Below are 72089 nucleotides of genomic sequence, written 5' to 3'. Positions count from 1 at the left end.
CATGCTGGAGATGCAACCAATCAAAAGGAGGCCTTCTCCACATAATGTGGACATGTCCATACATACTTGGCTTTTGGATATCAATATTCCATATAATATCAGACATCACACGACACAATATCCTACCGTCACCAGCATTGGGTCTACTAAATTTAACAATAGAGAATATACCCCTACCCCTTAGAAAAGTGACTACCCACATTCTACTAGCGGCTAGGCTAAGCATAACCAGACTCTGGAAAAACACCCTAGCTCCGACTATGGAAGACACACTAAGCCTGGTTAACCTTCATTACAGCTACAAACTTATGTTAGCCTCCAGCAAAGGCATGCTCACTAGAGCCAGATCTGAATGACTCCCTTGGTCTCAATGGTCCAGAGCAGCAGATTACTTATGAAACACTGCACGCGTAGACGTCACTGTACACAAATAGTTATAGATACTCTTGATATCTGCGCTTGGAAAAGCACTAAGCATTAATATGTTGAACTGTACCACCTGTGATTAATCTGCAATCGATATGTCGAACTGAACACTTGTGCTTATTTTGAAGTTAAATAACTTGAAACCCGCTACTTACTATTTATATGTAATCTATATTAAAATCCAATAAAAAAAAAATTGATAAAAAAAAAAAAATAAAAAAAATAAAAAAAAGAAGAAGGAGATTGCACTTGTTGGACTATGCACCTTTATTGAATTAGCGGTTTTCTTGCACTGTATGCAATTTTTTCCCATATGCGACTTTTGCCACTTCCTGCGATTTCATAATATATTATTTTCTTCATTTTTTATGTGCCTCATGAGTTTCATTGGATTCACCGACTGTATTTCTACATTGTTGGACTTATTTATGCAATTTTATTCATGCGATTTTTTTTCACTCTATGCGATTTTTTTCATTTATGTACTTTGAGGTTTATTGAATGTTATTTCTACACGTTATTATCCTGTTAGCCACTTGATGTCACATTGAAGAATTGTCATTAGCTTCACAATTTAGCCACATTATTTTTGTGATATTTGATTTACTTTTACATTCTAGTTAGCGCCACATATTTCTTTTATTTTTAAAGTTACGAATAAACTTCCGATAATAGTTGGTAAAGCCCAGGAAACGCTGCAGAGGACGTAACCCCACGGGTCGGGGCCACTGTAGGACTACCGAAAGTTTCTCTGGGTCCATCGAAAAACCATCAGTGGAAATGACATAGCCCAGGAATTTAACCTGTTCATGATGGAACTCGCACTTCTCCAGTTTACAATAGAGATTGTTTTCTCTTAGTTTCTGAAGCACATGACAGACTTCTGTGTGGTGGCTCTCCAGGGACTTGGAAAATATGAGGATATCATCGAGATAAACCACCACACATAACTGAAACAAATCTCAGAGGACATTGTTAATTCCTGGAAAACTGCCGGGGCGTTACAAAGGCCAAAAAGGTACTATGAGGTACTCATAATGGCCTTTTTTGGTATTAAAACGCAGTTTTCCACTCGTCGCCCTCCTTAATCCGCACGAGATTGTATGCCCCTCTCAAATCAAGCTTCGTGAAAACCGTTGCTCCCTTGAGGCGGTCAAGTAACTCTAATCAACGGAATCGGGTAGGCATTCTTAATAGTGAAACGATTGAGACCCCTATAAATCAATACAAGGTCTCAGTTCACCGCTCTTCACAAAGAACAAACCAGCACCAGCAGGAGACGAGGATTTGCGGATGAAACCTCGAGAAAGTGCGTATGCAACATACTCCATGGCCTTATCCTCCAAGACCAACAAAGGGTAAACCCGGCCACAAGGGGGTATGGCACCAGGTTGAAGATCAATTGCACAATCATAAGGCTGGTGTGGAGGCAAACTACCGGCTTGACCTTTGCCAAAGACATCGCTAAAATCGCGGTACTCCTCCGGCAGGGAGGAGAGTGAAGAGGTGCACAGAACCTTGGCTACCTTCTGGAAGCATGTATCACTGCATTGTGGTGACCAGGAGAAAACCTCAGCACGGAGCCAATCAAAAGAGGGGTTGTGCCTCTGTAACCAAGGATAACCAATAAGCAGCAGAAACCTAGGTGGGGAAATAACTTGGAAATGGATTATCTCATGGTGAAGAGCCCCTACGGCCATGGACAACGGAAGTCTCATGAGTCACATGGGCAGGCTGTAGAGGTCTCCCGTCAAGAGCCTCAATGGCAAGTGGAGTGTCACGCAGCTGCAGTGGAATGGAGTGCTGCAATACAAAGGCAGCATCAATGAACAGGCCTGCAGCCCCAGAGTCGATTAGAGCCTGTATCTCGACGGACGACTCAGCCCAAGAAAGGGTGACCGAAACTAGGGGTTTATCCTTCTGGATAACTGGGGACGAAACAACGCCACCTGAGGTCTGTCCATGACAGGACCTCAAGGTTTGGGCTTTCCCTGGACGGGTAGGACAAGACTTTAAAAAGTGACCTGCCTGGCCACAATAAAGGCACAATCTCTCCCTCCTCCTAAAGGCTCTCTCATCCGCAGAGAGACGCGTGAAGCCCAAGTGCATGGGTTCATCTTCACTGACCGACTCGGTACTAGGAGGCATGGGAGGTGAGGGAGGCACGGGTGGGACTACAAAGCTAGGAGGCAAAAGAGTCTCTGAGTCTGGAGTCAATGAGGATGGCAAATGTGATCAACCTCTCCAGCTCAGTGGGTATATCTCGGGCTGCTATCTCATCCTTGATGGAATCCAAGACCATGAGAAAAAGCAGCCACGAGGGCCTCATTGTTCCAAGCAACCTCTGCTGCCAGAGTATGGAATTCAATGGCGTAGTTGGCAACAGTTCTCGTACTCTGATGGACATGAGGCACTTGGCAGCAGAAGCGGAGCGTGCAGGAACATCAAATACCCTTTTAAAAAGGAGGCCACAAAGTCAGGGTAACTCAAGACAACAGGTTTTTGCATCTCCCATAGAGGGTTAGCCCAGGCCAAGGCTCTCTCAGAAAGCAGTGTCCGTGGGAAACGCCTGGGGCAGCATCGCAAAGTAAATCTCAACTTGGTTGAGAAACCCTCTGCATTGAACTGGATCGACCCCAAATCGCTGGGGAAGCGGATCGGAACCAGACATACCTCTTTTAGGGGTAATACTCAAGGCGGGTGCCTGCACAGAGACTGGTGCAGCATCAGGGACGGCCTGCAGCCACAGTGGGAGTTTCCAGGTGAGCCGTGCGACTCAGGAGCGTTTGTAACACTATGGCAAACTGATCCATGCGGTGATCTTGCTCATCCAATCTGGAAAAAATATTACCAACAAGTGGATTGACTAACTTCTGAATTCATGGCCTTCGCCTATCAGGAACCATGAATCAGACCGAGACAGAAGTATAGTTAAATCACACTTGTTTAATAATAAGGTAAACAGAGTAAGTGTAGTCATAACAAGCCAGAGTTCAGTAACCGGACTGGGTAGTCAGCCAAGCAAATGTCAGAGAGCCAGGGATAAAACATAGTAGTACAGCAAGGAGGATCAGGAGCCAGAAGGAACGTCAGCCGAGCAAGTCTTCAACAGGAACACAGCAGAAAAGTCTCTGTGATGTTGCCAAAGGTGAAGGCAGAGATCAAATGAGCTGGGCAACTAAGTAGGCAGGACTGATGAGCAGAATCAACAGCTTCCTTGTAAAAAGTTATTGGCAGGTTTCCCCTTTCATGGGGAACGTTTGGTGAGGATTTGGACAAATATATCCAAAAGATTTCCGGAGGGAAGAGCTCTCTACTTCCGGTCAAGAGAAGCACAAGGCGTCCCCCGTTTAAAACCTCAGGGACTGCTTCCCCAGAAAAAGCCCTGGGTCCAAAGCTGTTCTAAACCCAGCACTAAGCCCTCCTTTTCGGGTGGGGCGGAAGGCTGCTGCACTTTGCAGACACCTATATATATCCCGCGGTTGCAAGCTGGATACAGGGGGTTCCCCCTCAGGAGGTTTCTAAGAGACTGTGTTCCCTCAGATCCTCCAAAAAGAAGCTGTTTCAGACACTACAGCATTTATGGCATCAAGCAGTGCATGTACAGGTTCCTGTATCCGAAAGGGGCGCTGGGTTTTATTCAAACCTGTTTACGGTTCAAAGACCAAAAACGGGGACACAAGTCTCATTTTGGATCCAAGATCCCTAAACCAGTATCTACTAACCCAGTCCTTTCGGATGGAGTCTGTCCGCTCAGTTAATTGATATACAGGATGCGAATTTACACGTATCTATCTTTCAGCCTCAGAGGTTCCTGCAATTTCCAGTAGAGGAATGTCATTTTCAGTTTGTGGCTCTACCCTTCGGGCTTGCCACAGCTCCGCAGGTGTTCACAAAGGTCCTAGCACCAGTACTGGGTCTTTTAACCCATTTACCGACTACACTATAGTCAAATGACGGCTACAGTGCGGCTTGATAACTCTGGGAGGGCGTACATTGACGTCCTCCCAGAATCACGTTCCCGCACACCCCCTGGGGCGCACACAAGGGACTATCCGTGCTGCCCGATGCAAAACGATCGGGGTAAAGGGCCAATGACAGCAGCCCTTTACCACGCAATCACAATTAAACACAGCGGGGTCATCCAAGGGTTCAACGCTCTCCTCACACCGATACTGTGCGAGTGGAGAGAGCGATCGAGTGTACAATTGTGAGTTTATTCCTTTATTACTGTGCCCAGCAGTACTACATCAGTGCTCCACTGTGTCACATCAGTGATAAACAGTGCCTCTACAGAGCCACATAAGTGCCACTACAGTGCTCATCTGTGCCCAGCACCCAGCAGTGCATCCACACCTGTCTAGTTTAACCACTTAAGGACTAGCCTCGTTTTCGATTTCAGGTGTTTACATGTTTAAAACGTTTTTTTTGCTAGAAAATTACTTAGAACCCCCAAACATTATATATTTTTTTTTCTAACACCCTAGAGAATAAAATGGCGGTCATTGCAATACTTTTTTTTGCACCGTATTTGCGCAGCGGTCTTATAAGCGCTTTTTTTTGGAAAAAATTCATTTTTGAATAAAAAAATTAAGACAACAGTAAAGTTAGCCCAATTTTTTTATATTGTGAAATATAATGTTACGCCAAGTAAATTGATACCCAACATGTCACGCTTCAAAGTTGCGCCCGCTCGTGGAATAGCGTCAAACTTTTACCCTTAAAAATCTCCATAGGCAACGTTTAAAAAAATTCTACAGGTTGCATGTTTTGCTTTACAGAGGAGGTCTAGGGCTAGAATTATTGCTCTCGCTCTACCGGTCGCGGCGATACCTCACATGTGTGGTTTGACCACAGTTTTCATATTTTTTTTATTTATTTTACTTTATTTATTTTTTCACTGTTTAAAAAAAAAAAGAAAAAAAAAAAAAAAATTTGGATCACTTTTATTCCTATTACAAGGAATGTAAACATCCCTTGTAATAGAAAAAAGCATGACAGGTCCTCTTAAATATGAAACCTGGGGTCAAAAAGTCCTCAGATCTCATATTTAGACAAAAAAAAAAAAGTTGTTTAAAAACATGACACAAAAAAAGTGTGCCTTTAAGAGAAGTGGGCGGAGCCGACGTAATGACGTCGCTCCAGCCGTCCTATGGTATAGAGACAGGTGGGCGCCATCTTAGCCTCACTCTTCTCTATACTGAGGAAGAGAAAGGAACCGATCGCCTCCGCCGCTACCGACGGCTCCGGTAAGCGGCGGACGCAGGAGAGCGGCAGGAGGGGGGTGGCACCTCTCCCGCCGCCGATAACGGTGATCTCGCGGCGAACCATCCGCAGAGACCACCATTATCGTGTACAGAATCGCCGGCCCTAAAGATGGATACCTCGGTTGTGGCAGCAGCTGCTGCCGTCACCGAGATACCCATCTTTAAAGTAATGACGTATATATACAGTGGCCGGTCGTATCGCAAAACAGTTGTAACACCAGTATGGCAAAAAATATTTTAACAGCGAGGCAGCCTACCAGCGTCTTAGCCTGAGCGATGAGAGCAGCGGGGAGCTCTCTGAGTCTCAGTCCGATTCGGCATATGAACACCTTACAAGCAGTGGGTCTGTTACAGAATCGGAGGAAGAGGAACGTGCGCCCATTAAAAGGTGTTCTGGCGTGGAGCAGCAGACTACTACCAGCAGCGCAGTGCCGTCCACCTCGAGCGCAGTGCCACTGCAACAAAGACCAGTATGGCATCATCTCAGCCTTCCCTATGCCCTTCAAAACCCTCTGTGGCTTTCCTAATTCCAGTGCAGCAAACATACCCCTTTCACCGCCCAGCCAGGTGTCCACTGATGATTTTGCAATGCTTGATTTTTTTCATTTGAAGACTTACTATTGTCCATTGTGGCACAGTGCAACCTCTATGCACAGCAGTACATAGTAAGCAACCCTGGTTCTAGTTATGCCCATTCTTTTGAGTGGAGAGAACTTACCGTAGAGGAAATCTAATTTTTTTTTTTTTTTAGACCTAAATTACTATGGGACTCACAAAAAAAACAAAAAAAACAAAAAAAAAAAAAAAGAATTGTACTATTGGTCTACAAACCCCATCCACCACATGCCAATCTCATCCATTATGCCAAGATCAAGATACCTTATGATTATGCGGTTCCTCCACTATAATGATAACACCCAGTGCCCTCCCCGAAATGACCAAGCTTTTGACAAATTTAAAATTCAGCCACTCCTAAATTATTTCTCAGAAAAATTCCCCCAGTTATATACCCCTGACCAGAATATCTCCATGGATGAGCCCCTTGTAAAATTCACAGGCAGGTTGGGCATCAAACAAACAGTTTATCCCCAGCAAAAGGGCCCAATATGGGGTTAAAATGTACAATCTTTGTGACCGAGCCACGTGGTACATCTTATGCCTTCCTGGTGTATGAAGGGAAGGACTCCCAACTGCATCCCCCTGAATGCCCAGAGTATATTGGAGCCAGAGGAAAAGTTGTCTGGGAGCTCGTCTATCCACTCCTTGGAAAGGGATACCATCTTTATGTGGATAATTTTTATACGAGCTTGCCCCTCTTCCGCAATCTTCACCAGAGGGACACCCCAGCAAGTGGTACAGTAAGAGCCAATAGAAAGGACTTCCCGCAAAATCTTGTCAATGAAAGGCTACGAGGGGAGACAGCATCTTTGCGGAACCAGGAGCTATTGGCTGTCAAGTGGAGGGAGACTAAACATGCTCACATCAATCCATAACGACACATACGTGGAAGTCCCCAGAAGAAATGGCCCAATCCGGAAACCAGCTTTACCAATAATCTACCGAGACAACCGTATCCTATCTGCATTACCAAGAACAAATTATCTCCGCCCTTTTGTACCCTGAAGGCCCACCAGAAAATATTTGCTCCGATTCCGTGAGCAGACACCACGAATGCGACTTTGCTGAGAAAATCCGCCCCCCGGTGAAACAGGCCACAGACGTCAGAAGAAATGCCAGGTGGTGGAGTTAGAAGAGACACCACGTATTATTGTCCCTAATGTCCTTCCCAACCAGCCCTCTATAGGTGACCGTTTCCTCCCTTACCATACTTGTCTACATTATTAGGGAAGTATGGTAAATGTAATTCTGATTTCCTGTCATTTTCCTCCACACCCCTTATGCCACTGCACTGAACTGTACATACCTCTGCCTTCTCCGGAACCGACCCTGGCCTGTTATACGCCCAAGCTTTTGCCTAACGCTAAACATACCTGTCTTCTCCAAACTGACCCTGGCCTGTGAACTTTTCCTTTTTTTTTTTTTTTTTTTAAATAAATTCACATTTTGCAGGTAAAAAAAAAAAAAAAAAAAAAAAAAAAAAGCTGAATTACTTACCGGTAACTCCTTTTCTGAGAGTTTTCCCAGGACAACCCATGAGACCCAGGGCTCCCCCTACTAGCACAGGAAAGTTACCCCCACCAGATAAAAGGGCAGTCCTCCAGGCCCCATGTCAGTCTTCTCAAGAACCGTAGGACGTCCCTGCAAAACATATGCATAATACACATAACTTCAGAGACAAAACCGGGTGGGAATCCGGCTGTCCTGGAAGCCTCTCAGAAAAAGTAGTTACCGGTAAGTCTAACTCAACTTTTCTCAAAGCGCCTTCCAGGACAGCCCATGAGACGATGAGCCAGAACTTACCAGTCTAGGGAGGGACAACTGCCTGAAGGACCTTACGACCAAACGCCTGCTCCTGAGCTAATAGGAGATGCAGGCGATAACGTTTAATGAAGGTCGAGTAACTGGACCACGTGGCAGCCCTGCAAATTTGTTCCGGTGAAGCACCAGCCCTCTCAGCCCAAGATGTAGACAAGGCTCTAGTCGAGTGCGCAGTAACAAAAGGTGGAGGAACTTCCCTAATTTTGTAAGTTTCAGAGATAGCTTGCTTTACCCATCTAGCCAGTGTGGCTTTAGATGCACTATTTCCCTTGTGAACGCCAGAAAAAGGAAGACAAAACAAGGCATCAGTTTTTCTAAAGGTCTTGGTGACCTCAAGATAGGATTCTCCTAGTCTCACATCTAAAAAAAAAAAAAACCCAAAACTTTCTTTCTAGGTCACCTTGTGGCGAACTACAAAAGGTTGGCAGTACAATGTCTTGAGATCGGTGGAACGTACTGGCCACCTTGGGCAAAAAACCTGGATCGGTTCTTAAAACAACTCGATCCTCAAAAATCACGAGGAAAGGCTCCCTCACTGATTGAGCCTGCAACTCACTTACCCTATGAGCTGAGGTAACAGCTACAAGAAAAAGTTTTTAATGTGAGTAACTTAACTGAGATATCTTCAAGAGGCTCAAAAGGGAATTCAACCAGAGTTTGAAGTACTAGGGACAGGTCCCAAGTTGGACAACTTCTCACCACTACTGGTCTGGCCCTAGAGATAGATTTGAAAAATCTGGCTATAGTGGGATTTTCCAGGAGAGAAAACTGGAACACACTGATAGCTGCCGCCTGTACCTTTAAGGTACTAACCGAAAGACCTTTGTCAACACCCTCTTGAAAAAAAAATCCAAAATTGAAGGAATATCATGCGTTAAGATCTTTGATTTTCAGATAACCACGAGTTAAATCTTTTCCAAGCTTTGGAATATATGGCTCTAGTGACTGGTTTTCTGCAATTTACTAGAGTCTTGACTACCTTGTCAGAGAACCCCTGGGCACTCAGTATCTTTTCTTCAGATACCAAGCTGTCAAGTTTAAGGAAACCACCTGTGGGTGCGACACTGGACCCTGCAATAAGTCTTCTCTCTTCGGAAGACTCAGTCTGTAACTAGAGTCTGTAGTAGGGAAAACCATGGCCTCTTGGGCCAAAAACGGGGCGATTGGAATGAGATCCATTTCTTCTAGAAGAAATTTCCTGAGGACTTCCAGAATAAGTCTGATTGGCAGGAAGGTATAACATAGGGCAAATGGCCACAGGTTTGCCAGAGCATCGATCCGAGGATTGGTCTGCTGGGTTCATGGAAAAGAACAAAATTAGTCTTGCGGTTGTTCGGGTTTGCGAACAGATCCACTTCGAGATATCCCCATCTGCTGGCGAGATCTGAAAAGACTTCGGGATGAAGGGACCAGTTGTCTCGATCTACCCGGTAGCGGCTGAGATAATCTGCTAGACAATTGTGTGTCCCCTTCAGGTGCACAGCTGAAGTTGAAGCTAGATTCCCTTCTGCCCATGAAAGGATCTCCTGGGCAATTGATTGAAGTATCCGGCTTATCGTGCCCCCCTGCTTGTTGGGGTATGCAACTGTCGCGATATTGTCTGACAGAACTTGGAGATTGTGACCCCTGATCTCCATCTGAAAAGACTGCAGGGCTCTCTGAACTGCTAGCAGCTCTCTTTGATTGGATGAAGCCTTTGCATCCCTCAAGGACCACTCTCCCTGTGCCACTGCATTGCTGAGGTGGGCCCCCCATCCCCAGGAACTTGCATCCGTAGTAATACTTCAGGATATGGGAATGGACCATGGGAGACCTCCTGCTAGGTGCTGGCCTGTTCACCACCACAGGATTCTTTATAACCTGGTGGGAAGCCAGACCCTTGAGTCCAGGGACTTTGCGTCCCCATCCCAGTTTATTAGAAACAGTTGTAATGGACATTGATGAAGTCTCGCCCTTGGTACTGCGGGAAAGCATGAGGTCATCGGACCCACTGCCCTCGAAACCTGTCTCAGAGAGACCGACTGGATCATTTTTGTAATCTCCTGAGGAAGAAAAACTCTAGTCTACTTAGCAAAAGTCATAACCCCGGTATGTTACTTTCTGGACCAGGATTAAGGACGACTTTTCTATAATCAACCAGCCTAGGGATTGTAAGAAGGTTTTGTACAACCTGGAGGTCCTCCAATAGCTTCTGGTATGACTTTGCCACCACCAGGAGGTCATCCAAGGAATAACAGTTATCACTTAACCTCAGCGGAGCCAGTGCTTCCTCAAAAACACCTTCGTAAAAATGCGTGGGGCTGAGGAAAGACCGAAGGGGAGGGCTTGAAATTGAAAGTGTCAGTCCCTGTATCCATCTTCACTGCTAATCTAAAAAATTTTTGGAAGGCTGGATGGATAGGGATGTGAAGACAGGCATCCCTTAAGTCCAGCATGGCCATGAAGCAGTTTGGGTAGAGCAGGTTTTTGATAGTGAAAACAGTCTCCATAAGGAAAGGTTTGTATCTGATTGAATTGTTTAACCACTTCCTGCCTGGCCTACAGCGGATTGACAGCCGGGCGGTGGTTCCGTTATCCTGACTGGGCATCATATGACGTCCAGCAGGATAACATGGGGGCAGGCATCGCGGCGATCGGTGGAGCGGTGTGTCAGTCTGACACACTGCTCCACCGATCTTGGTAAAGAGCCTCCGGCGGAGGCTCTTTACCATGTGATCAGCCGTGTCCAATCACGGCGGATCACGATGTCAATAGGAAGAGCCATTGATCGGCTTTTCCTCACTCGCGTCTGACAGACGCGAGTAGGAGAGCCGATTGGCGGCTCTCCTGGCAGGGGGGGTCTGCGCTGTTTATAAGCGCAGCCCCCCCTCAGATGACCACACTGGACCATCAGGGATCGCCATGAGGACCACCAGGGAAGGGGGCAACATGTGGATGGCCAGGTATGTACCCCATGGCCATCCATTTGCCCAATCTGTGCCCACAAATGGGCACTGATTGGCACCATTATATTGCAGTGATGCTCAGCAATGCCACCCTTAGGGGCATCAGTGCCACCCATAAGTGCCCATCACTGCTACCATATCAGTGCCCGAAGAAAAACCTTAGTTAGACTTACCGGTGACGGTATTTCTACGAGCCTTTCAGGACAGCACCTTGGAGAGAGCGCAGCTCCACCTCTTAGACAGGAAACACTGCGTGACAACACCCCTTTAAAAAGCAGCTGCTTCCACCATGCCGTCAGTTGTTACCGAGAAATCCTCCGACATGCTGGAAAATATAAATCAGACAATTACCAGGTCCTATAATTATACTTTACATATAACCAAGGGAGGGAAGTAGGCTGCTGTCCTGAAAGGCTCGTAGAAATACAGTCACCAGTAAGTCTAACTAAGGTTTTCTCCCTTCGCCTTTCAGGACAGCACCTTGGAGAGGATAACCGAGAAACTTACTTCAGGGTGGGACTACTGCCTGCAAAACCTTCCTACCAAATGATTGGTCCGAGGCCAATAGTAGATCCAAGCGGTAGTGCCTTATGAAGGTTGAAAAACTGGACCATGTGGCAGCCTTGCAGATTTGCTCAGGAGATGCCCTGGCCCTTTCTGCCCATGATGCCGCCACTGCTCGAGTAGAATGAGGTAATACCCCTTCCGGAGGTTCCAGACCCAAAGATTTGTATGCCTCTTTAATGGCCTGCTTTAAACCATCTTCCGAGGGTGCTCTTGGAAGCTTTACCTCCTTTGTGAGTACCTTCCATTAAAACAAAGAGTGAAGATGACTTTCTGATTTCCTTTGTTCTTTCCAGATATTTAAGCAGACACCTCCTGACATCAAGAGTATGGAAAGCTTCTTCTGCTCCTGAAGGTAAAGGAGAAAAAGTTGGGAGAATGATTTCCTGTGTACGGTGAAAAACTGAAGCCACCTTTGGTAGAAATGCTGGATCTGTCCTTAAGACTACCCTATCCTGTAGACATCTCATAAAGGGCTCTTTAATGGAAAGGGCTTGTAACTCACTAATTCTACGTGCGGAAGTTACTGCTACCAGTAAAATAGGTTTTAACGTCAAGAAACTTAATGATGCTTCTTCTATGGGTTCAAACGGAGACTTAGTTAGTCCCTGAAGAACTAAAGATAAATCCCATTTGGGAAAACTAACAGGTCTAGGCTTTACTTTTGCCATTGCCCTAAGAAATCTGATTAAAAAAGGTTCCCCTGACAGGGTTCTTTCCAAAAAAAAAAAAAAATGATAAAGCAGCTACCTGCGTCTTGAGCGTACTTGCTGCTAACCCCTTCTCCAATCCCTCTTGAAGAAATTCCAAAACTGAAAATGTGGTATGAAAATCAAAGTTTTTACTGGAACACCAAGTTTTATAGATCTTCCAGACTTTAAAGTAAATGTCTCTTGTCACTTTTTTTCTACTTGCAAGAAGGGTAGAAATAAGCTTCTCTGATAAACCCTTCTGTCTTAAGATCTGTTCTTCGGAAACCAAGCTGTTAGTTTGAGATAAGCTGGATCTGGATGGAGAATTTGGCCCTGACTCAACAGGTCTGCCCTGATTGGTAATCTCCAAGCAGGTTTCACTGAGGAGGTTCATCAAGGTTGAAAACCAGGATCTTTTTGGCCAATAAGGAGCTATTAATATTAGCTCTGTGGACTCCAATCTGAATTTGGCTAACACCTTTGGTATCAGTTGAAACGGGGGAAAAGCGTAGGACAGATGGACGTCCCACTTGTGAGCTAACGCATCTACTCCGAGAGCTTGATCCGGTCTCTGAACAGAGAAGACTGGTATTTTTGCATTTTCCCGTTTTGCAAAGAGGTCCACTTGGGGATAACCCCAACTCCTGGAAATTGTTTCGAATAATTCCTGATTGAGAGACCACTCTGCTTCCCTTATTTCTTTCCTGCTGAGGAGATCTGCTAAGGTGTTTTCCGTCCCCTTCAGATGGACTGCTGATAGAGAGGCCACATTGTTCTCTGCCCATCTTAGGCTCTGATGAACTAGACCCATTAGGGTTTTGCTTTTTGTGCCCCCTTGCTTTGTTGAATATAATACGGTCATATTGTCTGACAATATTTGGACATGTTGATTCACTAGAAATTCCCAGAGGGAGAGGAGGCTTAGGTGAACAGCCTTTAACTCTCTCCAATTTGAAGATCTTCTTGCTTCTGGTTTGGTCCAAACTCCCTGAATCGTTTTTTCTTCCAGATGAGCTCCCCATCCCCATGCACTGGCATCTGTAGTCAGCCTTCTGGTTACCGGAAAGACCCAAGGAAGCCCTTTTGAAATGTTTCCTTGGTTCCTCCACCACCAGAGCGATCTTTTTGCTCTTGCCCCCATGTTGAATTTCTTCTCCAGAGGTTCCTGGTATGACCAATTCATCAGAATATCGGATTGCAGAGGACGGGCATGCAACCTGGTCCACTGTACCGAAGGAATTGCCGCTGTCAACAGTCCCAGAGCGGACATGGCTTGTCTTACAGAGATCTCTGTGTTGGATTGAAGTGTTTTCAGGGTCAACTGCATCTTCTCCATTTTCTCCTGGGGTAGAAAAATTCTCTGTTCTATTGAGTCTATTTCGTACCCCAGAAACCTTACCCTTTGAGATGGAATTAAGTTTGACTTCTGAAGACTGAGAAGCCATCCCAAACCTCTTAGATGTGTTTGAACTGTCTGTAGGTTGACCTCTACTTGACCCTTTGAGTCTGCAAACAGAAGCAGGTCGTCCAAATAGGGTACTATTGAAATCCCCTTCAGCCTCAGGGGCTCCAAAGATTCCGCCATCACTTTTGTGAATACCTTGGGAGAAGAGGAAAGACCGAAAGGCAGAGCCCGAAACTGTAGGTGCCAAATCTCCCCCCTCCCAGATTGACTGCGAGACGCAGGAACCTTTGTGATGGGGGCACTATTGGTATATGGAGATATGGCGATATGGCTTCCATCGATTTGAGAGATGCCTATGACATTTGGGGTTTACCAAGTTCCTCACTGAGAAAATCGTATCCATCCTGAATTTTTTGTATTTTATGGATCGATTTAGAACCTTCAAATTGAGAATCAGGCGGAACTTTCCTGATGGCTTTTTGATCAGAAAAATGTGGGAGTAAAACCCCTTCCCCTCTTGATCTTTCGGAACCTGGGAAATGACCTTCTGTTACATCAGTTCCTGTAACAGAGACTTCATGGCCAGAGCCTTTTCCCGATCCTTTGGCAGGTTTGTGATGTAAAACCGATTTGGGGGGCTTTGTGAGAATTCCAACCGATAACCCTTTTTGATTAACTCCAGAACAAAAGGACTCTGTTTTTTCCCAAATTGGTAAGAAGTCCTGTAGTCTCCCCCCTACTAGATGGTCATTGTTTTTTAGGGGTTTGTTTTGGGGTTCTAAAGAGTACCCCACCTCTACCTCTTCCTCTGAGAAGACCAGGGTCTCTTCTGTGTGTAGTCCTTTTCCTTATCGGCTTGTCGAAAAGGACGAAAATTTTTCCTCTGCTGTACCATTTTCTTCTTCTGTGGGAAAGCTTTCTTCTTATCTGCTGTCCTGTCAAGGACAGTCTCCAGTTCTGGCCCAAACATCAGGTCTCCTGAAAAAGGGAATTCCGCACAGTTTTACTTTAGAAGCTGAATCCCCTGACCAGGTCTTTAGCCAGAGTGCTCTTCTTGCCGAGTTAACAAGCGCAGAGGACCTGGCTGACATCCTGAGATTCTGCAGAGGCATCTGCCATATATTTTACTGCCTTAAGCAGGGTAGGGAAGGACTCCAATAAGTCTTTTCTGGAGGCACCTGCCACTACATAATTTTTAAGTTGATCTAACCAACACTCCAGATTCCTAGCCACAACTGTAGCCACCATTGCTGGCTTAAGATTAGCTAGAGATGAGTCCCAGGCTTTCCTCAGTAGCCCATCTGCCCTCTTATCCATAGCATCTTTGAGAATACCCATGTCCTCAAAAGCTAAATCAGTTTTCCTAGATACTTGAGAAAAAGCAGCATCTATCTTTGGTTTTTTATTCCACAACAGTTCCTCAATCTCCTCAAAAGGAAACCTCCTTTTGAGGGCTTTAGAAAAAAAAAAAAAAAACTGTCCTCTGGATCCTTCCATACCTTTTTAATAGTGTCTGTTAACACTTTATGCACAGGGAACACCCTGTGTTTAATTTCCTCCAGCCCCAGGTACATCTTGTCATGCACGGACAGCTGAGCTTTTTCTTCCTGGATCTCCAGGGTAGTATAAATTGCCGTGAGTAATTCATCCACCTCCTAAAGTGAAAGCTTACATCTAGATGATCTTGACTCTTCTTCCACCTCCTCAGAATCAATGGTTGAGGGTGGAATGCTTTCCCTTTCCACCTGTCTGGAAGTGGACTGAGGGAAACTGGAGTGAGAACTCTGTTCTTGGCTGGAACTCTGGCCGCGTTTCACAAGGGAACGCACTGTCCCTAGGGCCTCTGCTAATTCCTTCCTCAAAGATAAGAGTTCTTTGCACTCTTGTGAGGATTCTTCTTTTACTAAATCCACAATGCAGGATTTGCACAGTGGTTTGGGCCAAGAGTCCCTTAAAGGATTTTTGCATGAGGGGCACTTTCTCCCTGTTCTCTGATTTGGCAGTAGCTTTCTGAAACAGAAACAAGAAAAAGCCAGGTCCTTAGAACTAAGGCTTCAGAGAAAAGTAGTACCTCCAGCCAACACCCCAAGTACCCAGAGTCTCACTCCTTTGCTGAACTGTTAATGGAAACTGTTACCCCATAGCAGACAGCAGCAGGTTTTCTTTGAATAACCACATAAAAGATAAAACACCCTGTGATATAAAAGGAAAGAGGTGCCACCGCACCTCTCCTACCTGGGCCTGGCCGGGAACCTGGGCACCTGCATCCACCATTGCTGCTGACGATTCCGCTGTCTCCATAGTGAAATCCGCAGCTGCTGCACTGTGTACTAGGTTCCATGTGCCAAACAAAAGGAAGTCCCGGCCAGAGGACCTGCCCCTTCCTCCTGCGTTCCAGCAGCAGGAACCAATCGCTGCTACACCCCGCCGGAAGTCTCCACCCACTGGAACTGGCATCATCTGCTGTCCGGGATTCGGCGCCGCCATGCAGAGGCCTGGCATGGATGCTCTTACCGCGCCCCCCCCGAACACCCCGGGTGGAAAAACTTCCAGCAGACCATTACTCCTGTGAGCCGGAGAAGGGACACTGGAGCACCCCCCCCCACGTGCGGGAAGGAGCTGGGCTGGTCTGAGTACCCAAACGTGGAGGTCCTGCCAAAACCCTCTCCTTGGAGAGAGCGCGGCCCCTCTGGTTCCCCAAGCAGTGCTTCCACCATGGCGGAGCAAAACCCTAAAACTGACGGCATGGTGGAAGCAGCTGCTTTTTAAAGGGGCGTTGTCACGCAGTGTTTCCTGTCTAAGGTGGAGCTGCGCTCCCTCCAAGGTGCTGTCCTGAAAGGCGAAGGGAGAAAAAAAAAACCTAATTTATAAAAAAAAAATTAACAGAAACAAAGAAAAACTTGTTTTCAAAATTCAGTATTTGTTGCGCAAAAATTAAAAACCTCAGAGGTGATCAAATACCACCAAAAGAAAGTTCCATTTGTGTGAACAAAATGATAAAAAAAATTGTTTGAGTACAGTGTAGCATGACCATGCAATTGTTATTCAAATTGCGACAGCGCTGAAATCTGAAAATTGGCCTGGGAAGGTGTCCAAGTGCCTGGTATTGAAGTGGTTAAAGTCCAGAGATTCAGGATAAGTTGAAACTTTCCTGACGGTTTGACAAATACATGGGCATAGAACACCTTGCCCTGATATGACAGGGGAACAGGAATCAGGACTTTCTGATCCAATAAATCTCTGATCTGGAGACCCAGAGCCTTCGCTTTCTCTCAATCTTGGGGAGGAAAGGTGACCAATAACCGTTGTGGTGGTTCCAGCCTGTACCTGTTGGTCACTAGGTCCAGGATGAAGGGGCTCCAAATGACTGCTGCCCACTGTGGGATGAAGGCCCTCAATCTTCCTCCCCCCCGGGGAACACAAGTCACTGTGGCTTGGCAGGCTGTTGAGGGTTAAACAGGACACCCCCTTTGCCTCTGCCTTTGTGCCCTGTCCAATTTTTTTTCGGCCTGCTGTCCTTTTCCCTAGGACCCTGTTGCCTGCCTTGGCCACGAAAAAAAAAACTTTCTGGCTGTCGGGATTCTCTGGAAACTCCCCCCCCCCCCCCATCGGCTGTGCGTTCCAGTGCCTCCTGCAGTCCTGGGCCAAATAGATGATCGCCTGTTAAGGGAAGCCCACAAAGGCGTAACTTGGAGGCTGAGTCCCCTGACCAGGTTTTAAGCCAAAGGCTTCTCCTGGCCGAGTTCACTAAAGCCGAAGTCCTGGACGACATTCTTAAAGACTGCAGAAGTATCCGCCAAAAATCCTACTGCCTGAAAGAGGAAAATACTTCAAAATCTGCTCTCTGGAGGTACCTGCTGACAGATGTATCTGAGTCAACCAAACCTCCAGATTTCTGGCCACACAAGTGGAGGCCAGAGCTGGTTTGAGGTTCCCAACCGCTGAGTCCCAGGCTCTGTGCGGAAGGATATCCCCTCTTGTCCATCGGACCCTTAAGCCTGCCCATATCATCGAATGCTAGGGCCGAGTTTTTTGAAACCTTTAAAAAGGTGTGTCCAACTTGGAATCCTTGGTCCACGGCTGTGCAGTGTCCTCGTCAAAAAGGAAACCTTTTTAGGTCACTAGAGAAGAATGGTTCTCAGGTTTATTCCCATTCCAGTTTGATAGTATCAATGAACCATGAACTGGAAAAACTCTAGATTTTTTTTTCTTATACAATCCTTTATACACAAGATCATGTTTGGATAACTGAAACTTTTAATTCAAGAGGTAGTATAGATAGCCTTCAACAAGTCATCCACATCCTCTACAGATAACTTAAATCTCGAGCCCCGAGTGGATTCTCTATCCCTGGGCTCTATATCTGACCCTTCTGGAGAAGAACGGGTAGATCTGACCTCAGAGTCTTCACTCTGAGTGCTGACCGAAGTCTTCTGTGAAGACGGACTCAGCTGGAGTCTGGAGCTTGTCAATAAGTGTTCTAAAGGTGGATGCAAGCTCGTCTCTAACAGAGGTTAGCATCTTCTGGCAAGAGACAACCGGGTCATCTTTTACAAGGCCTTCTATACAGCTGCGACAAACCGCTTTGCTCCAAGAGCTCAATTTGTTTGCGCACAATTCCTTTTAGGTGGCTGCGCCTGAGCCTTGTCCTGGGTCTTTGTCTGCAAGACAAAAATAAATGACCCATAATGAGACCCTCAGCCACCCTGGGACTCCGAAACAGCACGTGCAGGAGGGAGGAAATGTGTCCCCATAACCCACTAATACAGAGAGGGGAGGGAAAACTCACAGGGATAGCAAGAGTGACACTTCAGGCTTACCTGTAAGGTGCTAGTGTTGGGCACCACATCTACTGCCTGTGCAGGAACTGCAGACTGATCCATCCTGCCCATTTTTGGCTTTCCACAGCCTGGCTGCTCCACACCAAAAAACACCAGCGGCCAGCATCTCCTGTTTGCACCATTTGAGACTGGAACCGGCGTCTCCGACACACGATGACGTCATATGCCCCAGAAGTGACCTACCCTCAGCACTTCCTGTGGGGCCAGCTTGGATTTCAGAAGTCCCCCCCCCGAGCACCGCAGCTGCCAGCTTTTCCTCACAAATCAGCCATGCTGATGAGGATACTGCTGCTCTTAGAGTGTAAAGCACATGGGAGCTGACACATCCCGGTCCTCTCCAGGCACTGAGAAACAGGACAGCAGCACAGCCAACCTCCCCAGCGGAGTGCTGCTTCTGGCAGAGAAGGTAGTGACATGCCCCAAATAGCCATACAGAGCCCCTACTCACGAGACCTAGGGGACCAGGTTCCAAGAACATGTTACACCCCCCCCCCCGTCCGGAGGAAACACCAATAACTGACATGGGGCCTGGAGGACAGCTTTTATCTGGTAGGGGTAATGCATTTCCTGTCCTGGTAGGAGGAGCCCTAGGTCTCATGGGCTATCCTGGAAGACTGAGAAAACTTTTTTTTAAGGTGGCTAGAGAGCATTGCACATGTGATTAATACATCATAGGATCACTGTCCATCCAGCTTCTACAGACTCAGTATAGCTGCCTGCTTATACAGGCAGTTACCTGAGCAGAGGAAGATCAATGGATTAAGAGGGCGCTAACCAGCACCCCTGCAGCTCACCAAAAGCAAGCTGTCAGCCACAATGGTAGGCATTCATTCACAATAAACCAATTGAATTATGTGGTTGTCTGGACAAATACACAGCCATGTTTTATAGTGACAGCAGGTACAGGGGAGAAAAACCCTAGCCCACCATAACAGGGAGGGGGGGCGGCAAAGGCTGCAGATGCTGAAACATTACATGTTCCACCTGTTTATGGTGGAACATGTAATTGTAAACATGTTCCAAAGTGAACCTATCCTTTGAGCAAAGGCCCCAAATTTATTAAAACCAAAACATATTTCAGAGCATACATTGCTCCCTCTTTGTGTCCCCAAAGCATGAAAAAAAAAAAAAACAAAAAAACAAAAAACACGATCTCAAACTGGTAAAACGTGCTAGTCAAAATAACCAAACCATTAAAGCAGTCTAAGCAGTTAGAGTTTGATAGGTAATGCTTTTTAGGCTTCATAGTTAGAAATATTTCTAATATTTTTGTGCAACTATAAATCATACTTGACACTTGTTAACTCAAAATGGTTTTATTAAAGGTTTGATATGAAGGATTAAATCGTTTAATCTTCCTCCTCATCATCTCCTCCTCCAGCCCCTCCCTGTCCTTTCTTGGCATTCTTTCTCTTCACACGGCCAGGACGTCCACCACCGTAAGGTGAACGTAGGGAGAAATCTATATGCTTCTGAGAATCCAGCCGCACGATGAACGATGGGATGTTCACTACCTGCTTGCGAACACTAAAAATAAAAATAAAACAAATTAGCACAAATGGTCCATGATCCAGGCTAGGTTTATTAAAAAGCTTCTCCTCCCCTTAATTGCTGTGCAGTCATATTTGTTCATATAAGTGATTAAAACAAAGCAACAACTACATTTTAATAATGTGATTTGTTTTTAAATAAAATGCAAGACAACCCACATGTATAAATTAGGAGAGTGCAATTTTGACCATGTTGTGTACATTTCTATTTAAATGGAACTACAGTGTATCCAGAAAGTATTCACAGCACTTCACTTTTTCCATATTTTGTTACGTTACAGCCCTATTCCAAAAAGGATTCAATTTGCAATTTTCCTCAAAATTCTACAAATACCCCATAATGACAACATGAAGTTTAAAATCTTTGCAAATTTGCCTTTGGCACGAATTACAGCCTCAGGTCTTTTCAAGCATGATGCTACAAGCTTGGCACACCTATTTTTGGGCAGTTCCCCTTTTCTTTGCAGGACCTCTCAAGCTCCATTAGGTTGAAAGGGATGAGTCTGCACAGCCATTTTCAGATCTCTCCAGAGATGATCAGGTTCTAGTCTGGGCCAAGAGTTGTCCCGCAGCCACTCCTTTGTCATCTCGGCTGTGTGCTTAGGGCTGTTATCCTGTCAGAAGATGAACCTTTGCCAAAGTCTGAGCTCCAGAGCAAGTTATTAAAGAAGTAAACCCCAATGGGTTTTACTTCCTATATTTCCCTGCAAAGGTAAAGCATAATGGGCTACTATGCATCACATAGAAGCCCATTATGTGTCACTTACCTGAAAACAAAGCCTGCGATGTCACCGCTGACCACCCTAGAAGTGAGAATCCATCTTCACTTACCTGAAAACAAAGCCTGCGATGTCACCGCTGACCACCCTAGAAGTGAGAATCCATCTTCACCCCTCTTCCTTCCAGGGCCACGAACTCCAGCTCTGACTGGCCAGAGTCGTGTGACGTCACTCCCGCGCATGCATGCAGGAGCCGCCAGTCATGGCATGACCCCCTTTAGAAACAGCACGAACTGCCCTTTCTAAAGTGCGCACATGTGCTGTAGACATCAGCGCACGGCTTGATTGTAAATATCTCCTAAACTGTAGAGGTTTAGGAGATATTTCCAGCACCTACAGGTAAGCCTTAAACCACTTTAAGGTTTATGTACATTGCTGCGTTCATCTTTGCCTCGATCCAGACTAGTCTCAGTTCCTGCCACTGAAAAACATCCTCACAGCATGATGCTGCCACCACCATGCTTCACTGAAGGGAGGGTATGGGCAAGGTGATGAAGTGCCTGGTTATCTCCAGACATAATGCTTGCTCTATTCAGGCCAAAGAGTTCAATCTTTGTTTCAGACCAGAGAAGTGTTTCTCATGGCCTGTGTCCTTCAGGTGCCCTTTGGCAAATGCCAGGCTGGCTGCCATGTGTCTTACAGGGGAATGGCTTCGGTCTGGCCACTCTACCATTCAGGCCTGATTGGTGGAGTGCTGCAGAGATATTTGTTCTGAAAGGTTCTCACCAGAGAAACGCTGGAGCCCTGTCAGAGTGGCCATTGGGTTCTTGGTCACCGCCCTGACTAAGGCCCTTCTCTCCCTCACTCATTTTGGCCAAGCTAGGCCAAGCCACTCTAGGAAGAGTCCTGGTGGTTCCAAACTCATTTCATGTACAGGTTGAGGCCACTGCTCAGTGGGACCTTCAATGCTTTTCAGTACCCTTTCCCAGGTCTAAAAACAATTCCTTGGACTTTGCGGATCGTTTGTGCTCTGACATGCACTGTTGACATGGGGCCTAGACAGGTGTGTGCCTTTCCAAAACACGTCCAGTCAACTAAGGTGAAACTAATAGATTATAAAAATGGTAATCGATTATGAAATTAATCCATCAGCCAGTAAAATAATGGGGTTAAAAAATAAAAAAAAAAACTAAAATGAGCCCTTTATAGTACAAAAAGAGCAAATCGCTGCTATAAATATTACTTTCACAGTTAAAGGGTTTTTTTTACTGTAGAACTGTGAAAGTAATATTCACAGTAGTGATTTGCTCTTTGTACTATAAAGAGCTAATTTTAGTTTTAACCCCATCATGTTACTAAATGTTTTAGACCTGGTTCACATCTGTTTGGTGTTTTGCAGAAATGCATTACAGTTCATTTACATGGTTTCCCATGGGACACTATGCTTTTTTTCAGCCGCTGCATATTTGGAAAGGGTCAGGGACTTTTAATGCAAAACAGTGCTTTTTTGGTTCAATATACACACAGGTGGACTCCAATCAAGTTGTAGAAACATCAAGGATGATCAGTGGAAACAGGATGCACCTCAGCTCAATTTTGAGTGTCATGGAAAAGGCTGTGAATACTTATGTGCATGTGAATTTCTTTTTTTAATAAATTTGCAAAGACTGCAAACTCCATTATGTTAGGGTATTTGAGAAAAATAATGAATTTAAAAGATTTTGGAATAAGGCTGTAACATAAAATGTGGAAAAAAAGTGAAGCTCTGAATGCTTTCAGGATGTACTGTATAAAAAAATGCAATATATGCCTGTGCATTATGGCTTTGATGGCAGAAACCTACATCTCAGAATAGCCTCTACGCAGAATTTGTATACATAAGGAATTGGTTATTCAACAAACAATTTTTTAAAGGCTAGGTTCACCTTTGGGAAAAAAAAAAAAAAAAAAAAAAAAAAAAAGTGGTTTGAGGGCAGTTTAAAATTTAGGTTTAGCCTTGACTGGTACCCAAATCCGTTCATTTACATTATGTTCAACCACTTTCTGCCCCTTAGGATGTACCCATACATCCTGTTTCAGTGGTTTTACCATTGCAGTTATAACCCTGGTATCTTTCAACTGGCGATGTGCAATCATTTTAAGTAATCTGAGACTAGTTGCTGGATCACTTTCCATGCAGCAAAAGCTGGTCCTTCTGTTTCACCTGGGACTTAAACAGTCCGTTCTGACAGCTGATCATTGAGTTGAGTGAGAAACAATGTTCCCTAATCTCTCTGGTATAGGAAACTGAGGATTTTGGCACTTGGTTAGTTTACAAGCCCATTGCCAGCATCTGATCAAACCATTTGATCAGATGCTTTAAGGGCTGAAGGGATCTGGGGTCTAATAGAAAAAGTAAAAATAGTAAAGAGTACCCGTCACTGCCTATGCTAGCGAAATTTTCATCCCATGCAATAGCAATAGTTTAAAAAAAAATAAGGAAAGGAACAGTGAAAAAAATAAGTAAAAGCTCCTGTGCCCCATTTGCTCACACATACGTAGGTCACATGAGCATATGTGAATGTTGATCGCACCACATTTGAGAATACTGTGAACATAGGAAGATCACCAATTCTAGCTTCAGAGCTCCTGTAATTCTGAACTGGTACTCACTAAAGGCTTTTAAAAAAGTGTTGCCTATGCAGCTTTGTCAAGTACTGTAGTTTGACATTATTCCACCAGAATAGGCATCTATTTGGTGTAACATTTTATTAAATATATTGTTTGTGCATTAAAGTAATCACTTGCCGACCAGCTCCTGTACATATACATCAGCAGTTTGAAGATGGATATCTCGGTAACGGCAGCAGCTGCTGCCACAACCGAGGTATCCATTTTTAGAGCCGGCGGTTCGGTTTACGATAATGGTGGTCTCTGCGGCGGATTTGCCACGTAATAGTTATCGGCAGCGGGAGAGGTGATCGGGACCTGACTGTGGCTGCGTATGGAGACGAGTGAGGGGAAAACCACCTGTCTCCATACTATAGCAGGGCAGAAGCAAAGTCAAAACATCACTTCCGCCCATACGTCAAAGACATTTTTCTGTCTTTTCAAATGACAATTTTTTTTTTTTTTTGCATATAAAGTCTAAATTTGAGATCTGAGGACTTTTTGACCCCAGATCTCACATTTAAGAGGACCTGTCATGCTTTTTTTCTATTACAAGGGATGTTTACATCCCTTGTAATAGGAATAAAAGTGACTTTTTTTTAACAGTGAAAAAAATAAATAAAATCAAGTAAAATAAGAAATTTTTTTTTAAAGCGCCCCGTCGAGCTCACGCGCAGAAGCGAACACATACGTGAATAGTGCCCGCATATGAAAACGCTGGTCAAACCACAAGTGAGGTATCGCCACAATTGTTAGAGCAAGAGCAATAATTCTAGCCCTAAACCTCCTCTAATGCAAAACATGTAACCTGTAGCATTTTTTTTTTTTTTAAACGTCGCCTATGGAGATTTTTAAGGGTAAAAGTTTGACGCCATTTCACGAGTGGGCGCAATTTTGAAGGGTGACATGTTGGGTATCAATTTACTCGGCATAACATTAGCTTTCACAATATAAAAAAAAATTGTGCTAACTCTACTGTTGTCTTTCTATTCAAAAAAGTAAATTTTTTCCAAACGTGCGCTTGTAAGACTGCTGCACAAATACAGTGTGACAAAAAGTATTGCAATGACCGCCATGTTAGAACTCCCAAACATACATTTTTTTTCTAACACCCTAGAGAATAAGACAGTTGGTGTTGCAATTCTTTTCATACAATATTTGCGTGGTGGTTTTCAAATACAATTTTTTTTTTTTTTTTTTAACTACTTAAAGACCAGGCCTCTTTCAGACTCGGTGTTTACAAGTTAAAAAAAAGTTTGCCAGAAAATTACTTATAAAAAAAAAAAAAAAAAAAGTGTAATGTTTGGGGGTTCCAAGTACTTTTCTAGCAAAAAAAGTTTTTAACTTGTAAACACAGAGTCTGAAATAGAGGCCTGGTCTTTAAGTAGTTAAAAAATTGTATTTGAAAAACCACCACGCAAATATTGTATGAAAAGAATTGCAACACCCACTGCTTTATTCTCTAGGGCCTCTGCTTAAATAGTACTGGTTGGAGGTTTTAAGTAATTCTCTAGCCAAAAAAAACAAGCCGATTTTACATGCATGTGAGGTGTGTCAGAAATGGCTTCGGCAGCTAGTGGTTAAATGTCCGTTTACAGGTACTTCGGTTTACTAAAAGGTTAGTGTAAATTCATCCTTTGACCCTTTTGCAGCAGGTCCATACGGGATCCGACAGCAGGGGCCACCGGGATGGTTTGAAACAGATTCCTGCCCGTCAGCTGAAAGCATTTGTGCAGCGACAATGCACGTGACTGACACAAGCAGCTCTGTCTGTAGAAAAACTCCTGTGCACGAGTTACCAGGTGGACTAGAGTTCGTGGTGGATAATGCCTCAGGCCTTGCTGCCCTCAGGGATAGGGGGTATCCCAACAGTCAAAAAAAGAACGAACAAAAGGGTGCACCAACCATGTACATTATCCTGGTTTATAATTTTATTAAAAATAAAGTTAAAAAGCTACTCAAAACGTATGGAAGACAACTCACGATACAAATAAATCTCCAGATGACAGCAATTGGTCTATGAGACACCAGGTGCTAACAGAGGAGATTTCAAGGGCCACTGCCGGCACAAGACAATGCCGGTGAGTCTGACTGACACAGGCAGCTCTCAGTCTGTCATCCAATCCAGCATGTTCAAGCAGTTTAAATGGATGCTGCACAAGGCCCTTAGACATGAGACCACATTACAGACAAGCAGACACGAGATCAGGGAACTGGGGCAAAGAACAGTGAACTAGAGGTCAGAGTTGATGAACTAGAGAACCACACAGATCTACACAGCAGAATTTGAAAACCTCAAGGAGGAAAACATGATCCTGTAGTCGCAGCTTGAGGACCAGGACGACAGGGATTGTGGGTCTAATTTAAGGATCAGAGGAATTCCAGAGACTGCTAGACCTGCAAGCCACCATGCTTTCCTTATTCCAGAAGCTGCAACCGGGCATCCAAGGGGACAGACTGGAGATTGATAGGGTGCACAGGGCCCTGTCCCCACGCAAAACCAATGGCCCACCCAGGGACATAGATAAGTTCCACTACTACCACACTAAGGAACAGCTATTGGCAACGGCAAGAGGCAGACTCCCTGACATTCCAGGGCCACACTTAGCTGTTTGCAGACATATCCCTGCTCACGGTGGCTAAACAGCGGGCTCACAAACCCCACCTGCAGGTGCTTCAACGCTATCAAATCACATACCACTGGGGATTTATGTTCTCTGTTCGGTTCACATACCGTATTTATCGGCGTATAACACGCACTTTTTTCCCCTTAAAATCAGGGGAAAATCGCGGGTGCGTGTTATACGCCGATCCCTTGCGATCCTGACCTGTCAGAATTAAAAAATCTCACCGCGATTTGAAAATGGCGCCGCCGGCGCCGAAATACACAGTGCCGGTCCTCGGCTCTTCTCGGCAGCTTTCGGTTTCACTCGAGCGCCGCCCGAACCTAGCCGAGTATACTCGGCTAGTTTCGGATAGCTCCGCTCACCGTCCGAGTGGAACCGAAAGTAAACGAGAGCCGCCGAGAAGAGCCGAGGACCGGCTCTGTGTATTTCGGCACCGGCGGCGCCATTTTCAAATCGCGGTCGGCGATTTTGAAGCTCACAGGCTTCAGCAGGGCTGGACTGGGGCAGGGCTGGACTGGGGCAGGGCTGGACTGGGGCAGGGCTGGACTGGGGCAGGGCTGGACTGGGGCAGGGCTGGACTGGGGCAGGGCTGGACTGGGGCAGGGCTGGACTGGGGCAGGGCTGGACTGGGGCAGGGCTGGACTGGGGCAGGGCTGGACTGGGGCAGGGCTGGACTGGGGCAGGGCTGGACTGGGGCAGGGCTGGACTGGGGCAGGGCTGGACTGGGGCAGGGCTGGACTGGGGCAGGGCTGGACTGGGGCAGGGCTGGACTGGGGCAGGGCTGGACTGGGGCAGGGCTGGACTGGGGCAGGGCTGGACTGGGGCAAGGCTGCAATGATGGGCATTTAAATGTAAGTTTTTTTTCCTTAAAATTCCCTCCTAAATTGAGGTGCGTGTTATACGCCGGTGCGTGTTATACGCCGATAAATACGGTATCTGGAAACCAAATATGTCTGCCACATGGCTGAAAAGTTGCAATCCGCCCTGACATACCTGGGCCTATTAGAAGAGCCCCCACACAGATCTCTCAGGCGATAAGCATCTCGATCACCCCACAAGCAAACAACGGGCAGCTTGTGCCATCTGGACCCCACACAGCAGAATAAAAAAAAAAAAAAAAAAAAAAAAAAAAAGGGAAGGCTCGATAACCCTACACCCTCCAAAAGATCTGATGGACTGACCCCATTTGGAGGTTTAGCTTTGTTTTAACCATTTCTCTGAGACCCATGTGAGATGGAAGTCAAGCGACAGCCCAATGGAACCATTCCTGTGAAAAGTTGTCACTCCCAAGACATCCCATGGAGTCTGAACTGCTAAGGTTCCACAGGGTAGGTCACACCTGCCCCCTTGAACTCCCACATAAGGGTCACCACAACTCAGCCTGAAGGCCTTTACCATATCCCCTTACGTCCTCGAGCCAGACCCTCCAATGGCTCCAAGAGCCCCAGGTTAAGCCTAGCTTGTAGATTCTAATCTTATCAGCCTTGCACCCATGCTCTCCACCCTACTCTAACTCTGTCACACCTCTCCCTTTTAGTAACTCTGGAGTAGAGTGGAGCCAGGCTTTTTTTTTTTTTTTTTTTTTTTTTTTTTACACAGGTAGGCTGACCAAGGCTCAGAACTGGTCATCGATCCTTTTCATTGCAGTTTTACTGCTCTCATTACACGATTGTTTAACCATGCTGTTGTCAAAAGATTTTATATGTCTTTAGTTGCTATATCTGGTGTTCCCCATCTAGAACTTCTTGCTCCTCTGCAAACTGCCATTATGCAAGTCTCTAATGGCAGCCCCAGAGTCTCCACGGGACAGACTCACACTCCCATACCCTGCTATTAAGAAACTATATGCTAATGTACATTGCACCTAATAGGGTTGTGCAATTTTGCTCTTTCTAGCCTTTTCTCTTCTCTCCCCCCCATGGTGGTTACAGCTCTCTCCTTGGAAAACATCCCACACGTTTAGATCTTCCCCTGCTGCATTATGGCCCCCATAAACATTCTCTCCTTGAATGTTCAAGGCTTCAATTTCACTCATAAGCGCACTGAATTCCTTTGCAGCCACTAAGGCTCATAATCTGCCTACAGGAGACCCACTGACACATCCTCTTAAATTCCTCAGTAGCCCTTAACCCTAAATTCTACACTGCTTCAGCCACAACCAAGCAAAGGAGGGACCCTTATAGGTTCTCATCGCTCTATGCCATTCACCCCCTCTTTACAAGTCAAAGATCCAGGAGGGCAGATACCCTATTCTTATATTCTTACTGGTCATCTCAAACACTGCAGTCACATTAGTGTCATACTACGCTCCCAATAAGCACCCCTTTGTCAACTTAAAAGATGTGAAAGAAATGCTAACAAACCTTGGTACAGTAGCTCTCTGCGCAGACTCCAATCTGACTATATTCCCGTTCGACAAATCACCCCCAAGCTCACCATCTACTCAGAATAAACAGACCTACCAACACCCGATATCCACGTATAACTTAGCCGACACGTGGCGTGAACATAACCCAACAAGCGATATACGCACTATTTACATCTTTCTCGCTCATAGATCACATCTTCCGGCTTAATGGCATGATCCCAGAAATCTGTCATCACACCTTTCTCGTGGACTGACCACAATATGTGGCGCTTTTTTTTTTAGAGATACTTTTTCTGATTATTCATATATCATTTTGGAGGTGGGGGGTTTGTTTTTGCTTTTATTGCGCCTATACTTGTATATCGTGGACTGACCACTGCAGTATGCACCACCAAAGCTTCCCCAATCCCTAGAAAGCATGACATCCTGGAGTATTAACACTATTCTCTCCCGTCCCTCTGTCTAGATATCAAAGTAGCCCTTAAAGACTATATTGCCACTAACGCGACAGAAGATATTTCTGCCTTGACACTTTGGGAAGCTCACAAAACTCATTTGTGGCAGGTTAATTCAACAGGCAGCAGCACTTAAAAACGTGACCGCAAAATCTTATGCCAGCAACTAGAAACCAACTTTAATGTGTGCCGTGCTGCATTTCAGTCCTCCCAACGCTACCACCAACACATGCCTTGATAGGGCCAAACTGGACTTTGACTTATTTCTCACCAACTCTGCTGAGAAACTCATATGCAAACTTCAACACCATTCTTACCTTAGGGCCAACAAACCTGACACTCCAATGTCTCACACCTTACGAGTGATCCACCAACCCAAGACGTCCATAAGACTAAAAACATCCAATAATGCCTACACTAGCAACCCTGTCAAAATACTCTTGGCATTTTGGTCCAACCTTGCAAAACTACTCATCTACACAGGACTGACGCTACCAAAGCCAATTCCAATCCTCACACAGGAACAACTGGATATACTTGAGAGCCCGATCATGGACCTTGAGGTCTCAGCTGCCATTAAAGCAATGAAACCTAACAGGCATCCGGGACCTGATGGGTTCTTGGCAGCTTACTATAGAAATTTTTCACCCATCTTGACCCCTTGCGGACTAATGCCTTCAACTCTGCTGGCTGGGCATTCATTTAGAACTGAAACTGATCTCCAATTTCTATGCTACCCAAACCTAAATCAGACCTCTCATGGACCAACAATCGGCCCATCTCTCAATTTGGACATGAAGTTGCTGGCCAAAATAATTGCGACCCCACTAAACTTGGTTATAGGCCGTTTGATACAGCAAGACCAAACAGGCTTAATGCCAACATGCCAAGCTGGCAACATTAGACAAGCCATCCTGCTTCCATGCAGCTAAAAACTAGATGTATTCCAGCATGCCTTCTATCCCTTGACATCAGGAAAGCTTTTGATACAGTAGCCTGGCCATATATACGATACACTACAGCGTTGGGATTTTGGGAACAACCTCCTGACCTGGGTCTCCTCCCTTTATAAGGACCCACAGGCCTACATCAACTATGTAAGCTATAAATCAGCAATAGTTATTGGCAGAGGCACTAGGCGGGTATGCCCCCTCTCCCCGCTGTCATTTGCCTTAGAGCCTTTAGCACAACTGATCAAAACAGACCTGGTCATCAATATAAACTTTTTTGCAGAGGACATCTCACTCATGACACCTCCACCCAAATTGTTAGCCATACTGGACGACTTTGCCCAGATCTCTGGACTGCATGCCAACCCCAATAAATCTAATGCACTCAACATATCCTTTTAATCAGAGCTCCAACAGGCTAGGTCCTCCCTGCCACTCAATTGGGTGACACATCAACTCCCTTACTTAGGGATACAACTGACAGCCTCACTATCTGACCTCTTTACAGCAAGCTACTTGCCTTTACTGAGACAGGTGACCAATCTCATGACAATGGTCCTACCTCCCATTGTCCTGGATGGGCAGGGTTAATGCCACAAAACAATTCTACCCAAATTTCTCTGTTCCGAGTTTTCCCCATCCCACTGCCATCCTACGACTGATGCAACAAAGTGATGTCATATATATGGGGGGCCACCAAATCGAATCCCTAAATCCACCCCGTTTCTCCACAAACTAAGTGGGGACTTAGGCATTCCCAATTTCTCATCTTACTACTATGCTGCACAGCTGACCCAACTTCAAGTATCACGCGACAAACGAAACACCACTATGGGTTGCTATTGAATTAGTTGACTGTTCGGTATGCTTTGGCTACAACCCAAGGATAGAGCTTGCATCTCCAATCCGGTTACTAAGCATTCCCTGACCCTCTGGGACAAATTCAGGGATGCCCGCAATCTCCAAAACACAAAATTACAACCTTTCCTACCCAATGCGAGACCTTTGGACTACCTAGATCGGAACCCTTACATTATCTGCAAAAAAAAAAAAAGTTTCTATACCCCATTCCTTAGAACTGGACCCCAACTGACCCAATTCAAATGTATTTGCAAAAGTGACACACATGGACTAATAGACCCTATACCAACACTTGACCAATAACGTCGATAACGCACCACCTTCCTATACCACTAAATGAGCACAAGACAAGAAGCGCACTTTTGAGACTGCAGACTGGTCCGCTATATGGCTTGCTATCTTCTGGAAAACCTCTCCTCTATGGAATCCAAATTCTTAGAGACCACTATTCCTCCTGATCCGGCTACTGCCCTTTTAAACTTGAAACCAGCAGAGCTCACTCAATCCTTATTAATCCAACTTACCACTGTGGCTAAACAAACCATAGCCAAAGCATGGAAATCAGACCTTGGTTGTGGCTGAAGCAAAACCAAAAATAACTGCCATCGAAAATAAAATAAAAAAATATGGCATCCCTGAGTTAAGCACTGCCTTCCCTAACTTCAATGAGTCATTACTAATGCCTTGTAATATATTCCATTATGTCCTTCACTACCTTCCCTGAGGGCTTCCTCAGGGCAAACCTCCCCCTTTTTCCTCATCTTCTCTCTACCCCACTCTTCATTATCCCATCCCAAAACCTGCTGTCTAATTCAATGAGGATAACCCCTGTATTGCTATACTGTTACACACGACGAGGTTGGAAATATAGATATTGAAGCAACGTGGATGACTGCTACTTTCATTCTTGCTCATTAAACCTACCCCAGGTGCCGCACCTCCACCCTAGGAACAGTCTTTTACCCGGATTTGTCCGTTGTACCCCCACCTGTCCACAGTAAGTTCCCATTAGGGGTGGACAGATGACATGAAGGTTCATTCAACATCCCTTAGAAACCAACACATCAGATCTTCTTGAATCCCTCTCTCCTATCTCACTCTTAAAATCCAAGCATAGCTGTATAACATGTTTGCTTCACTCGAATCCAACCGACAGTACACGTCTCAGCATAACTGCTCCCGTTGTATTTACCTCATTGAAAATTTGTAAGCCTATTGTCACATTCATGAAACTTCAATAAAAATCTTTAACCAGGGGAGAAAAAAAAAAAAAAAAAAAAAAATCATGGGACACCATTAGGTTAATTCATTACCTATTTGGTTATATGCCATCTTTAGGTGAATGGACACTGGTAGACAGTCTTAGACAGGAAGTGATCCTCTATATAACCCCTCCCATACAGGAAGTACATCAGTTTTGTAGCAAGTACCGAATCCTCTAAAGAGGGGAGGACCCTTTGTCCAATATGTAATTATAAGGAAAGTATTTTACAAGTGATGAAAAAAAAAATCCCATTTTTTTTCATACATCATGGGACACAGAATTAGGCTAATATTCATTACCTACTGGGACATCCCAGAGCAATAGCCTTGAGAGGAGGGAGACACCCTACCAAACAATAGCAATCAGATCTTATACGGCAGCCCGCAGTACACTGTGGCCGAAAGCTGAATCCTCAGCTGCCCGAACATCCACTTGATAAAATTGTAAATGTATGCACTGAAGACCAGGTAGCAGCCTTACAAATCTGAGCCAGATACCTGATAGCGAAAAGCCCAGGAGGTTCCTACACCCCTGGTAGATTAAGCTCTCACCCTAAAGAGGAAATTTACGATTTAGACCATAGGCCTGAATGAACAATTTCAATAGGAATGGTGCAGCGCTAAAATTAATGTAAAAATGTCCCAATAAGAACCAAAATTAATATGGTCAAACAAAAGTCCTCTCCGTCAGGAAGAAATAATACTCTAATCAGCGAGATCCATATTGAAAGGAGACACAGAAGAGAGATGAAAACACCGTCACCAACACCCAAACAAACTGACCCTTACCAGCAGTGTATGGGTTATACACGTGTGTAGAAAAAAGGCAGTCTTCATAGAATAAACCAACGATCTTCTAATGGAGTAGGACCAACATATTCCCCTCTGAACTAAATGGAAGGCTGTAGATCTCCTTTTGGTAGCTGGATATTAAACCAAGTATACATATGCACCTCAAGATCGTGGTACGTAGGGAATAAAAAGAAAACGCTCATTGCGCAATCTCCATAAACAAGGATGATTTATTGAAAAGATAAAAACCACTCACATTTAGTAAGAAGGTATACAGCAGTGTGAAGCGTCCAGCGCTTCTAACCACAAAGATGGCCGCCGTGTCACAGTCCCACCAACGTTTCGTCATCAATATGCGTCTTCAGGGGCGTAGTTATGACACAAACTGACGTGTATTTATAGGAACAGAACTGGACAGGCAGAAATCAGAGCACAGGAAGTATGACCTTCCAACCCGGAAGTAATATATCTCAAAGAGATTGATATATTAGATAGCAGTAATACTCAGTTTAGGCAAAGGACTTGAATCAAAGATAAAAATATCCTCAAAACAAATATTATAAAACAATCAAAATATGGGTGATCATTAAATCAAAAATGTAGAGACAGAGCAGCGGTGGTTACCGGCATCTTGTGGCCAAAATACAAACTACCAAATAATGAATAAAAATTTGAATACAAAAAATACCTTACCCCAATGAATATCACTGGAGGTAGCGGCATCTTGTGGCCAAAGTACAAACTACCATATGAATAATGAATGCAAAGAATCTTGATAAGAAAATACTTTACACCAATGAATATCAGGAGGTGAAGAAAAACGACCACACTACATGATACCCAAAAAACATACCGAAAACATAATCAATGCAAAAATGAAACCTAAAAATAAAATAGAATAAACGCAGGGAACCTAGCTGTTAATAAAGGCATTCAAATCCCATTCCACATTCATCCCATATGGAAAATAGGTCCGGGCTTGGTATATCATTTGGTCTCTAGCTGAGAGACACCTCTAGTCATGTTGCTTCCCCTCCAATGGCCAGAGAATTTATCAATTCCCAAAAACAGTGCCCTTTGGATTACAGTCAGTCATGTTTCAGAGCATAGTGCTTTGATAGACTATGCTTAGGGAACCCCCTTTTTATATTATCAACATGTTCTTTAAGCCATAGTGCGCCCTATGTACTGAAGCCCACAAGGGCAAATAATATACACATGTCTAGTAATACATGTAATGAAGGGCTTAATTGGAAAGGATTCATGGGTGGCAGTGGATTGAAAGGAATCTACTTTCCTAGATTTGTTGGTGCTAAGCTTACAAATCGGGCATCTCCTACAAGGAAAGAAACCCCCCATCTTTTGGAAGAACGAAATCTGCTTAGGTGGATTAATATTGGGAGCTACCTGTAGCCTCAATGGGGGAGCTACCTGTAGCCTCAATGGGGGAGCTCCCCTATATACCATACGCGGTAGGTCAGGCAAATCAGGGCCCAAAACCCTGTCTCCCTTCAAGACTTTCCAATGCCTTTGAATAATTTTTTGAATCTCATAATATTGGTTAGCGTAGGCAGTGATGAACAAAAATTTAAAAGAGGTATCTTGAACTTTAATTTTCGCAGTTAGCAAGTCCTCCCTATTTTTCTCTTGCAAGATTAAACTCCACATCCAAGGCTTCCGCTGAATAACCCTTTTCAAGAAACCGCTGCCTGAGAATAGAGGATTCGGACACAAAGTCCTCACTGTTCGTGCAGTTACGCCTCAACCTTAGGAATTGTCTCTTAGGTACTGATCCCAGCCAGGCCTTATGGTGACAGCTTTTAGTGTCTATATAGCCATTGCGATCTGTAGCTTTAAAATAGGTGGAGGTAATAACATCTTCATTCACTGTAATCCTAAGGTCAAGAAAATGCATCTCAGTAGTGCTAGCCTCAAAAGTAAGGGCAATACCCCTATCGTTAGCATTGAGACCAGCAATAAACTCCGACCAGGGACTCAAAACTACCATCCCATAGGAGGAGGATGTCTTCTATATATATCTTTTCCAGAACACCAGCTCTACCCTGGGTTCTTGATAAACGACATCCTCCTCCCATTTGGCCATGAAAAGATTGGCCATGCTTGGGGCAAATTTAGCCCCCATGGCTACACCCCTATTTTGCAAATAATAAGAGTCATCATGCCAAAAATAGTTGTGTTGCATGGCATATTCCAGTAAACTTAGAATAAAGGTGGTTTGGTTGTTCTGGAGAGAATCCTTCAAAAAGTGCTCTACTGCTTCTTTACCATGATGGTGCGATATTACAGTGTACAGTGAAGCAACGGCCGCAGTTGCAAGAATATAAGAATTTTTCCACTGTATACTGCTAAGCTCATTAATTACTTGCGTTGAGTCTCAGATAAGGCGCCCCAACCACAAGAGGCTGCAAAAAATGGTCCACATATTTACCCACCCTGGAAGTAACCGAGTCAATACCGCTGACTATCGGCCTTCCAGGGGGGCAAATGGGATCCTTATGAACTTTAAGTAGTAGATCACTGGGATCCTAGGGGCTGATGGAATAAGGAAAGCCTTTTCTTTTTTGAAAATAATTCCATTATTGAAACCCTCCTCTACTACCCTAACCAACTCCTTATATAGGGAAGTTGGATTGCCTCGCAAAGGAAGGTATCTCGATCTGAGAGCAACCTAGACATCTTTGTCATAGCAGGGGCTTGTTGTACCAGGGGGTTAAATGAGGCATTCCTTAATCGCTGATTAGAGTTATTTCTTCCTGATGGAGAGGACTTTTTTTTGACCATATTTATTTTGGTTCTTATTGGGACATTTTTACATTAATATTTTTAGCGCTGCACCATTCCTATTGATATCTCTTCAATTGTATCCAGCAATTTGTGTCAGCAGCTTCAATTGTTTTATTAAGCGCAACAGATTCTGTTTTATTTACTGAATGACCAATTGACAGACCCAATTGGTAATGGAAGTTGCCTGCCCCTTCTTGGTAAAACAAAAAGGAGTCTGATCTTCAGATCTCCGCATCTAAATCAAATAAATCTTGCCTGCCCGGACAACGTCCAAGGAATGCAGCCACCTCTTCTGAATGAGGCTGAGAAAAAAAAAAAAAAAGCCAAAATAATGTCCAGATTTAAATGAAAGGCTGACACCACTTTCGGCAAAAAGGATGGAACAGGTCATAACACAACCCCGTCGTGGTGAAGGATGAAGTATGGCTCCCTGCATGAAAGGGATGCAATCTCCGACACCCTTCTAGCCGAGGTGATGGCCATTAGGAAGGCTGGCTTGCATGACAGCAAGTCTAATGGAATTTCCTTGATCAGCTCAAATGGTTTTCTGTACGACAACACCAGTTCAAGTCCCAAGGACACATAGGTGACATAATGGGAGGAAGCAAATGAGTTTCCCCCTGCATAAAGGTTCAGACCAGCAAATGGGAGGCTAAAGGCCTTTGGAAAAATACTGACAGGGCTGAAATCTGACTTCTGATTGGCTTTGAGTACAATCTGCTTTGCACAGCTGACTGTAGAAAAGAGAATTCTGCCAATCACACATTTCTGAGGATGCCATTTTCTGGCTTCGCACCAAGCAATATGTCTTCCAGACCTTAGGATAGATCTTCCTAGTGAGCTTTTGTAGCATTCACTAGGGTAGACTCCACTGGTCCCAAGATGCCATGGTCCTTCAACACCCTGGCTTCAATAGCCATGCCGTTAAATTTAGACACTGTAAATTGGGGTGAAATATAGGACCTTGAAACAGTCGATCAGGATGATGTGGAAGCATCCATGGCCTGTCCTATTGTCAGTCTCAATCTGAGAACCAAGGCCTACTGGGCCAGGCTGGTGCCACCAGAAGGACTTGAACACCCTCTCCAAATCCTGTGCAACAAATGTGGAAGGAGAGGGATGGGGGGGGAGCATAAACCAGGGAGTACTGGCTCCATGAAACACCAGAGGATCCCTTGTTCGGGACACAAACTGCTGTAGCTTGAACCTGGATGCCAATAGGTTGACTTCTGGCCATCCCCAACTCTGGCAAATTTCCTGGAACAGCCCTGCATGTAGGGATCATTCCCCAGGCAGGTGGTGGCTGAGATAATCTGCCTTTCAGTTCTCAACTCCAGGGATAAGGACTGCCCATAGCATAAGCACATATCCCTCTACCCAGGCTAGTATATGGTTCACCTCCTTCAGAGCTGAACTCCTGGTACCGCCTCGGTGGCTTATATAGGTCACTGTAGTGGCATTGTTGGACTGAACCCCGATAGGGCAGTCCTGAAGCTCCACCGTCCAGGACCGTAGGGCCAGATGTACTGCCTGCAACTCTAGGGTCACTCTCCAGCCTGAGGGACTGGCATCTAGTCAGTACTCTCCGAATTACCAGGAGGAAGGATCTTCCCTTACGCATGTTCTGATCGTGCAACCACCAGTTTAGGCTTAAGCGTGCCCGAGGGGAGAACATTGTATAATCCAGGGCCTGTCCTCTGTTCCAAGCCAACAAGATGTCTTGTTTTATAGGCCTGGAATAGAACTGGGCATAGGGCACTGCCTCGAAGGAGGACACCATCCTTCCTAGAAGACCCATACAGAGCCAAATGGAGGGTTGTCTGGTGCCCCTTATCCGACACCCGATCCTTCAGAGCACAGATCCTTACGGGTTGCAAAAATACCCTTGCTTGGACTGCATCTTGGGCCAGACCTAAATACTTCAGACTTTGAGCTGGTCTCAAGGCTGACTTTTCGTATTTATGATCCAGCCCAAGCTTTCCAAATACCACACATTGCAGGTTTATGCTCTGTTCTAGAGCCTGTAGAGCAGGGATCTCAAACTGGCGGCCCTCCAGCTGTTGCCAAACTACAAGTCCCAACATGCCTTTGTCTGGGGGAGTCATGCTTGTAACTGTCAGCCTTGCAATGCCTCATGGGACTTGTAGTTTTGCAAGAGATGGAGGAGGGGCTCCAGCAGTTTGAAACCCCTGCTGGAGAGTGATCTTTGAGCAGGAGGTCGTCCAGATCCCCCAGCACCAAGATCCCTTGGGTCCTTAAAAGACCCAGTACTGGTGCCAAGACCTTTGTGAACACCTGGGGAGCTGTGGCAAGCCCAAAGGGTAGAGCCACAAGCTGAAAATTATATTCCTCTACTGCAAATTGCAGGACCCTTTGATGAGGCTGAAAGATAGATATGCATAAATACGTGTCCTTTATATCAATGGAGGCTAGAAAGTCTCAGATCTGGAGCAAGGCTACAACTGACATATTCCACCCAAAAGGACTGGATTTGTAGCTACAGGTTCAGGGATCTTAGATTCAAAATGGGCCTTGTGTCCCAGTTTGGTTTTTGAACCGTAAACAGGTTTGAATAAAACCCTGCGCCCCTTTCAACTACAGAAACCTGTACAATCACTCCTTGATGCACTAAACGTAGTGCCTGAAAAAGCAAGCTTCTTTTGAGGATCCAAGAAAATGCTGGATCTTAAAAACCTGAGGGGGAACTCCTCGTAACTCCTCGTAACTCCTCGTAACTCCTCGTAACTCCTCGTAACTCCTCGTAACTCCTCGTAACTCCTCGTAACTCCTCGTAACTCCTCGTAACTCCTCGTAACTCCTCGTAACTCCTCGTAACTCCTCGTAACTCCTCGTAACTCCTCGTAACTCCTCGTAACTCCTCGTAACTCCTCGTAACTCCTCGTAACTCCTCGTAACTCCTCGTAACTCCTCGTAACTCCTCGTAACTCCTCGAAACCGTGGTATATATTTGGAGGTGACCCACTGTTCTCCAAATGTCCGCAAAGTGCAGCAGCCTTCCCCCCACCCAATAGAGTGGGGGCTTCCCCTGAAAAGGACAGCTTGGTGCCTGGGTTTAGACTAGCTTTGGACCCAGGGTTTTTTCTGGACCCGGCCTTGCGGCAGAACAGCCTTGGCGCTGAGACACCTGGGGAAGCAGTCACTGAGGTTTTAAACAGGGGATGCCTGGTCATTCTCTTCACCAGGAGTAGAGAACCCTTCCCTCCGGAAAACTTTTGGATACATTTGTCCAAATCACTATTTGTTCCCCTTGACCAGTTCTTAAGCCACAAGTCTGCACATATGTACAGACAAGAGCCAAAACGAGAAACCTGCTGTTTTGAATCCTTTAAGGCAACAGCAAAAACAGCACTTGAGGAATCAGTCTTATTTTCAGCAAGATCATCCTCCAGGTTAGGCCTGTCAGGTCATCTGACCGGACCTTTTAGAGACTGGCAGATACCAATTGCTGCAACAGCTGGCTGAACTGGCCAAAGAAAAGGAAGCCTTCAATGACTCCAGTCAACAGGGTCTTTCAAGTCCCGTGCATTATCCACCAGACAAGTTCAGTCCTTGCTTAACCTCCGACGGTATTCCCAAGTGTGGCTCGGGGTTTAATTTCAGCACCATTAGCGGTAACCCCGAGCCACAGTCAGGATTACATTGCAGGATCATGGTGCAGTGTTACTTACCTTGTCTCCAGGATCCTGCAATGTCCCCCCGCTGTGTCTGCGGGCTCTGTCTCCTCCAAAGCCCCTCTGCCAGGCTCCATTCCCTGCGAGCATCACGACGCATGGGAGCGGAGCCTGGCGGCAAATTCAAAAAAGTAAAAATCATAACATACAGTACTGTAATCTTACAGATTACAGTACTGTATGAAATTATTTCACATCCCTTTTGTCCCCAGTGCTTTGTCCAATGCCCTGCATGCAGTCTTATATTATATATACTGTTCTTTCTGCCTGGAAACTTGAGATTGTCCATAGCAACCAAAAAGTGTCCCTTTACGTCAAAAGTGGCTTTAGACCAGCTAGAAAACAGCGATAGTAAATTAGAACACTTGCAGAATTGAGCGATAGTGAATCGTGGGGAAATTATATTATTTTTTACATTTTTTTATTATAATTTATGTTTTTGTGTTTCAAACTTTCATACCCGGGATATCTACTAGACTCTTGGTGGACAGATTTAAGTGCGTTAATTACAGGCCTACAATATAAAATGCCAAATTTCCATGCAATATAATTGTACTGCTTTCAGCACCTAAAATACAAAATAATCATACCGCCAGGGAGGTTAAGGGGTTAAGGAAAAGACTGCTGCATCTACAGCTGTCATGCTCCACTTAGTGAACTTTTCATCCATGGGATAAAAAAAAAAAAAAAACCCACCTTAGGAGGAACAAAAATCCTGTCAGAATGCTCCCCATCAGCATACACCACCTGTTTCAATAGTGGGTATAAGGGGAAAGCCTGTGCAGCCTGAAGAGACCTCAGGGACCCCAGTAACATCTGCAAGTGCAAACTTAAGGCAGAACGAACCATCTCAGTAAGTCTGGATCAAAAGCCTCTGACTTAGAAGCAGTATCCTCTGCCAGGCCCTCCACAGAATCCTGAGCTTATAGCTCTTCCCTATCCTCAACCCATTCCTGCTCCAAACTAGGAGACTCAGGGAAGGGATCTGTCATGCCACTTGCCACCCTGTGGGATGGAGGCAATCATGCCAGCAATCCTGTGCTCTAACCCAGCTAGGGCCAATGACAGTTCATCCTTGGTGATAGAAGGGACACACCTCCCGTCTAGACGCGTATCGGAAGGCCTGTGATTGGCCGATACGTGTCTAGAAGGGAGGTGCTGATAGTGACGTTCAGCCAGGCACTGTATGTGGACACGGCAGTGCTACTCTGGAGGTAGATGTGATTTTAAAAGTTTTTCTCTTGTAAGTACAACTTGTCTGTTTGGGGGCTTTGAATACATTTTTATACAGAGAACACGATGGTCTCTATACTTATTTACATGTCCTGAACTCATGGAATCTTGAGCCAAGCTGGGAGGCGATTCGTTTCTTTGAATGTTAATGAGCTGAGTTACCATTAAGAAAAGAGCCATCTGGATTACCCACCATTGATTGGTATGAGGAAGTGAGCAAAGAACTCGTGGGGAGATCTGCATATGAGTTTTGACTCATCTGGGAGGTGATCGCGCATTTTTACTGGTGGTGGTGTGCACTCCTTTTGGAGGACAAAATCACTGTGGTGGAATTGTGTGGATACACTGTTAACAAGCGTTTTCATGTTTCATTTCTTAATTTTTTCATTTTATGGACTATTTATATGTAGGATTTATTTTAGAGATTTGCACTTTATATTTATATATTTTTACACATAGCGCTACATTTACCATCTATTTTGAAATTCGTGTGGTGTACCACTTGTAATGTTTAGCAGCTGTGCACGTTTATTAGGTTATCTTATTTAAACATCACAATATATTTTTTATATGTGGCGCTGATTGTTTCATCTTATGCTTTGCAGTAATATGGTGCGACATTAAAAAATTGGAACTCACTATTTTATTGTCTATATATTTCAGAAAATATATATGTTTAGGGGTTTTGTGTAATCTTTAGGCCTAAAATATTTTTTTTTTAACATGTGCAAAAACAGCTGTGGCAGCAAAAGGGTTAAAGAAACCCCATTAGTTTCATTACCTTCTAAAAACCATCAATCAGGAGCAGAAAAAAAAAAGTGGTTCCTTTGAACGGACCTCTTCACAAGGTGTATGGCCAGAGCCAAATTGACCTTGCTGAAATGAATCTTCATGCTAATGTGCAAGACTCAGCTGGTGGACCTTAGGTAAAGGGTTAGCAGTTCACAAGGTGTATGGTAAAGCCAAATTGACCTTGCTAAATCAAGCTTCATTTCAAGAGACTGGTCCATGTGCTATAAGACAAAGCATAGAATAAGTAGAATAAATGTGACAAAACCCTACCAGCCGAGACATTAGCAAGGGTCTGGTAATGACCAATTGAAAATGATATAGGATTGTATGTTCACATTCCATATACAAGGACATTTCCAACAATTAAAGTGGACTTGAGACACATACAAGCCCCAAAACCCAATTCCCGCCAGAAAGCATGGCTAAGCAGGAAATGTCCTTTCAGATTACTGCTCTGCCCTGTGAAGTCACAATAAGGCTTCCAATTACCTACTGGCCTGCAGTACATCTATTTTTTTTTCCACAATCAAATATTCTACATTAAAACATTTTCACTTTGTATACATACATACCACAAACATTTAATACATTCATTACCTCTACATTTAGTGTCAACAGACCAATATCACATTTACCAAGAGCCCTTCTGTCTACACAGCCTGAAAGCTGGCTCTTGGGAGTGAATGAGCTGCTGGTGGTGACAGGAGTAGAGAAATCCAGTTATCACTGGCACACATGCTGGCTGCATCCCTTAACCTGTGCTGCACTTATCCCACATATGCACCAGAAAGTAATCCCACTTCAAATGGGAAAAATGAACTGTCACCCAGGGAGCATAACTAGATGTACAAGATCAGTCCAGATAGTGGCTGAGATTAGCTTTAAGTCATACTTATCAAAGCATTGCATGTGTAAAAGTTCATATCTGCGGTCAGGTGATGTGCAGGGAAAAGCAGCTTGCATGTCATCTAGCTCAGGATATGTAAAATAAGTGCAACGCTAACCTTGTATCAGTGGCTACAACCCGACATGTGCTTAACCACTTAAGGACCCACCTCGTTTTGGATTTTAGGCGTTTACATGTTTAAAACAGGTTTTTTGCTAGAAAATTACTTAGAAAAAAATATATATAATGTTTGGGGGTTCTAACACCCTAGAGAATAAAATGGCAGTCAATGCAATCCTTTTTTGCACCGTATTTGCGCAGCGGTCTTATAAGCGCACTTTTTTTGGAAAAAATTCACTTATATTTGAAAAAAAAAAAAGAAAATGTAAAGTTAGCCCAAGTCAACATGTCACGCTTCAAAATTGCGCCCGCTCGTGGAATGGCGTAAAACTTTTACCCTCAAAAATCTCCATAGGCGATGTTTAAAAAAAATTCTACAGGTTGCATGTTTTGCGCTACAGAGAAGGTCTAGGGCTAGAATTATTGCTCTCGCTCTACCGGTCACGGCGATACCTCACATGTGTGGTTTGGCCACCGTTTTCATATGCGGGCACTACTCATGTATGCGCTCGCTTCTGCACGCGAGCTCGTCAGGACGGGGGGGTTAAAAATTATTTTTATTATTTATTTTACATAATTATATTTTTACAGTTTTACAAAAAAAAATAAAAAAATGGGTCACTTATTCCTATTACAAAAAATGTAAACATCCCTTGTAATAGAAAAAAGCATGACAGGACCTCTTAAATATGAGATCTGGGGTCAAATAGACCACAGATCTCATATTTACACTAAAATGCAATAAAAAAAAGTAATTTTAAAAAAATAACATTGACAAAATGTGCCTTTAAGACGTATGGGCGGAAGTGACGTTTTGACGTCGCTTCCGCCCAGCAGTGTCATGGAGACGAGTGGGCGCCATCTTAGCCTCACTCGTCTCCAGGCACAGCACAGAGAAGGACGCGATCGCCTCCGGCGCTACCGACAGCTCCGGTAAGCGGTGGAGAGCACCGGATCGCGGCGGGAGGGTGATCAAGGTGAATCCGCCTTAGAGACCACTTTCATCTTAAAGCTGACCACCGCACGAAAACGGGGATGCCGGGGTTATGGCAGCTAGTTTGGCAAAAGTTTGGATGTGCATCGGCGTGCGGCAAATGTGGTTAACCACTTCCCACTTGTTCACCCCCTATTGGCCAAAGCAATTTGTTTACAATTCTGCTATGGACCAATTTTATTCAGCAATTCTCATGACTTCAATCGTAAAGAATGTCCATCAGAAGATCAGATAAGGAACTGCTGTGTCAGCACTGTGTTCCATCTGAGTGGCCCTTCAACAAGCCAGCTGCTAGAGGGGCATAAGCTGTGTGCATCCATTGACAATGCATGACTCGATCATGCCCCCCCCCCCCCCATTTCGTCCTTACAGGATTTGACTAACAGACTCTGGCTCCTGCTGCTCTCAGTCTCCTGTTTGAAGAGGAATGAAGGGAGAAGAACTATATCTGGAATAGCACTGATTGGTAAAAATGCAGGTAAAATTTTTAGGGCTGGACAGGCAGTGGGGGGGAACACACACTTAGGAACTTACACAATATTGTCCTGCAATCCTTAAGGAAATACAACAAAACCTACTCTTTTTGGCTAGTGTTAGTTTAAAAACCATAGCGTTAGGGTTACAGCAGATAAAAGTGCATCTTTTATTCTGTAATTTGCCATCTTTAAAATGACAAATTACATAAATATTCAAAGATATTGACTCTAGTAGGCATTACGTTTGAAAGACAAGGGTGGTGTGGATATCGCAACAAAGCCTGCAAGACCAAGAAGTGAGGGGGGAGTCCCTGCAGATAGGCATAGTGCTGTATTGAATGAGGGCTGAAGATACTACCTACATTTTACCTTAATATGCAAGGAATGCATTAAGGTAAAAAGGTTTAGGCTTTATGGCAAAAGCCCCTCAAACTACCTGTTTCAAGCCCCTATTCTCTAAACACCAAGTTCTGCCAGCTCTCCATTTCCTGGTCTCACAGGAGAGAGAGGGGGATACCCAGAGGAAGGAGCAGGTAGTGCTGTCAGGGGACCAAAGAGGTGGAAGGTGGCAGCTGTGCAATTGTTGCAGAGCAGGCAAGTATACCCTTTTTTGCCAATATAACCACCTTTAGCAATACTAACAGTGTGCAAGTGTACCTAGAATTTATTTCTTAAATTGTAAAGTGCCTCAGCCTCTTCTCGGGTCCCCACAGGCACGCTGGGCCCCCCTTCCTTGTCAAGTGCCCCCAGAGCAAGCACTTGTACATGCCTGCTCCTGAGCCTGCTCAGTGTCCACAAGACCATGTGTGGCTCAGCCCCACTCCCCGCCTCACTGGCTGTGAATGACAGCAGTGGAAGCCAATGGATCCTGCATCTGAGCAAATAGGAGGGAGAGACCTGGGCGAACCTTGGCTCTTGCACACATCACTAGATTGGGATAAGGCTTAATTGGGGGCTGAGGTGGCAGCTGGACACTGAAGGTTTTTAACTTTCATGCATAGAATCCATTAAGGTAAGCCTTCAGCCTTTACAACAACAACAAAAAAAAAAGTTGACATACCAAATGTTGATTTTATTTTGTTGCTTGCCTTGTAGGTCAATACATTTTATTGCATTTTTGAAAGCATCCTCACTTTTACACATTTTGGCACATTACAGTTTGTGCCTACTGCTAGCTGTGAGACAATGCGCTCACTTGACTGTATAGAATGAAGGGGGGCACCCCTTTATTGTCTTGGACATCCAGGACACTGCCAAATTTGGCAGATTTGGCTGTATGGATTCTACAGATTAACAGTTTAAAAGGTCACCACACTTACCGGATATGCCTCTGTCTGATGAGAACACGGGCATGGTGAATGGACTTTGCCAAACCTAACTTGAAGACCTGTGTTTGGAGACGCCTTTCCAGGAAATCTTCAATTTTTAAGCCCAGAATGTAATCAAGCTTCATCTTCCCCTCATCCAACACACCGATACGCACCAGTCGTCTAAGCAGGGCATTTCCTAAAAATGAAAAATCCTTAGCCAATGTCTTGAATAGAGCAGGAGCAGTTAACGCAAGTTTAGGATATACATTCCTCTCAATTTAAAGTTCTCACCAAGCAGAAACCTGTAAAGCAGCAACAGAATAGCTGCCTCTTCCACCTAATGCAGCTCCCCTCCTATTAAATTGGCCAATAAAAAGCTGTTGGCTCCGAGCATGTAGCCTGCACTTATGTTCTCCATCATGATCCCAGTCCCCACCTCTGATGACCTAATTTCCACCCATGCAGAGTTTCACGGACTTCCTGGTCACTTCCAGCCATCCAGACTGCCAGATGAGCCTACAGGACAGTGACAGCCACAGGGCTGAGGAGACATTTGTGAAACCGTGATTTGTCTCATATCTTGTATTTACAACCTTATGGAATACATACTTGTTTTAATACTACACTAAATCTGTCATAGATCTATAGTCAGACAGTCAGTGATAAAAAAACAAAAAACAAAACAGACTTTACAATAAAAACCAAACATGTTATACTTACCTGCCTGATGCAGTGGATTTGCATAGAGCAGCCCAGATCCTCTACTCGTGTCCCTCTTCTGTGCTCCTGGCCCCGCCCCCCTGTTTAGTGCCCACACAGCAAGCAGCTTGCTATGGGGGCACCCAAGCAGAGTCACAGCTCCCTGTGTCCAGTCAGACAGAGCCCGACCCAGCCCCCTCTTCCCTGATTGGCTGACAGCAGCCGCCAACGGCACCGCTGCTGTGTCTCAATCAGAAAGGGGGAATCTTGGACTGCTGAGACACGTGGACATTGGGACCTCAGGTAAGTATTCGGGGGGCTGAGGGAGGCTACACAGGTTTTTTTATCTTAATGCATAGGATGCATTACGAAAAAACAACCTTCTGCCTTTACAACTCCAACAAAAAATAAATAAATGGCAGACTGTTTTTCTGCTGTCACTTTTCAATGGTTTATAATTGCTCCGCTGATTGTCCGACGAGAGACAGAATGGCGATCTGCCTATGTAAAGGCAGATCACTGTTGTGTGACAAGGGAAGACAGATCCTGTGTTTCTGCCAAGCAGGAACTCAGATCTCTAACTTCCCAGTTAAAGCACCAACAGTTAGAAAGCACTCCCTAGGGAAACATTTAACCCTTTGATCACCCCTGAGGTTAACCCCTTCCCTGGCAGTGTCATTTGTACAGTGAATGTGCATATGTTTGTTTTAGCACTGGTCCCCAAAAAAGTATCAAAAGTGTCACTTGGTGTCCCCCGCAATCCTGTTATAATTTGCTGATCACCGCCATTACTAGAAACAAAAAATCCATAAAAATATCCCATAGTTTGTAGATGCTATAACATTTGCGCAAAATCAACATACACTTATTGGGATTTTTGTTACCAAAAATATGTAGCAGAAGACATATTGGCCTAAATGGCCAAAATGTGACTTATTGAATATATGTTTTATAGCAAAAAGTAAAAATTGTTTTCCAAAATTGTCAGGCTTTGTTTATAGCGCAAAAAATAAAAACCTGCAGAGGTGATCAAATAGAACTAAAAGAAAGCTACATTTGTGGGGAAAAAGGACATAAATTTGGGTACAGCATTGCACAATTGTCAGTTAAAGTAGCAGTGTCATGTTGCAAAAAAATGGCCTGGTCATAAGGGGTACCTTCCAGAGGTTTAAAAGGTTAAGGGCTCCATTTGCACCTATGCATGTTGCTTTTGAGCATTTTTCGCTTTTGGACACTTATGCTTCTTTATTTGGCCAATTTGTTGGGCAGATTAAATGCAAAATGTGCAACTCAAAAACACACTACATGCTGTTCTGTAGTATCTCCTTTGAAGTCCATTAAACCAAAAAAAAAAAAAAAAAGAAGCGTTTTGCATTTTAAAAATTACTTAAAGTGGAGGACCACCCTAAAATAGAATCTAGCATTAAAAATCTTAAAAAAAAAAAAATCATTTAAAAAAAAAAATTTTTAAACTTACCTGAACCCTTGTTGCTAGGCAGTCTTCCTAATATGCCTCTTTCTATTCCGCAGCGTGTTCTGCTCCTAGCTGAGCGGCTCTGTTGCCTTCTGGGAACTGTGTGTGTTCCCAGAAAACCACAGGGCAATTCACAGATCACTGCGCATGCGCAATAGGAAACTGGCAGTGAAGCTGCAAGGCTTCACTGCCTGTTTCCCTTACTTAGGATGGCAGTGCCGGGACCCAAGAGCCAAGGGAGGGGTCAGCTGACATCACGGGCACCCAGGTAAGTCTACTTATTTAAAGTCAGCAGCTAGTGTTTGTAGCTGCTGACTTTTTAAAAAAAAATTAGTGGCCGGAATCCCGCTTTAACCCTTTCCAAAAACACAGGCACAGAAATGCATTGACATGAACGTGTTTCAGAGGAACCCATGTTAAAAAAACATGTCCTGCGTTTCTGCAAAAAGCATGAAAAAACACATTGGTATGAATGGAGGCTAAGAGTCCATGAGGTAAAGTAAATTGACAGCAGAAGACAGGAGCGCACAAATGACTCAGATGTGTGCACTCACAGCATTTAAGACCTTTTAAGGTCCAATCAATGAATAGTAGAACTACAAACCTTCAAACAAACGTTTAGGATCTTTCTCATCTAGAGTTAGCAGTTCTCTGGCAGCCTTACGGATCTTTGCAAGGGTGAACTTCACCCGCCAAACCTCACGCTTGTTACGCAGACCATATTCACCTAAAATGGAAAAAAAAAAAAAAAAAAACACAAGACATCAGCAAACAAGATGCAAAGAACCATCTAGAATAGAAAAATTTGATTTAGACTACAAATCTTACCAATTAGTTTTAACTCCTGGTCCAACCGCGATTTTTCAAAAGGACGTCGCGGAGTGACGTAGGTCTTTCGACACACCCAACTTCTGGCAACTGGCATTTTGGGCTATCCACCTGTTAAGTCACAAAGGTAAGCCTGACAAAAGAAAACTTTCATCACTTTTAAAAAGTATAACTAAAGTCGACCATTAGGTTTTTATTACTGTCTGTACCCCCATAAGGGAAGTTCACCCTCTGTCCTGCTTACCATCATTAAAAGCGAATGTAAAAGAAAATCCCAAATTATGGGTTGTCCCCCCCCCCCAAAAAATAAATAGAGGGGCAAATCTTCCAATGGGGACCCTGGTACTGGTGACCTGAGAGGCCCCAAGGGCTTCCCTTACTTCATGTTTTGGCTATAGGACAGTTAGAGGAGCTCCAGTCTCCCCCAAAAAATTAGGTAAGCAGCTACAAATACTGTAGCTGCTTATTTAAAGCAGTTGTAAAGTCAGCAGCCTCCCTCTTACCTGAGCCCCATCTCTCCAGCGATGTCCACAAGTGCCTTGGCCATCTGGGACACTCCAGATTGTGTGACACAGCAGCGGTGCCATCGGCTCTGGCTGCAGTAAGTCAATCAGGAGAAAAAAGGGGCGGGGCCAAACTAGGGCTCTGAATGGGCACAGAGCTGTGACTTGGCTCGGGTATCGCCCATCAGTCCCTGGACAAAGTTATCTAAAGCCCAGGGCAAACATGCCAATTTGCCCCCCCCCCCCCCCCAAAAAAAATATCAAGCCTCAATTTGCACGCTTACACACCAAGCATACTTGCTTCTTCAATCGGCGGCATAGTCACTTGGGCTCTATTCACATTTGAGCGTAGCGATTTACTGCCCTTTATGTCTTAGAAGTGCATTACAAGCATTTCACAGCTTCAGGATTTTTGTTTAGCCAATGGAAAGCACTAGGGAAGGAGGAGTGGAAATTAGGGGTGGAGAGCTGCTATTTTAGCAGAAAAACAAATACTTGTAAAATGCTCAAGTCAGGCATTTCTATTGAAGTCTATGGGGCCATAAATGCTTGTAAGCTGCGAAAAAAAAAGCTCATACTTTGAGCTTCAGGTGTTTTGCTTTAGGCGACAACGCTCATATGTGAACAGGGGCCATTGACATGAATAGGATTTGGCTTGTCAAAAATCAGGTACCCCACCACCACAAATTGCTAAATGTAAAGGAGGAGGTGAAGTTCCAATTTAGGTGAAGATAAACCACCCCAATGATAAATCGATGGCAAAAAAAAAAAAAAATCATAGCGACCGGTGCATTTGTAACACGTTACACCCTGAACATAGGTGTAACATTACAAAAGGAGAAGTTATGCTTTAACCCCTTCCCAACCAGCCGACAGTTATACTGCAGCAGGTTCGCTCCCCTAGGCGAACCGTCGTAGCTGTACGTCAGTTCACCTTTTGACCGCTAGTGGGGCACATGGAGCCGATGCGATCGCTCTACACAGACAGAACGGAGATCTGTCAATGTAAACACAGATCTGCATGCTGTCAGGGATGAAGAGAGCGATCTGTTCATACCAAGTATAAACAATGATCGGTCTCCTCACCCAGGCAGTCTCATTTCTCTCCCCCAGTTAGAATCTCTCCCTAGGCAACAGTTAAACCCCTTGATCGGCCCGTTAACTCCTTTCCTGCCATTAACATTTAAAGCACTGATCACTGTACGCCAATGGTCCCAAAAATGTGTCAAGTGTCCTGTCCGCCATAATGTTGCAGTCTCGTTAAAAATCACTGAACAATGCCATTAGTTAAAAAAAAAAAAAAAAAAAAAAAAAAAAAAAAAGCATAACTGTTTCCCCTATTTTGCAAACGCTATAACTTTTGCGCAAACCAATATACACTTATTGTGATTTTTATTACCAAAAATATGTAGAATACATATTGGCCTAAACTGAGGAAAAAAAATCGTTTAAAAAGAATTGGGGATATTATAGCAAAAAGTAGAAGTGTTTATTTTTCAAAATTTTTGGTCTTGTTTATAGTGCAAAAAATAACTGCAGAGATGATCAAAAACCAGCAAAAGAAAGCTCTATTTGTGGGGGTAGGTGGATGGGGAAAGTCAATTTTGTTTGGGTACACACAACTGCGTAACTGTCAGTTAAAGCGACAGTGCCGTATTGCAAAAAAATGGCCTGGTCATTGAGCAGCCAAATCTTCCAGGGCTGAAGTGGTTAAAAAAAAACATTTTTAACCAATGTAAAAAGGATTACACTGCGCTAGAGTGTTAGATATTCTACTAAACTATAGCATGATAAAACTGAGTCTAAACGCATGTGGATGTGGGAAACAATACCTCTACAAGGTAAGCAACCTGATAAATACTCTGAATACAAATGTGAAAATTGATAAATGCATATAAACGCATCAAAGTATGAATGCAAATTCAAATGTGAAATATGACAGATTAACGCATCAAAGTGCACAGGTACCAATAAGCATAACAAAATGACAATATTGCTCAAATGTGCAAATAAACATACTTAATATAAATATATGAGCATGTAAAAAGTGCTAAGTGCAAAAAACACAAAACAAAAAGTAATTTGGTGTCACAGTTCATGTGTAAAAAAGATCTCAATGGAACCAAAAAAATATAGTTCACTATGAAGTCCCACAAAAGGTATAAAGGTGCCTAAACGTGATGTCCACTGGTGATACAATCAACTTAATAGTAACTCTCAATGTGCCACAGACCATGCAATGGTGCGATTCAATAATGCGCTCACCTCAGAGCATGTGACCAAATCGCTAGACAAAGTCAAACCACGCTTGTGAACCACCCCGGGTTCTAAGTAGATCACAGGATCCCAGGCTCCATTGCAGTAATCAGTAAGTGGTACCTGTGCCCTTTGATGCGTTAATCTGTTAACATTTAAATTTGCATTTATACTTTGATGCATTTGTCAATTTCCACCTGCTATTTTTCAACTTACTTTTAACAGACCAAGCTGTCCAAAGTAGCAGTTAGGCACCAATCATACCGTACAGGCGCGATAGCTCACACATTTTTGCACATTTCCTCGTGTCACACAAAAACTAATACAGCCACCATATCTATTAAGCTTCAATATTACTTTTCAGTTTTGGGTTTAATACCAACTTAAAGGGATAATAAAAATATTTTAAACATGTTATACTTGCCTGCTTTGAGCAATGGTTTTGCACATAGCAAACCCAAGCTTGGGTCCCCTGCAGGCACTCCTGGCACCTCACCCCTGCCGAGTGCCCCCATAGCAACCTGCTTGCTATGGAGTCACTCGTGTGCTTGCGCCCGAGATCTGCATCCATAAGACTTAGTACGCATGAAGGCAAAAGGCCTGTAGAACTACTTAAAACTGTCATTCCTACCTATACACGCTCACATGCCTTCCCTAAAGTGAATATTGCACTTAGGGATACGACTCATTCTTCCCACATAGCAGGGGCAAAAGCTTCTACCGTGCTCTCCGCAGCCAAACAGTGCCAGTGGAGCTAAAGGTCTTCCCCTCCTTACTGCAGAGAAGTTTGTACAGTAAACAGTGGTTAATTACATGTCTGCATGTTCTGTAGAGACGTACTACATTTTTTCCACATTTCCCTAGTGTCCACTTAAGCACAAATACAGGAAATCTTTTACCCTGCCAGAAACCCAATGCGACACGACATTGCCACACCCAAGTGTCAAGCCATTTACTCAATGTAACCTCATATTTTAAAAATCTTGTGTGTGCAATATTAAAGCATATCAAACTTAAACACAAGTGTTAGTGCCGCTTACCATCCTTTAGATCAAGCAGCATTTTTTTTTTTAAAAAGGCTTTTCCCTTTAATTCCACCAGGTGATTCTTCCCATCCTGGGCTTCGCTCACAGCCATAAAATGCACATACAAGTGTTTAATTTTTTTTTAAATATGGACCTGAATGGAGCCACATGGTTTTCCAAGGGCCATTCATAAATTCAGATCTGTAACAGAACCCAAAAATGTGCTTCTAAGAACATGTGCTTTACGTGCTTGTGTAATTAGAGCTGCACGATTCTGGCCAAATCTAGAATGATTTTTGCTTAGAATAAAGCTCACGATTCTCACACTAAAACATTCCACATAATACAAATTGGGCTCACTTTACTGTTTACTTCTCTTTAGTGTATTTTTTTCCAAAAAAAAAATGCATTTAAAAAGACCGCTGCGCAAATACAGTGTGACAAAATATTGCAACCACCATTTTATTCTCTAGGTTCTCTAAAAAAAAAAAAAATATGTTTGGGGTTTTTTTAAATCATTTTCTAGCAAAATAATGATTTTAACTTGCTAAGAGTATAAGGTGAAATATCTGCACTGCTTCTAACCTTTAAAAACATAATAGTGAAAAAAGGAAAAAAATTATTAAGATATTAAATGTGACTGTGTGCCAGGTGCTGCAACTCAAATAGCCTGAATATTAAGCTCATAAGATTTTAGATAAATTAAAATTGCTTTTAAATTCATGCGATGGCAACTTTCTCAGTAGTCTCCAGCTGTGGGATATATCACAATATAAAGAGGCTTTGTGGTGCAGTACTCCCGTTTTAAAAGGTTTATTGAAAACTTCACAGGCACTGACAGCCAAAGACAACGAAACAATATTTTTCTAACAGCCACGGCTCAAGCCAGCCAGTGCAAGGCAACGTCAAGAACTGGTGCTCCACCCTAACTGGAGCACCAGTTCTTGACATTACCATGTACTAGCTGGCTGGCTTGAGCCACAGCTGTTTGAAAAATATTGTTTCATTGTCTTTGGATGTCATTGCCTGTGAAGTTTTGAATAAACCTTTTAAAACAGGAGTACTGCACCACGAAGCCTCTTCATCTTGTGATATATCCCACAGCTGGAGAGTACTGAGAAAGAATTGCCATTGCATATGTGAGGAATATTGCATGAATTTAGGAGCCCGCTGTACCGAAAAGGATACCTGCATTGGAGTCCCTGGAAGAGTATTCCCAAGCTAAGTGATCCCTGGATGAGTGAATTTGCAAGCTAAGTGATCCCTGGATGAGTGAATTTGATCTCTAATTTGAGATCCACCCCATCTGGTAAACAGCCTTTGTCACATTTTCCAAACGCAAGTAACAAGCCTTATTTGAGTGTTCAACACCACAGTTCATTTATTGGAGCACAGTATAGACTTGAATATACACACCAGTTAAATTGTATTTAAAAACTTTTTTCATATACATTAGATTTGGTTGCACAATTTTACTTTATCTACAATGATTCAGGGCTGAAACAACTAATCGATTAATCGACAACTAATCGATTATGAAATTAATCGATTACTATTTTCATAATTGATTAATCGGCCAGTAACATAATGGGGTTAAAAAAAAAACCTAAAATGAGCCCTTTATAGTACAAAAAGAGCAAATAATCGCTACTGTAAATATTACTTTCACAGTTCTACACTAAAAAAAATATAACCCATTACAGTAGTGATTATCTGCTTTTTTTGTACTATAAAGGGCTAATTTTCGTTTTTTTTTTCACCCCATTATGTTACTAAACGTCTTAGACCTGTTTCACTTCTATGTGTTTTTTGGTGCTTTTTGCAGAAACGCACTACAGTTCCTTAACATGGTTTACTATGGGACACGTTCACGCAAATCGGTGCTTTTTTGGTTCAATATACTTCAATAGAGAAGCTGCAGAAAAGCATGTAATGTGTTTTTGCAGCAATGTGTTTTTTAATCTGCCCAACAACAAATTGGCCAAAAGAAAATGCAAAAACGCAAATCGCAGCAAAATCAAGTGCACCAAAATCAAAACACACAGCAAAAAGCACTGCAGAAACAGATCAAAAGCAAACTGCATAGGTGTGTACCTAGCCTTATGCTGGTCACACGAATCAATTTTCAGACAAGAATATTCAGATGAAAAATCTTTGTACATTCACTGAATGAAAGAATGAACATTCTTAAAATGACATTTTTTTTGAAGGAAGACCATTTTTAATAAAAAAATCACTGAGTCTGATGATATTTACCAGATTCACCCTTTAATAGTATATACAGTATATATCCTCTGATAGTATATACAGTATATCTCCTCTAATAGTTTACAGTATCTCTTCTAATAGTATATACAGCATATCTTCTCTAATAGTATATACAGTACATCTCTTCTGTCTGTTATGCTCATAGTGGATTCAATATTTTGCTCCCTAACCATATAGTTGGTTATTTATATTTACCACTGCATAGAGATATTTAAGAATAAGTTACCTTTTTTTAAAACTTTACACATTAACTAAATTATACACCATACTTTAAGGTTATTAACCGAATAATTGATTAATCGAAAGAATAATCAGCCAACGAATCGATTATAAAAATAATCGTTAGTTGCAGCCCTACAATGATTTCAACTTGAAACCAACAAGTGTCAGAAAAAGGTTTAGTCTTTAAGTGGTTAAGCTCCCCTTTGACAGCTGTCAGCTTGAGCAGAGAATTCTCTGCACAGAAAGAATCTGCAAATTGCTTTGCAAGGGGGGAAAAAAAAAATAAATTAGGGATGCATCAAATGGGTTTTTGGTGCCGAAACTGATACCGAAAATAAATCTTCCTTAATACCAAAACAGCACCGATACTGAAAGGGACTGTTTTTAAAAATATTTTTATACAGGAGATGGTCAGACTGCAGCCACGGTACAGGAGATGGTGAGAGACTGCAGACATAATACAAGAGATCAATGCAGCCTCATCAGTGCCCCTCAGATGCAGCCCACGTTTGCCCCTCAGATACAGCCTGCCAGTGCCCAAATCATCTCCGTGTGAGCTGCATTTGAATTGCCCAGGTCGCAGCAACGATGTCCCGCCTCCTGTAATCACATCACACTGATTCAATGTCCCACCATTGGATCAGTGTGCCGTGACATTGCGGTCTGTGTAGTTAAGCTCCGTGACAACAGATATCATGGCGAGGAGGGGGAGAGGAGGAGAAGAGAAGACTGCGACGTGCCAGGAGGACACCCCTGTAATGGGCAGCACCAGGGATGGGGCCTCGCCCCCATTTTTGGCGAGATTTTCTTTTCGGCAAAAGGCCATTTTCGGCCGATATGTTTCGGCGGCCGGAAATTTGGTGCATTACTAAAATAAATCTTGATTCTTAACAAATAATTGTGCAGCTCTATGTGTAATGCATGTATATGCGTTGATAAGCACAAAGTCTAAACCAGGGGTCTCAAACTGGTGGCCCTACAGCTGTTACAGAACTACAAGTCCCACAAGGCACTGCAAGGCTGACAGTTACAAGCATGACTCCAACAGGCAGAGGCATGATGGGACTTGTAGTTTCGCAACAGCTGGAGGGCCACCAGTTTGAGATCCCTGGTCTAAACAAAGGGGAAAAACAAATATTCACACACTTCTACGCGTTTAAATGCATCTATACGCAAGTATTTAACAGATTACGCAGAAACTTGTAGAAAAACATTATCTGTAAAAAAAATACGCCCATGTGAGTGAAGCCTTAAAATGGTTGAAAAGGCACAAGGTTTTTTTACCATCATGCATTCTATGCATGAAGGTAAAAACCTGTGTGCAGCAGCCCCCCAATATACTTACCTGAGCCCCCTCTAAAACAAGCAATATCCATGAGAGCCTGGACTCACTCCTGATTGGCTGTTGGCAGCAGCGGGGGGCCCACTGGTTCCTGCTACTGTCCATCACAGCTAGTGAGCTGATCAGGGGATTGAGGGTGTGGGGCCAAGTCGCAGCTCCATGTGTGACTGGAGCCGTGGGTCGGGAGTACACCTGCCTGGGTGCCCCTACAGCAAGCCGCTTACAGGAGCCCTGGCGTGGGAGCCGAAAAGAGGATCCGGGCTGCTTTGTGCAAAACCATTGCACAGAGCACCAAGTATAACATGTTTTTTGTAAAAGTGATTGTGGCAAATACACCACTGAGATCACTTATGTGAAAGCGGATCACCGGTCGTGGATAGAAATATCAGTATAGCTGCCATAACGTCAAAGTAGCAACATATATCCACGGTGGGCGGTCTGGAAGTTGTTGAGCGGGCCATACACAAGTAGATTTTCGAATGAACATTGAGATTAAATTAATATTTGAGTACATTCAATGTCAAAGTACTTTTAATATCAGATTTTGGAATGTACTTTTCTGCACAAAAACCGAAAGGTTAGAAATTTGTTTTTTCACAGGGTCAAAAACCAAAATGATTTCACACCACCAATTATAAAATTCTAACAAATGTTTTAAAAAAAAAATTAACAAATGTATGGCCAATCTTAGGGTGTGTCTCCACCATGGTTTGAGGAACAGCAGCATTGTCATTCTGGGGATATGGTAGTGTTAGATGCACTAGTAGACTAAAGCCTGATACATCCAGCAGGCCAAAAAAAAAAAAAAAAAAACAAGTACTCAGGAGCTGCTGTACTAAATCCGATGTTAGTACAGCAATCCCCCTGCCCAACTGGTCAGCAATCTCGTCCATTGAGAAAAAGGAGCAGGCCAGGCAGCAGCTTTGTGTGAATGGATACATGGAGCTGCAGCTTGGCTGCCCCCATAGCAAGCTGCTTGCTGTGGGGGCACTTGTCAGGAGGGAGGGGCCAGGAGAGCCAAAAAGGGACCAGAGAAGAGGATCCAGGCTGTTCTGTGCAAAACTACTACAGAGCAGGTAAGTATAACATTTTTTTTGTTAAAAATAACTTTATAATCACTTTAAAGTGATTGTAAAGTTTTATTTTCAACAAAAAAAAAAATCATGTTATACTTACCTGCTCTGTGCAGTAAACTTGCAGAGCAGTCCAGACCCCTCTTCTGTGCTCCTGGCCCCTCCCTTCTGTCAAGTGCCCCCACAGTAGCAGCTTGCCATGGGGCACCCAAGCCAAGTCACAGCTCCATGTCCATTCAGACACGGAGCTGTGGCCCAGCCCCACCTCTGTCCTCCTGAGTGGCTGACTGACAGCAGCAGGAGCCAATCAGGAGGGAGAGTCAGGCAGCCAAGACACTCATGGACATCGCTGGACAGATGGGGCTCAAGTATTAGGGGGGCTGAGGGCAGCTGCTGCACACAGAAGACTTTATCTTCATGCATAGAAGGCATGAAGATAAAAACCTTCAGCCTTTACAACTCCTTTAAGCTGGCATAAATTAAGTCCCTGCTAAACTTGCCGAATTTCAATCCATGTATTGGCAGGCTGGCTGTACAAAAGTTGACCTACCGATGGACTTCTATAAAACCAGGACGTTAGATTTTGCCTGCTGGCTCTAGCCCATAGTGCTGATCAGTGTATTTTGACAGTAGGGAAGTCTTTGGCTAAAAGTAAAAGCTTTTAGCTTTACTTCACAGAAAATACTACATGTTGGATTGTCACCAATACATGGGGTTGGAAATCTCAATGGGGACACTCATTGTCACCTTACCAACAACCATGGAACCCCTCGCTACCCATTTTGGCTATGGGATGTTGAGAACCACTGCAGTAGAGGAATTACTGCTTGCAAGCAGTAAGGTACAATGGAATATGTAGTCCAAAGGAATTAACCACTTGACTGCACTATAGGCAAAATATGCCTACAGCATGGTCGTCCTGTTCTGGAAGGGTGTCCATTGAGGTGCCCCCTGGGCGCAAAAAGATAAATCAGGGGTCTGATTATCGCAACCCCCATAAGTGCAGCCCCATCAAACACATCAGTCAAGAAAAAAAAATTATTTGCAAAATTATATAACCGAAATGAATGTTTTGTCCCCTAAATTTCAGCCCCAACATTCAGCCCTAGACCAGAATGACATGCATGGTCCTGCAGCCTCCTAGGGATACTTACATCACATGTTCCAGAAGACATATTTGGTGCAGAGAGCAGCCAGGGGATGGGCCTGCCTGCACCTGAAGAGGCAGATCAAGAGGACCAAAATGGTCGCCCGGGACCCAGTGCACATCATCCAAACAGCAAATTGCAGCAGGAAAATGCAGGATTTGCTGTTCGTTATCTTAACTATTTAGACAGATTAAAGGGAATAAAGCACCTGGAACAGATGGCATACACCCATGTGTCCTAAAAGAATTGAGCTCTCATTTTAAAGCCCTTTTTAAGGCCTGTAATGACTGGCATAGTACCACTGGCCTGGCGCAATACCAAAGTAGTGACAACACATAAAAATAATCAGTCTTTACCAACTACAGACCTGTTGGTTTACCTTACACAGTTGGGAAGGTACTGGAGTGTTTAAAGTGATAGTATAACTTATTAAAAAAATGTATATCTGCTCTGTGCAATGGCTTTGCTCAGAGCAGCCCTGATCCTCTTCAGCAAGTACCCCCATAGAAGACAGCTTTTTGTGCGGGCAAATTACACTGCGTTTGCGATCCGTTTGGGTGTTAACCTTGTATTGACACCTGCAGCGGGTCGCAAACAGAGTGATTGCAATGCAGGGTGGGAAACGCAGAGATCACTGCGTTTCTAGCACCACATGCGTGAACCTAGTCCTAGGCTAAAAGTGGACAGTGTGAAGGCTATGAGTAGGGTAGAGGATAGTGTCAGGCATTCATTTTTATAATTTAAAAAAAAAAATTCTCTTTAGGTGCCCCCTTGGGGGCTTCGTTTTGCGCATCCTAGCACACGCTGGTGTTAGGAATCTATAGTAACCAAGTTGGACAATTTTAACATGTTATCTATAAGTTAGGCTTGCTGAAGTTTTTTTAGGTATTGATCCTTTACATATTCAGCATCATTTGAGAGTTGCCTTTTAGATTTTACAGAATTTGTATCTAGACATATTAAAGGCCAAGCGCAGCAAAAAGCAAACAGAAATCAGCAAAATTGAACAGGAGCCAAAGAGGATGGAGAAAAGAATGATAGCTTAGCCCCCTCATTCAGAGATCCTGTTTTAACTGCATCATCCCCTTTGTGCCAGAAGATTAAAGCTTGCCATTGCTGGATTGAAATGTGACCAGCAAGGATCAGCCAAATTTCAATCTGAGCGCAACTGAACCATTGATAGACTTCTGTTTCATCAGATAAAAGCTGCTCAGTCAACACATGCAGCCAATGGCTGCAGCACTGATAAGTGTGTTCTGATAGTGGGGGAGTCTTCCCACTGTCAGAACACAATAGCGCAGAGGGAGCAGTACATCTCACGTGGGTGGCTGGGGAAATTGGGTTAGTTTTTGTTCAGCCCAGACATTTGTTGCAGGGGATGCCCAAAATCTGACTTTAGTCCAGACTGGGTAAATCAGTAACCCACGCATGCAGAAATTACATTGTGGGGGAGTTCTGTACACCTGAGCTATATGGGCTGGGTGTAACAAGACGTCCGCTGCCACCTTCTGACTTCAGCCGAGTGCAGGGTGTACCAAAGTAGGCGTCACTGTTCTGACGGAACTTTACTTCCGTTACCGAATGCGATGGCTGGGTCGCCAATTCTAACAGAACACCCTAGCGACTGCACGCGTGCCCCTTCCCCGGCTGGCATACCTGACACTGCTGCCAGCCTGTTGACTCCCTCTCTGCCCACTCTTTATTTCAACATATCAGATTGAGCATTTGTACAAGTACTCGTGCAAACACTAAAACTAGTATCTGTACAACCCGGATATCTGTACAGCTGTCATCTTTTAGGCTACAGGTTACTCTGATTTCAGAAGAAATGTTCTAGTTTAAGGTGTAACTAAAAACTAATTTTTGCGGATCAAGTGGAGGGGGGGTTAGAACACCTTCCGAGCCTTTATTGCTGCCTGTGCCCTCATTGGTGAGATTCCCCTTCTCAATTTGTCCTGTTTACCATTATTGAAAGTAAAAATTCCAATATTTTGGGCTGTCCCTATAAAAGAGGACAGTTTTGTGGGGACACTAGTTCTGGTGATGGGTGGTGCCCAAGGAATTACATTTGCAAGGATTTCCTCACTTCCGGTTTGGCCATTAGACAGGAACTGGAGGGAAACCTCTACAATAGGACATATGGCTTAAAGCCGGATTCCGGCTTTAAAAAAAAAAAAAGTCAGCTACAAACACTGTAGCTGCTGACTTTAAATAAGTACTTACCTTTCCTGGGTGCCCGCAATGTCGGCCACCCGAGGCCGACCTGTCCCTCAGCTCCCGACACCGCCATCCTAGGTAAGGGAAACAAGCAGTGGAGCCCTGCGGCTTCACTGCCAGTTTCCTACCACGCACGAGCGGCGCTCTGTGAATGGCCCTGTGGTGTTCTGGGAACACACGGTTCCCAGAAGACAACGGGGCTGCTCACCGAGGATCAGAAAACGCCGCAGAAAAGGAAGAGGCAGATTAGGAAGACTGCCTAGCAACAAGAGTTTAGGTAAGTTTAATTTTTTTTTTTTTTTTTTTTTGGATTTTTGGTGTAATTTTTTTTCAGGGTGGCCCTCCACTTTAAAAGGGGTTATAAACCCTTAAGGTTTTTCATGAAAAAAAAATTAACATTCATACTGCAGGAATAAAACCTGTCCAGCAGCAAATCAGAAAACAGTGTACCCAAAAGCTACAGCAGCTAATCTGCAAGAAAAACTGCTGTCGGTAGGTAGAGGAGTGAGCCAGATCCACTCGAGACAGAAGAGGTATTTAGGAAGACTGGAAAGGACATCGAAGAGCAGCTTTGCATAGCAACCATCATTTGCTCTCAGTGTAACACACCGCCCGCTTCCCTTGGAGAGACATGAAATAAATTAACTAAACCACACGATGCAGAGGCGAGCATGAAAAACACAAACAGCTAGAGGGCATTTCACGGGATACAATACGCTTCCATGCCGTAGTGTTCAGAAAGCACTGGCTCCAATATGGCGACCGCACTCTCACCATCAGGCTGAAGCAGTCTAACTTAAAAAAAAAAAAATCATGCTTACAGCACCGAAAAAACGTTCGGAAAAACCCTGCATACGTTGACGAAAACCACCGACAAATAACATTTTAGATAACGCGAACGTCCTCACAAACTAAACCCACAACAATGCTCCAAACATACCGAGCCACGGTGAGGAAAAGGAAGAGCAAGACGGCCACCTCGCTTAATATAATGTACAAGAGGCCACGCCCTATGGCTTGTCACTTCCTATGTAGCGCAGAGATGTTTTCCCCAAAAGGGGGGGGGGGGGGTCTGACTGCAGCCTGAAGCTCCACTTTTGACAGGAAGCATGTGGCCTCAACTCCACTTTTTTTAAATGAACTTTAATGTAACAAACATTCAATAGACACTAGACACAACTCGTGGAAGTGGAGGACACATGTTTCCTGTCCCATATACTTTTCCCAGGGGGTATCTAGCTGCAGACTGGAGCTCCACTCTCCACAGGAAACGTGACCAAAGTAGTTTTTTTTTCTTTATCAACTTTAACATTTTTGCTGCCAGAGCTGTTTTTGTATTTTTTGCACACATCTTTAAACCCTGGGCGCCGACCAAACGCAATTATGCCGCCTCTCGGCACCTGGTCCTTAGCACCGAGGGGCCACATATTTGCATGACTGGCTGTTCAAACAGCTGTGCCAAGAGCGGGTGCAGTGTGCGGCATGCTCCTCGACACAGTTACTGGCACCTAACCGAAAGTTCCTGATCGCAGGCAGCTTTTGGATCATGTGACAGCCAATAATGGCAGTCAGGTACTCTTAAGCCCCGCCCAACCTACCAGCATCTTAAACCATGTAAAGTGCCAGGAGGCTCCAGTGTGAAAAAGGTTAAAAAATTATTTTAGGCCTGAAGATTGAATAAAAACCCCAAAAACATTATTTATTTTCTGAAAGGAGACACTCTAGATTCAAGAATAACATAGTGGTAGTTCCAATTTTATACATCACTAGGGATGGTTCGGCCCAAGCATGAGTTTGTCTATTTGGCCGTTCTCTGAACAACTGAATTATCGGGTCGTTCGACTGTTTGTCGCCCTTGAACGACAACAATGCACCGTTGAAGCAATTAAAACTTCGCTCTGTCAGAGCCATGATTGGACGCTGTCATGATGACTGTATCCAATCATGGCTCATTGCTCTTAATCCCGCCCCACACTATAAAAGTATTCTTTCCATAGCGGCCGTTTGTAGTGTGATAGTGGTGTGGAGAGGGATAGAACAGGGCTCTGTTCAGTGCAATTAGACAGTGTGCTATTCTGATTCTATTGTCAGTGTAGAATATCAGTTTAGTGTGCATCTAGTGATAGTTCAGTGTTTGTAGGGACCATTCATCTTTACATTAATGTGAATGTAGGGATAGTTCAGTCAGTGTCAGTGTAGTGCGACCATCATTTATCTTTACATTAGTGTGAATGTAGGGATAGTTCAGTTAGTGTGAGTGTAGTTTAACACAGTATAATATGCGTTACTGCAAGTTTAACGCTGTATATTTCAGTGCGTTACGTGCCATTTAACGCAGTACATTTCTGTGCGTTAGTGCACGCTTAACGCAGTATATTTCAGTTTTGTTACTGCAAGTTTAACGCCGTACAGTTCAGTGCGTTACTGCAAATTTAAGGCCATATATTTCAGTGTGTTACGTGCTGTTTAACATAGTACATTTCTTGGTGTTACTGCACACATAACGCAGGATATTTCAGTTGCGTTACTGCAAGTTTAACAATGTAAAGTTCTGTGCATTACTGCAAGTTTAACCCCATATAGTTCTGTGCATTACTGCAAGTTTAATGCTGTATATTTAATTGCGTTGCTGCAACTTTAATGCCATATATTTCATTGCCTTTCTGCAAGTTTAACACCATGTAGTTCTGTGCGTTACTGCAAGTTTAACGCTGTATATTTCATTGCCTTACTGCAAGTTAAATGCTGTATATTTCATTGTGTTACTGCCAGTTTAACACCATATATTTCATTGCGTTACTGCAAGTTTAACGCCATATAGTTCTGTGCGTTACTGCAAGTTTAATGCCATATATTTTTTTGCGTTACTGCAAGTTTAACACCATATAGTTCTGTGCGTTACTGCAAGTTTAATGCTATATATTTTTTTGCGTTACTGCAAGTTTAACATCATATAGTTCTGTGCATTACTGCAAGTTTAACATCCTATATTTCATTGTGTTACTGCAAGTTTAACGCCACATAGTTCTGTGCGTTACTGCAAGTTTAACGCCATATAGTTCTGTGCATTACTGCAAGTTTAACTCCATATATTTTATTGAGTTACTGCAAGTTTAACGCCATATAGTTCTGTGCGTTACTGCAAGTTTAACACCCTATATTTCATTGCGTTACTGCAAGTTTAACGCCACATAGTTCTGTGCGTTACTGCAAGTTTAACACCATATAGTTCTGTGCGTTACTGCAAGTTTAAGGCTGTATATTTCATTGCGTTACTGCAAGTTTAAAGCCAGATAGTTCTGTGCATTACTGCAAGTTTAACGCCATATATTTAATTGCGTTACTGCAAGTTTAACACTGTATATTTCATTGCATTACTGCAAGTTTAACACCATATAGTTCTGTGCATTACTGTAAGTTTAATGCCATATAGTTCTGTGTGTTACTGTAAGTCTAACACCATATATTTTATTGCGTTACTGCAAGTTTAATGCTGTATATTTCATTGCGTTACTGCAAATTTAACACCATGGGGTTTATTTACTAAAGGCAAATCTACTTTGCACTACAAGTGCACTTTGAAGTGCAGTCACTGTAGATTTGAGGGGGACATGCAAGGAAAATAAAAAACAGCATTTTTGCTTGTACATGATCAGATGATAAAATCAGCAGAGCTTCCCCTCATTTCAGATCTTTCCCTCAGATCTACAGCGACTGCACTTCCAAGTGCACTTGTAGTGCAAAGTGGATTTGATTTAGTAAATCAACCCCCATATATTTAATTGCGTTACTGCAAGTTTAACGCCATATATTTCATTGCGTTACTGCAAGTTTATGTCAGGGCTGGGTTCATCCCTTCCTTCTCAAAGCTGGCCGCTCAGCTGTTGGCTAATTGCCAGCTCCTTTCTCTCTATAGTGACTCACCTGTTGATGATATCCCGCTCATCAGACCTGCCTACTTAAGCCGTCCAGCCCAGATGATCTCTGCCTTTGCCTTGGTCACATCTCTAGAGATGCTCTCCTGTTAAAGACTTGCTTGGCTGACATTCCTTTGGGCTCCAGATCCTGCTTGCTGTTCTACTATGCTCATCTCTGGCTCCCTGACTTTTTGGCTTGTCTGACTATCCATTCTCTGGCTATGTTTTGACTACATTTACTCTGTTTACCTTTTTATTATTATTAAACAAGTGTGATTTAACTGTACTTCTGTCTCAGTCTGATTCATGGTTTCTGACAGCAGCCGAAAGCCATGAATTCAGAAGATGCAGCCAATCCATTTGTTGGTAGTATTTTTTCCAGATTGGATGAGCAGAATCACCACGTGGATCAGTTTGCAAAGGCTCCTGAGTCGCACGGCTCACCTGAAATCTCCCACTGTGGCTGCTCTGGTCCAACCTGTGTTGCAGGCTGTCCCTGCTGCTGCTCCAGTCTTTGTGCAGGCACCCGCCTTGAGCATTATCTTTATAAGAGGTATGTCTGGTTCCGCTCCGCTTCCCCAGCGATTTGGGGGCCATCCAGTCCAATGCAGAGGGTTTCTCAACCAGGTTGAGATATACTTTGAGATCCTGCCCCAGGCGTTTCCCACGGACAGAAGCAAAATAGGTTTTGTGATATCTTTGCTTTCTGAGAGAGCCTTGGTCTGGGCAAACCCTCTATGGGAGACGCAAAAACCTGTTGTCTTGAGTTACCCAGAGTTTGTGGCTTCTTTTAAAGGGGTATTTGATGTTCCCGCATGCTCCACTTCTGCTGCCAAGAGCCTCATGTCCATCAGAGTACGAGAACTGTTGCTGATTACGCCATTGAATTCCGTACTCTGGCAGCAGAGGTTGCTTGGAACAATGAGGCCCTCGTGGCTGCTTTTTCTCATGGTCTCAGGTATACCATCAAGGATGAGATAGCAGCCTGAGATATACCCACTGAGCTGGAGAAGTTGATCACATTTGCCATCCTCATTGACTCCAGACTCAGAGAAAGACTTCCTTTTAAGGAGCACTTGTGGAAGCCTCCTGTACATTTGTCTCCGAACTTTGCAGTTCCACACTTGCCTCCCTCACCTCCCATGCCTCCTGATATCGAGTCGGTCTGTGAAGATGAACCCATGCACTCGGGCTTCACGTGTCTCTCTGCGGATAAGAGAACCCTTAGGAGGAGGGCTGCAGCCCTTTCTTGAGCTGAGTCGTCCATCGAGATACAGGCTCTAATCGACTCTGGGGCTGCAGGCCTGTTCATTGATGCTGCCTTTGTATCGAAGCACTCAATTCCGTTGCAGCTGCATGACACTCCACTTGCCATTGAGACTCTTGACAGGAGACCTCTACAGCCTGCCCATGTGACTCATGAGACTGTTCTGTTGTCCATGGCTGTAGGGGCTCTTCACCATGAGTTTCTGGTGGTTATTAATTATCCTTAGTTACAGAGGCACAGCCCCTCTTTTGATTGGCTCTGTGCTGAGGTTCTCTCCTGGTCGCCACAATGCAGTAAGTCATGCTCATCAGTCCTGCCTACTTAAGCTGTCCAGCCCAGATGATCTCTGCCTCGCCTTGGTCACATCTCTAGAGATGCTCTCCTGTGTTCCTGTTAAAGACTTGCTTGGCTGACATTCCTTCTGGCTCCTGATCCTGCTTGCTGTTCTACTACGCTCATCTCTGGCTCCCTGATGTTTTGGCTTGTCTGACTATCCGTTCCGGTTCCTGAATTCTGGCTATGTTTTGAATACGTTTACTCTGTTTACCTTTTTATTATTATTATTAAACAAGTGTGTTTTAACTGTACTTCTTTCTCAGTCTGATTCATGGTTTCTGACAGGGGAGAACACTGGTACACAAATTGGCATTCATGTTCCCACAGGCGCAGCATATTCCCAAGTTGTCTCCAGTGGTAATGAGGATGGAGGAGATGATGATGATGAGGTCGCTGACTCAACTTGGGATTGAGCAGAGGAGGAAAGTGAGGGTGAGGCACAACCCCAACGAGGCAGCCATCAAGGAAGAGTAGAGAGCATCCACCCTATTCCATCACATTGTGGAGCTGTTATCTCCCAGCCCACTTCCCACAGCTCAGCTGTCTGGGCCTTTTTTAGTACACGTGCAGCTGATCGCACTGTTGCTATTTGCAAACTTTGTTTCAAGCACATCAAATGTGGTAAAAACACCAAACATGTGGGTAACACATGGCTGACAAGGCATTTAACCTCCCAACACTAAGCCTGTTGGCAAGAGCACCTAAAAGCCACACAAAAGTGGTAAAAATCTGTCCCTCCTCCTTACTCACCTCAGTCTGTCCCTGCTATACCTCATGACCTCTCAGCAGCCTCCACTAACAGGGATGACAGTATAGCGCAAGGTGTCCCAGGTCCTTGCAGCACATCTGCCAGCAGCACACCATCAGCTGTAGACTATAGCTGGCAAATTTCTCTGCCCCATCTGCTGCATCAGAAAAAAAAATACAGTCCCTGCCACCCACATGCCCATTGTCTAAATGCAAGCTTGTCAAAGCTGCTGGCTCTACAGCTTCTGCCATTCCGCCTGGTGGATTCTGCCCCTTCTGTGAATTTGCAGAATGTGCTGTACCACAATGGCAGGTTCCCAGTCTCTATTTCTTTTCACATAAGACCATTCCACCTCTCTACCATCACATGGAAGGCAATGTTGTGGCATCGTTGGGCAAGACAGTCAGCCGCAGAGTCCACTTTACTGCTGACACATGGTCCAGCAAGCATGGGCAAGGACGATATATTTAGTTCATAGCACACTGGGTAACTCTGCTTGCAACTCTGTAGGTTGCAGGACAGGGCTCAGTGCTGCAGCTTGTTGTGCCCCCAAGTCTCCATAGAGCTTGGGATAATGCGAGATTTGTCAGCTCTACCCCCTCCTCCTCCTCCATGCCCTCCTCTGTTGAATTGTCCTATTAACCTCAAGTACCCCCTAAGTTTTTAAAGGGATATTCAATGAGTCAGGCTAAAAAGTGCCATGTAGTGCTTCAGCTGGTGTGTCTAGGGGATAGGAACCACCCTGGAGCAGAGATTCTTGCAGCTCTGCAGGGACAGGCCCAGAGGGGGTTCATGCCTTGCCAGCTGGAGCCAGGAATGGTGGTGTGTGATAATTGTACAAACCTCCTGTCTGCCCTTAGACAGGGAAAGTTGACACATGTGCCATGCCTGGCGCATGTCCTCAATTTGGTGGTGCAGCATTTTCTTAATAGGTACCCAGGGTTGGAAGATCTACTAAAGCAGGCCAGAAGTGTCTGTAGCCATTTTAGGCGATGATACACAGCCAGTGCTCGGTTGTCTGAAATTCAGTAGGAATTCCACCTGCCCATAAAACCGCCTGGTTTATGACATGCCCAACAGGTGCAACTCAACTTTGGCAATGCTGCTGTGGCTGCAGATGCAGCAGAGGGCCATCTAAGAGTACCTTGGTGAGTATGGCACAACGACAGGCTCAGGCCGGCTCGGCTTTTTTTCCCCACACCAATTGCTGCTCATAAAGGATGCATGCACAGCAGTCACCAGTTGAGGAGGCTACAAGGGTGATAAGGAGTGACAATGCATGCATCAGTGACACAATCCCTGTTTGTCCACAGATTCCGTCTGACTTTTATCATAATTATTCAGTCCTGGATTACCAGCAGCTATGAAGCCCCTGATGCCTATGTCACCGATTAAGTGTTTTTGGGATGTAGAATCTCTGCAGGACTTCTAGGCTGCCTAGTGTTGTGGGTGTTGGTTTCATCTGGAAGAATGTGTTTGGTATAGGTTTCATGGGCACAATTAACACCCACTGTCTGACAGGTGCATGTCATTGCAATTTTTGACAGCAAGGCCATATCTTGCTTTCATCAAGAGTACCTCTATAGGGTTACAGTGTGGAGGCGCCACCGACACCCAAAGACCAATTTTTGCGCACCTGTTTGACAGGTGCATATCATTGCAATTTTTGACAGAAAGACCAATTCTTGCTTTCATCAAGAGTACCTCTATAGGGTTACGGTGTGCAGGCGCCACCGATACCCAAAGACCAATTTTTCCGCACCTGTTTGACAGGTGCATATCATTGCAAACTTTGACAGCAAGGCCAATTATTGCATTCATCGCGAGTACCTCTATAGGGTTACGGTGTGAAGGCGCCACCGACACCTAAAGACCAATTTTTCCGCACCTGTTTGACAGTAAATATCATTACAATTTTTGACAGCAAAGCCTATTGTTGCTTTCATCAAGAGTACCTCTATAGGGTTACGATGTGAAGGCGCCACCATCCAAAGACCAATTTTTCCACACCCGTGACTATCCAAAGTCTGTGGAAGAGACACCAGAATGTATCCAAAAAATCTCTAATCTTGTTCCTAGTGTACTACATTGTGTCCTCATCATACAGACTGGCTCCCCAAGCCCTTGCTTACAAATAAAGAGAGCTTGCAGGTAAAATGTCATTTTTGGGCTTTATAAATGCAATTATTGCTGCAGCAGCTTCTATACACAGTACAGATATGCCACTTTACAGGTGGACTAAGTGGACACCCCAGGCACTATATTGAAAGGAATTTTCATTTTTATGCTTTCACTTTAAGCATCAATAAATCTCTGCTCATTTAACCGGTTCAATACAGGGCAATTTCACCCCCTTCCTTCCCAGGCCAATTTTTAGTTTTCAGCGCTGTCGCACTTTAAACGTCAATTGCGCAGTCGTGCGACGTTGTACCCAAAACAAATTGACGTCCTTTTTTCACCACAAATAGAGCTTTTTTTTGGTGGTATTTGATCGCCTCTGCAGTTTTTATTTTTTGCGCTATAAACAAAAGAAGAGCGACAATTTTGAAAAAAAACACAATATTTTTTACTTTTTGCTATAATAAATATCCCAATTTTTTTTTTAAAACCACATTTTTTCCTCAGTTTTGGCCGATACGTATTCTTCTACATATTTTTGGTAAAAAAAAATCGCAATAAGCGTATATTGATTGGTTTGCGCAAAAGTTATAGCATCTACAAAATACGGGATAGATTTATGGCATTTAAAAAAAAAAATAAATGTTTTATTTTTTTAGCGGCGATCGCAATTTTTTTTTTGACTGCGACATTATGGCGGACACATCGGAAACTTTTGACACATTTTTGGGACCAATCACATTTATACAGCGATCAATGCTATAAAATTGCATTGATTACTGTGTAAATGTGACAGGCAGTGAAGGGGTTAACCACTAGGGGGCGGGGAGGGGTTAAGTATGTTTCCTAGGGAATGATTCTAACTGAAGGGGGAGGGGACGCACTAGGGGAGGAGACCGATCAGTGTTCCTCCGTTCTGGGAACACAGATCGCTCTCCTCAGAGCTGACAGGTTGTGGATCTGTGTGTTTACAGATCCACATGCCGGCCCGGTTAATGGGCAATCGCGGGTGCCCGGCGGACATCGCGGCCGCCGGGCACACGCACCGGGTCCCGAGGATTGCGGCGCGCGCGCGCGCGCTCCCGGCGGCACGCGCGCGCCCCCTAGACGGCCGGGAATCCCAGGACGTCATATGACGTCCACCCAGGATGGGAGATCCCATCTGTGGATGTCATATGACTATGGGCGGGTACTGAAGTGGTTAAAAATGAAGATTTTTACAAACTTTTTTTTTCATTGATACATGTCCCCCAGGGCAGTACCCTGATCCCCATAACCATTGCATGCCAAATTACTTGAATATAAGCCTTCAAAATGGGCACTTTTGATTTTTCATGTTCTGGTCCCATAGACTTCAATGGGGTTCGTCATTTGGTTCCGAACTTTCGCTATGTTCGAAAGTTCTGGTGCGAACCAAACAGGGGATCGTTTGGCCCATCCCTATATGTCACACGATATTACCACGACAGTCTAGGAAATGCAATATTTCAGTAAAAAACACACTACAGTGAATTTTAGGGCAAACAAATGCAATAAATTACCCAAGTAATAGATACCCGACATGTCAAACCTTAAATTTGCGTGCGCCTGAGAAATAGAAATAGCGACAGACTTCAGTACCCTATATTTTCTATAGGCGACTGTCAGGGAAATTTTAAGCTTCTCCCTATAAGCATATAATTTCTTTGTGCTTAAAAGCACAAAAACAGCTCTCTCATATAATGCCGGGAAAACGCGCTTTGTATTTCTCAACACAGACAGATGCTGGTATCGCCTTGAGATTAGCAGAATCCTCGAGAGAATAGTCAGCTCCGTTTATTTATGCTATAAACATGAATAACAAAGGAAGGTGGTGGCTTCAGAATCAGCCAGACACTTGTATTCTTTCAAAAGAACCAATCACACACACATGTATATATTCAAATAGAAATACAGTAGTGACGTGTGCAGACGCTTGTGTTCAGGGCCATGCGGCAAGTCCTTTGTGAGAAACAAAGGACTCACAATTTGAACATTACTTACATGGCTCTGAACACCATCATGTGCACATTCCCACTGCTACCAATGACGCAAGCCATACTCTATCATGGCTCAGTGGGCCATGATTTTGTATGGTTATGCTATTGTAGCGCTGGTAGATTTGCGATCTACCATATGTTAGGTAAATTTAGTAATTTGTTCGTTAAGAAGGTTAGGTTTGCCTCTGTTCCAGCTTGGCTGACGTTGCGTGTGTTTCCATGCTGACCAGTGGGTGTCGCTGTTACCACTGGTTAGTGTTGGAAAGGCAGCGTGTCGAAGCATATGGATGCTCTTCTGTTCCGGAGACAACTCGGTGGAGGTGGTCCTCCGAGTTGCATTCTGGGCGAGGGTATATATGGGACAGACGCCATTTTTTGGGGTTCATTTTACAGCCACCTGCTGGCCCTCCTGGCCGACAGGTGTGCGTTAGAGAGCTATCTCGTTGTCCTCCGTTCCGGAGGCCCACGTTGCTGCGGCGCAGGGGTGGGCCCAGAAGCTTATCTGGGGCCTACCACAGCAGCCGAGGAATGGTCCTGAGCTGTCTATCTTGGGTGAAGAAGCTGGATGACCGAGGAGATCCCAGGGGAGGACCCGTCATGGAAGGATCACGCAGCGTGCTTGTCTGGAGAGAGGCCTGGTGACTCGGTTGGAGGACGTATCCATAAGTAACTATACAGCATAGTGTAGCCGGGTTGGCTTAAAGGTTCAGGCACTGTGACTGACGTTCATTGCAGAAAACCAATACATCCTGTGGCAGAGGATCGTACGGGTTTACCCCCTAACAAGTCTGTGGCTTTTGTTCGTGCTACGTACTGGCTGCTAGGTAAGTGAGAGAGGCCTATCCAGGCGAGCAAGGAGTGTGTCCCACGAGGGGAGCGCATTCTATAGTAATTTCCAAATCCTATCAGGACATTTGTCAAGAATCCTACAAGAAAATATTTGAGTTTCTCCTGCAGTTTCCTTTCCGCCTCTTTCCTGCTACTTCCTTTGTCAAGTTGTTAAATAAAGCATTGAAAACGTACTACGTGTTGGTGCGTGTATCGTCCAGAGGTAAACTCAACGGAACCCTAGACCCGGTGTCGGTGAAACAGTGGGAAGGTGAGTGAAGGTAACAAGCCCGCTTAAACCAGCAGCTCCACCGTGAGTTATTGCTACACTATGGTCCCCATGTATGCAGATCTGCTTACTTAGGAGTTTAGATGCAGTCGCCATGGAGTGGCCAGTCCCTTGGTGAGGCATAAACAAACATCCTCAAAAGAGCAAACAGATCTGTCGTGTCCACGGGAAGGTTTCCGCATTCAATTATTTAAGTATGTAAACAGTAAAAAAGGGAGGACAGACCATATTGGCCCCATAAAGAATGAGGAAGGACATCTGGTTACAAAAGATGGGGAGATGGCGAAATGTATTGAATTTATTCTTCTCCTCAGTCTTCACAAGGGAATCGGGGGCTTCAGTAACCAAAACTGCAGTGTTTATCCACATGACACATCACAGGAAGCACCTCC

General features: G+C 44.2%; 1 protein-coding gene across 3 annotated transcripts; it reads right to left on the bottom strand.

Annotated features, from left to right (window-relative positions):
• Window positions 1–19876: 19876 nt before the first annotated feature.
• On the bottom strand, window positions 19877–61240 carry RPS9 (ribosomal protein S9). Of its 3 annotated transcripts, XR_012236326.1 has the most exons (6): window positions 61117–61223; window positions 48123–48233; window positions 47899–48021; window positions 45131–45317; window positions 41325–41556; window positions 19877–20106 (listed from the first exon to the last, which is right to left on the bottom strand). XR_012236326.1 is itself a non-coding variant. In XM_073602287.1 (5 exons), the coding sequence occupies exons 2-5, from the start codon at window positions 48217–48219 to the stop codon at window positions 19929–19931; spliced, it is 585 nt and encodes a 194-aa protein (XP_073458388.1). In that variant the 5' UTR covers window positions 48220–48255; window positions 61117–61240; the 3' UTR covers window positions 19877–19928. The 3 variants fall into 3 exon arrangements, 2 of the variants coding, with proteins under 2 accessions (XP_073458388.1, XP_073458387.1); XM_073602287.1 differs by lacking the exon at window positions 41325–41556 and having other exon boundaries at window positions 48123–48255; window positions 61117–61240; XM_073602286.1 differs by lacking the exon at window positions 41325–41556 and having other exon boundaries at window positions 61117–61220.
• Between the last annotated feature and the right edge of the window lie 10849 nt (window positions 61241–72089).

Source organism: Aquarana catesbeiana, linkage group LG10 (assembly GCF_042186555.1).
Source record: "Aquarana catesbeiana isolate 2022-GZ linkage group LG10, ASM4218655v1, whole genome shotgun sequence".
Lineage (NCBI taxonomy): Eukaryota > Metazoa > Chordata > Amphibia > Anura > Ranidae > Aquarana > Aquarana catesbeiana.
The sequence above is the reverse complement of the archived record's forward strand: the minus strand, read 5'-3'. Positions and strand labels throughout refer to the sequence as shown.

What these genes read in the sequence shown, in the direction of transcription:
- RPS9 (XM_073602287.1), bottom strand. Translation starts at nt 48,219, where the DNA reads ATGCCAGTTGCCAGAAGTTGGGTGTGTCGAAAGACCTACGTCACTCCG. An exon ending in CCAGGAGTTAAAACTAATTG is followed by an intron (nt 48,022 to 48,122) that starts GTAAGATTTGTA and finishes TTTCCATTTTAG; the next exon opens with GTGAATATGGTCTGCGTAAC. An exon ending in TCCTAAACGTTTGTTTGAAG is followed by an intron (nt 45,318 to 47,898) that starts GTTTGTAGTTCT and finishes TTTCATTTTTAG; the next exon opens with GAAATGCCCTGCTTAGACGA.